General features: G+C 44.4%; 2 protein-coding genes across 2 annotated transcripts in view; both read right to left on the bottom strand.

Moving 5' to 3' along the window:
* Nucleotides 1–2,194, bottom strand: part of LOC139228004 (probable G-protein coupled receptor 139) — a 5,299-nt gene extending 3,105 nt beyond the window's left edge. Inside the window, exon 1 of the mRNA XM_070859154.1 lies at nt 2,137–2,194. Coding sequence (XP_070715255.1) covers nt 2,137–2,194 — 58 coding nt within the window. The remainder of the gene's footprint in view (nt 1–2,136) is intronic.
* A 22,868-nt stretch (nt 2,195–25,062) lies between these two features.
* On the bottom strand, nt 25,063–58,363 carry tmem183a (transmembrane protein 183A). The gene is made up of 8 exons (XM_070858908.1): nt 58,155–58,363; nt 48,467–48,556; nt 45,458–45,625; nt 43,979–44,135; nt 35,650–35,830; nt 34,287–34,367; nt 32,258–32,413; nt 25,063–29,426 (listed from the first exon to the last, which is right to left on the bottom strand). The coding sequence occupies exons 1-8, from the start codon at nt 58,213–58,215 to the stop codon at nt 29,241–29,243; spliced, it is 1,080 nt and encodes a 359-aa protein (XP_070715009.1). The 5' UTR covers nt 58,216–58,363; the 3' UTR covers nt 25,063–29,240.
* Nucleotides 58,364–72,089: the final 13,726 nt, after the last annotated feature.

Raw genomic sequence — 72,089 nt, forward strand, 5'->3', positions numbered from 1 at the left:
GTATGTTCACTTTTCCTACAGCCTTGTCAATTCTGATATTTTAAGATACTTTATTGCTTTATTTAATTTGGTCATTTCTTTTGGCAAACAGAGCAATTCTAGCTTTAATTTTGATATCTGTAAGTAATGGGCAGTTAGTTATATGTGAATCCAAATGTTAATGATTACCTGGATAATCATCAAGGTGGACAATTTAATGCTAGATTTCCAATGTAATGATATCATAAAGTTCCTCATGATTAAATTCATTCAAACTTGCCATCTTCTTATTGCTGAATATTTTTGGCAGCAGCTGTTGTGGTAATAAACTGACTGTTGTGTGTCTTTCAAACAATTTCCTTTACTCTGGCTTTGTTTTCCAGTCTCTTCTGCATCCAGTTTATTCCGGATATTGAAAGTTTAATTTTTATGAAGCCATGTAACTTTATACTATGGGTCAGTTACATCTCTATGAAATGTAACATTCTCTTTGGTCAAACACTCTTGACCATATACCAGTTGATCTCCGAAGGCGCTCACTTGAGGCACACATTTATCAAACTTGTGTCTCTATTTTTTTCCTGTAATTGTTTCTCTGTGACTCTGACTCACTAATTCTTCATGTTTTTATTTCTGTCTATGTTTGTTTCCCACACTTTTTATCGAACTCACACACCTCTTGTTGCCATATTTGCATCTGTCTCTGATGCTTTTTCTCATTTTTTTCTCTTTTCTGTTAGTCTCTCCTTTCCTCTGCATCCTCTGTTCTGAATGTCTCCTATTCTTTCTGTTTGCCTGTCACATGCTTTCTGTCTGTATGTCTATCCTGCTTTCTGTATGAATTTCCCTCTCCTTACCTTTGCACACTCCTCCCTCTATATGCCTTACACGTAGGCATGGTCAGGGAATGGTGTAAGGAGACCCATGATGCCAGTAACAGGAATTAGGCACCACACATGGAGTATGTGAGATAGGGTAATCCGTGAAGAAAACCCTTAATCACATTGAGTCAAGGAGAATAAGGATGCCACATTGTGACTGAGGGTTTCCTCAGAAATTACCTCACCTCATACGTTCAGCACATGATGTGTAATCCCTGATACTACCAGCATTTATACCCTCCTTTATATTGTTTTAGAATGAACTGCAGAGGAGTCAGAAGAGACTCCTGGAGAACTTCAATAGTTACCATCACCTAGTAGAGGTTTTTCCAGTTATTATCACCTCCAATAGTAAGCCAGTTTTCAATATTGTTGGCTAATTTAAGGTTAATTCCATGATCTATATTAAAAGCCTCACATGCGGTTCTTTATCAAATGGCTTCTCAAATTCCAACTAACTTATAATCGATGAGAGAACTGTCTTCCACTGGAAGTTTTCAGAGTTACAGTGGATTCATGAAGTACAGCCTACTTTACTTCATAGGAATACTGATCACTTCTTGAAAAATGCCCTTGTTGATTCTCTATTCTTGAAAAGAAAAATGGCCTTTAAGTTCCTTGATTCCTATCCCAGTCCTTTGTAGAATATCAGGATTACAGTCACCATCTTCCAGCCATTGTCCTGGGATACAGCTGCTGCATTTGTAGAGTTTCCACAAATATTAACGAGAATCTCACCAACTTCCGAAGATTGCGCAACCCACACAACTGCACAGGCCCCTGAGCAGATCCAGTGAAAGAACACTTACACAATGGTAATAGCTGAACCCAGATCATTTCGGCAACTTTTAAAAAAAACTTATTCCAAACACGCCTTTTCACGATTGCACACATGTGGAATTGACACCAGATTAAGTAGGTAATATTTAGTATCATTGTCTGGTAAAATGTACGGGCCGCAAACCGAACCTTTGCACATTGCCCCCCACAGGGACCTCGATCGTCTGGTCTTGGTATCTTGCAAACATTTATTCCTGGAGTTTCTGCATAATACAATGTTGACTTCTTCATCTCTGGTCCCTTCGTTGTATCACTCTCCACTTACATTCCCTGTCCTACTCCCAACCTTACTTTCTTCTGTGTCCACCCCTGGAAAAAACTCTCTCCCAATTCACTTACAACTTTCAAAATCCCACTGTCCAGCCTTTGGCCCTCCATTCATCATGACATTTCTGTGTGGTTGAGTAGCTACCGATCTGCTCAACCACACCCTCACCATCATCTTTGATGTCCTCATTCCCATTAAAGCCATTACTCTCTTTCACACGGGTCATTTGCCCTGGTACGGCCCTTATCTCTGCTCCCTTAAGTCCAAGGGAAGCAGACTTAAATGGATATGGCGGACAACTGGTTGTAGCCATTCACCACCAGATCTGGACCACATAAAGCCTCATCAGGTCCTGCTCTCATCTGCCATAACTGCTCAATATTTCCTGGAATGCAAAGATAACCTCCCCAGCTTCTATTCTCGACTGCAAAGCGTCTTCTTAAACTCCTCTCCCATCTCCTCCACCCTCACCTCCAACAACAAGTGCGAGGAGCTCATGGATGTGGTTGTCAGTAAGATTGAGACCATCCGATCAGCTACCTCTGTCACTTCCCTCCCTTGCCCTAGCCCGCTGGGCAAAACTTCCTTTAAGGTTCCCCCCTGCCTTAGTCCTGAATTTGTATCTTTCTCTAGTTTCTCTCCGATCTCCCCTCATGCATCGCCCAGCTCATCTTGTCCATAAGACTCTTTCCTGCTCCCTCGATTTTATTCCCACTAAGTTGGGACTGCCTATGATGATGATGATGACATTGATTTTGGCAAGGCTTCTGATAAGGTCCCACATGGCAGACTAGTCACAAACGTAAAAGCCCATGGGATCCAAGGCAAAGTGGCAAGTTGGATCTAAAATTGGCTCAGAGGCAAGAAGCAAAGGATAATGGTCGATTGGTGATTTTGTGACTAGAAGGCAGAGTTTCTAGTGAGGTTCTGCAGGGCTCAATACTAGGTTCCTTGCTTTTTGTGGTATATATCAATGATTTAGACTTTAATGTAGGTGGTATGATTAAGAAGTTTGCAGATGATACAAAAATTGGCTGTGTGATTGATAATGAAGAAGAAAGCTGTAGACTGCAGGAAGATATCAAAGGACTGCTCAGGTGGGCAGAACAGTGGCAAATGGAATTTAATCCAGAGAAGCGTGAGGTAATGCATTTGGGGAGGGCTAACAAGGCAAGGGAATACACAATAAATGATAGGACATTGAGAAGTGTAGAGGAACAGAGAGACCTTGGAGTGCATGTCCACAGATCCCTGAAGGTAGCAGGTGGTTAAGAAGGCATTCTGGATACTTGCCTTTATTATCCGAGGCATAGAATATAAGAGTAGGGAGGTTATGCTTGAACTGTATAAAACACCAGTTAGGCCACAGCTAGTGTACTGCGTGCAGTGCTGGTCACTACATTACAGAAAAGATATGATTGCACTAAAAGGTACAGAGGAGATTTACGAAAATGTTGCCTGGACTGGAGAATTTTAGCTATGAGGAAAGATTGGATAGGCTGGGTTTGTTTTCTTTAGAACACAGGAGACTGAAGGGAGACCTAATTGCAGTGTATACAATTATGATTGGCCTAGATATAGTGGATAAGAAGGACCTATTTCCCATAGCAGAGGGATCGATAACCAGGGAGCATAGATTTAAAGTAATTGGTAGGAGGTTTAGGGGGGTTTGAGAAAAAAATGTTTTTATTAAGCTCTTTAATCACGTGCTTTGGAGTTGATGGCGGCCATCGGGATAGCAGCTCCCGAGAGAGCTCCCCTGCTACTCCCACCCTCAACCTCCCCCCTCCCACTGTTTAAATTTCCCCAAGCCCCAACCCTAGCCCTAATAGACCCTAACAGGGGGTCTTAAAGACTTAAATCCACACCCTAACCCCAACCCTGCGAATCCCAAAAGTTCGGGCCTACCTCAGGCCTCCCGCCACACCACCCATCGGCGACTCCCGGCTGGACCTCCTGCAGCGACTGAACGACATGATGTGACCTGGGTCTCCTGGCTGGACCTCCTGTGGCGACTCAGCGCAACCTGGGCCTCCCGGCTGGACCTCCGGCGGCGACTGGGCGGCTGGACCTGGCTATTGGGTCTCCACCTCCTCCCCGCACCCTGATCTGGAGCTTTCCTTCCCCACTGATGGCTTGGCCTCCTCTCCTCCTCCAGCACGTGGTGAGTACAATGGCTGTGACCCCCCCTGCCCCTCCATTCTGAACCCCAGTGCACCACTGGCCCCCCCCAATGCCTGCCCTCAACCAAGCCTTGGACCACCTACCATCAAGGGCACTACCCAGCGCCGAGCCTCCGGTCAACACCTCGCAGTAGGCAATTAGGCCCATATAGCAGTGTCTGGTCTCCAGTCATCTTGGACTCCCTTGCCACTGGATCAAGACCTTGTTCAGCTAAGCCCGTCTGCTAGCCGGTGTGCAACGACCACTCCACGTTAAAAGAAATCATGCACAGGCATCTTCCACTCCTCTAACATGAAGTTCCGGACCTGGAACGTCAGGACCTTCATGGACAACCCCAACAGTGACAAACCGGAACACCGCACCGCCATAGTTGCCCGGGAACTTAGACGCTTTCATATTGACATCGCAGTCCTAAGCGAGACCCGGCGGCAGGGGAAGGCCAGCTCAAGGAACAAGGTGGAGATTACACCTTCTTCTGGAAAGGGAAACCACAGGCAGAACGTCGCCCCCACGGAGTCAGCTTCGCCATCAAAAACGAGCTGGTCAACCGCCTCAAAGACTCCCCCTGTGGGGCTAACGAACGCCTTATGACACTTCGACTCACTCTATCCTGGAACCAGTGCGCCACAGTCATCAATGCTTACGCCCCAACACTCGATGCAACAGATGAGGCCAAAGAGGGTTTTTACTCCAACCTCGAAAAATCCTTGACCTGCGTCCCTAACGGGCGACAAACTGATCCTCCTCGGCGACTTCAACGCCAGGATCGGCAAGGACACAGATCTCTTGGGAGGCGTGATTGGCAGAGAGGGGGTAGGGAAAGCCAACTCCAGTGGCACCCTACTCCTGACAAAATGTCTAGAGCATGAACCTGTCATCACCAACACTTTGTTCCGCCAGAAGGAAAAATACAAGGCATCGTGGCAACACCCTAGCTCCAAACACTGGCACCTGCTCGACTATGTCATCGTCCAAGCCAGGGATCGCAAGGATGTGCGCATCACCCTTGCCATGACAGGAGTTGACGACTGCTGGACGGACCACCGCCTAATCCGATCCATCATTGACATTAACCTAGCCCCAAAGCGAAGGGGGCAGCAGAAGCAGTGTCACAAAAAAGTCAATGCCAGGGCAGTTAAGGACCCAGCTAAGAATGCCCTTTACAGTCAGCGCCTCACAGCTAACCTGACGTGCTTTGATGACCCCGAGACGGAGAATGCCCACAGCACTTGGTCTGCCCTCCAGGCCTCCATAACCAGTGCCTGCAAAGAGACGCTGGGTCACTCAACCAGGAAACTTCAGGACTGGTTTGATAAGAATGATCAGGAGATTCAAGAACTAATAGATTGCAAGCGCAGGGCATTTCTGAGCCTTAAACAGCAACCCAACTCGGGAGCAGCAAAGCAGCATTACAGACAGCTCAAGGCTAAGGTCCAACAAAATACCCGGGACCTAAAGAATAGGTGGTGGATGGAGAAAGCACAGGAGATACAGCAGCTGGCTGACAGCCATGATGTGCGAGGATTCTTCACCACAGTCAAGGCCACATACGGACCAAACTCCCAAGGCCCCACTCCACTCCTGGCCAAGAACGGGGAGACACTCATCAAGGACACCGAGGCAGTCAGGGCCCACTGGAAGGAACACTTCGAAGATCTCCTCAATCAAGACACTGCCTTTGACTCGAGTGTTCTCGACTCCATTCGGCAGCATGCTCCCCGCCACCACCTCAGTGAGACCCCAACACTGCACGAGGTAGAAAAAGCCATAAGACAGCTAAAAAATAAGGCTACGGGAGCGGACGAAATCCCTGCTGGGGCACTGAAGTATGGCGGAGAGACACTACTGGCGCGAATACACGACCTCATCTCTCTCATCTGGAGGGAGGAGCACATGCCGGGAGATCTTAGAGATGCAGTGATCATGACCATCTTTAAAAAAGGGAACAAGTCCAACTGCGGCAACTACAGAGAAATCTCCCTATCAACCACTGGGAACGTCGTCACTAGAGTCCTCCTCAACCGTCTTCTCCCAGTGGCCGAGGAGCTCCTCCCGGAGTCGCAGTGCGGATTTCGTCCCCTCCGGGGCACAACGGACATGATTTTTGCAGCGCGACAGCTGCAAGAAAAATGCAGGGAAACAGCGGCAACCCTTATACATGGCCTTCTTCGACCTTACAAAGGCCTCTGACACTGTCAAATGTGAGGGTCTATGGAGCGTCCTCCTCCGTTTCAGATGCCCCCAAAAGTACGTCACTATCCTCCGCCTGCTCCCGACGACATGCAAGCCATAATCCTTACCAACGGATCCATCACAGACACAATTCACGTCTGGACCAGGGTCAAGCAGGGCTGCGTCATTGCCCCAACCCTCTCTCCAACCTTCCTCATTGCCATGCTCCACCTCACAGTTGACACGCTCCCCGCTGGAGTGGATCTAAACTACAGAACCAGTGGGAAGCTGGTCAACCTTCGCTATCTCCAGGCCAGGTCCAAGCCCACTCCAACCTCTATCGTCGAGCTACAGTACGCAGACGACGCCTGCGTCTGTGCTCATACAGAGGCTGAACTCCAGGACATAGTCAATGTATTTACCAAGGAGTATGAAAGCATGGGCCTTATACTAAACATCAGTAAGACAAAGGTCCTCCACCAGCCTGCCCTCGCCTCACAGCACTGCCCCCCAGCCATCAAGATCCACGGCATGGCTCTGGACAATATGGGCCACTTCTTTTATCTCAGGAGCCTCCTATCAACAAGAGCAGGCATAGACGACGAGATCCAACACCACCCCCAGTGCGCCAGTGCAGCCTTCGGCCGCCTGAGGAAAAGAGTGTTTGAAGACCAGGCCTCAAAACTGTCACCAAGCTCATGGTCTACAGGGCCATAGTAATACCCGTCCTCCTGTACAGCTCAGAGACGTGGACCATGTACAGTAGACACCTCAAGTCGCTGGAGAAATACCACCAGCAATGTCTCCGCAAGATCCTGCAAATTCCCTGGGAGGACAGACGCACAAACATTAGCGTTCTCATCCAGGCCAACATCCCTAGCATTGAAGTACTGACCACACTTTATCAGCTCTGCTGGGCAGGCCACATAGTTCACATGCCAGACACGAGACTCCCAAAGCAAGGAATCTACTCGGAACTCGTCCACAGCAAACGAGCCAAAGGCAGGCAGAGGAAACGTTACAAGGACACCCTCAAAGCCTCCCTGATTAAGTGCGACATCCCCACTGACACCTGACAGTCCCTGGCCATAGACCACCCGAAGTGGAGGAAGTGCATTCGGGAGGGCACTGAGCTCTTCGAGTATCGTCGCCGAGAGCATGCAGAAATCAAGCGCAGGCAGCGGAAGGGGCGTGCAGCAAACCAGGCTCCCTGCCCACCCTTTCCCTCAATGACTATCTGTCCCACCTGTGACAGAGACTGTGATTCTCATATTGGACTGTACAGCCATCTAAGAACTCATGGTAAGAGTGGAAGCAAGTCTTCCTCGATTCCGAGCGACTGCCTGTGAATGAATGAATGAATGAATGGTGGGGGTCTGGAACTTACTGCCTGAAAGAGTGGTAGCGACATAAACCCTCATAGCATTTAAAAAGTACGTGGATATGCACTTGAATTGCCGTAACCTACAAAGCTATGGACCAAGAGATAGACAGTTGAATTAGGCTGGATAGCTCTTTGTCGGCCGATACAGACTCGATGGGCCAAATAGCCTCCTTTTGTGCTGTAAATTTCTATGATTGTGTGATGACATCCTATATGACTGTGACAAAGGTAATCTAACCCTCCTTGTCCTTCTCGACCTGTCTGTAGCCTTTTATACGGTTGACCTTCTCCAACGCCGCTAAACCGTCGTCCAGCTGGGTGGGACTGCACTCGCCTGGTTTCATTCTTACCTATCTAATCATAGCCAAAGAATCGCCTGCAACAGTTTCTCTTCCCGCTCCCATATCATTTTCTCTGGTGTTCTCCCAAGGATCTATCCTTGGCCCCCTCCTATTTCTCATCTACATGCTGCCCCTCAGCAACATTATCTGAAAACATAGTTTCCTCTCCTGTTATATGAACTCTCCTACCCATATTCACAAGCATTCCCTTGACCATGCCATTTCCCGTGGCCTCGCTATTCTTGATCACAGACAAAGCCATCATCGCCCACTTACTTGTATCTGTTATGTATGTAAACCAGTGTGTAAGACGTGCCACCTAAGGGGCGCACCTGTGGGAGATCCAAAGGTCACCTGCACACCCGAGCAAGCAGGTTTAAAAGGCAGTCTACCATGCTGCTTCCTCACTCTGGAGTTACATTAAAGAGACCAAGGTCACAACAGTTTGAGCTGCAGTATACAGTTGGAACTGTGCATGATTTACCACTATGGATTGTACCAGGCAATGGCCCAACGCTGTTCGGCAAAGCTGGCTAGAAAAGATCCGATGGAACTGGGACGACATCGAAGCACTGTCTTTGGTGGATGACGCCTTGTGCACCCAAGTGCTAAACAAATTCCCGTCGTTATTTGAGCCAGGCATCGGCAACTTTACAGGTGCCAAAGTGCAGATCCATCTAGTCCCTGATGCATGACACGCTCATCGCAAGGCCCGAGTGGTTCCATATATGATGCGAGAGAAAGTCGAGATCGAGCTGGGGATCATATCGCCAGTCGAGTTCAACAAGTGGGTCAGTCCAAGTGTTGAAAAGCGATGGGACGGTCAGAATCTGCGGGGACAACAAGGTAACGATCAACCAAGTCTCGTTACAGGACCAGTACCCACTACCCAAAGCAGATGACCTGTTGGCAATGCTAGCGGGGGGGGGGGGGGGGGGGGGAAGTCGTTCATCAAGCTGGATCTAACCTCTGCTTACATGACACAGAAGCTGGCTGCACCTTCAAAAATATTGACGTGCATCAACACGCACAAAGGACTGTTCATATACTACAGATGCCCTTTTGGGATTCGCTCAGCTGCGGCCATCTTCCAGAGGAACATGGAGAGTCTGCTGAAATTGGTTCTGCGCACCGTGGTGTTTCAAGACGACATCCTGATCACTGGTCGCAACACCACCAAACACTTGCACAACCTGGAAGAGGTTCTAAAGTGGCTGGACCGAGTGGGACTCAGGCTGAAATGCTCCGAGTGTGTTTTCCTGGTGCCAGAAGTTGAATTTCTGGGGAGAAAGATTGCGGCGGATGGCATCAGACCCATGGACTCCAAGACGGAGGCCAACAAGAATGCACCCAAACCACAGAATGTGACGGATCTGCGTTCGTTCCTGGGACTCCTCAACTATTTTGGTAACTTTCTACCGGGGTTAAGCACTTTGCTGGAACCCTTGCATTTATTGCTATGCAAGGGTGATGACTGGGTTTGGGGTAAATCTCAAGAGACAGCTTTTAATAAGGGCAGAAACCTACTATGTTCCAACAAGTTACTTGTATTGTATGACCCGTGTAAACATTTAGTACTAGCTTGTGATGCATCTTCGTACGGGGTCGGTTCAGTGTTTCAGCAAGCCAATGTGTCAGGCAAACTACAACCGGTTGCATATGCGTCCAGAAGTTTATCTAAGGCTGAAAGAGCCGACAGCGTGGTTGCAAAAGAAGCATTAGCATGCGTATACGGGCATAAGAAAATACACCAATACCTATTTGGACTCCGGTTCGAGCTCAAAACTGACCACAAACCATTCATTTCGCTGCTCTCAGAAAGCAAAGGTATTAACACCAGTGCTTCGTCCCACATCCAAAGATGGGCACTAACATTATCTGCGTATGACTATGTAATCCGCCACAGACGAGGCACTGAGAATTGTGCCGATGCCCTCAGTCGTCTACCATTGCCCACCACTGGGGTGGAAATGGGCAACCCGCAGACTTGCTTCTTGTAATGGATGCTTTTGAGAGCGAGGGGTCACCTGCCACAACTCGCCAGATCAGGACCTGGACTAGCCAGAACTCTGTGCCATCACGAGTAAAAAGCTGTGTCCTTAATGGGAGCTGGTCGGCAGTTTCCGGGGAAATGGAAGATGAAATTAAGCCATTTTACCGACGCAAGGTTCAGTTTTTTTTTGCGTCGTAGGGGACGTAACCTGATGTCTGTGCCAGTTTTTCACAATTATGCAAGTTTGGCCAAGTTAAATTTCTCCAAGCACGGGGTATGTGACCACTCCCAAAAAACCTTCTGGGCACTTAAGGAAAACCAGCGCACATTAAAAAAATTGGTGCAGAGCGAAGTTTTGGAGAGAGTCAATAACACATAAATATGCATATTCAAACTTAAATTTTTAAAACACAAGAAATGGGAGTTTAATGGAATTCATTATGTTTTGATTTTTTAAAAACTAACACGCCAACACTGAACGTCTCCAAACCAGGCTCGAGGGTCGAAGCGTCAGCCGGCAGATTCGATCCCTTGCCGCGGACACTGGCTTGGCGAGAAAAGAAGCTGGAGGATGGGGGGGGGGGGGGTGAGGGGATGGGGAAGGCAAACGAAAGGCATGAGAAGCCTTACACTATGCATCAAATGAAGCCTAGGCGGTTTCCCAATCATTGCATCTGCTCACACCTGGGTGTGGTCCATATTAGGGCGTCAACCTTGGGGAAGAGAGAACAAAGAACCTTGTCCTGCCTGCCGTTTTGAGCTTCTGGCAAAGGTACAATTTAATCATGGGGGCAATACGGACAATGCCATACCTTGTGCAAGCCTTCTGCAAGATGGTGATGCGGAGGAGATAACTGATTCGACGTCACCACTTCAGGAACATTAGAGCACGTTGGATAATGGGCAGGATGCCTTATCCACATTGGGTATGTCGAGACAGGCGTTCGTACCTGCACCTCAATGATGCAGACAATCAGAAGGCTGCGTTTCCGCAAATAAATTGTCACGGAGGTCTGTGAGTTAGTAAAAGCAGACCTGCAATCTAGAAGCGTCAGGAGGACTGCTTTGTCAGTTGAAGTGAAGGTTACAGCTGGACTTTCATTCTATGCATCTGGATCGTTCCAGGCCACAACTGGGGATGTGTGCTCGATTTCTCAAGATGCAACACATGTCTCCATTCGCCAGGTCGTGGCTATTGTGTTCCTAACACAGATGAGACTGCACACAGGGAGGTTAAAATAACAGTGACCTCAGTCTTTATTAAGTCACTCCAGAGTGAGGAACAGGCCTTAGGGTCTGACTTGTATATAGTGCTCCCAAGGGATGCTGGGATCCCTTGGGACTTCAGGGGATGCGCTCCCTGGTGGCAGAACATGGGAGTGCATGCTTTACAGATACACATCACTCACCCCCGCCAAAGTCAAAGTGAAAACTATTTACAAGGTGAGGCGGTCGGGAGCCTTTCTTTTCCTGGTGGACCGCCTCGGTACAAATGTCTGTTCTGGTGTGTTGGCTGTGCCCTCGCTGGGCTGGCTTGTTGTTGGCCTGTTAGGGCTGCTGGGTGAGCCTGGCCTTGCTGGGCTGTTGGGCATGATGGGTTCGATTTCCTGGTCCGGAGTGGTGTCGTTGATCCTTTGGGTGTGTGTTGTGGGCTGGAAAATGGTGGTTTTTGCTGTGGGTTGTTCAGGGCAGTCTGTGAACCGTATCCTCGTTTGGTCCAGGTGCTTTCTGCAAATTTGTCCATTGCCTAGTTTGACTACAAACACCCTACTCTCTTCTATCACCGTGCCCGCGATCCATTTGGGACCATGTCCATAGTTTAGCACATACACAGGATCATTCAGATCAATTTCCTGTGACACAGTGACGTGACCATCGTTTACATTTTGTTGCTGCCGCCTGCTCTCTACCTGATCATGCAGGTTGGGGTGAACCAGCGAGAGTCTGGTTTTAAGTGTCCTTTTCATGAGTAGCTCAGCCGGGGGCACCCCTGTGAGCGAGTGGCGTCTTGTGCGGTAGCTGAGCAGTACTCGGGACAGGCGGGTTTGGAGTGAGCATTCTGTGACTCATTTAAGGCTCTCTTTGATTGTTTGTACTGCCCACTCTGCCTGCCCATTGGAGGCTGGTTTAACCAGGGCTGAGGTGGCATGTTTGATCCCATTGCAGGTCATGAATTCTTTAAATTCGGCACTGGTGAAACATGGCCCATTGTCACTGACCAGTATGTCAGGCAGGCCGTGGGTGGCAAACATGGCCCTCAGGCTTTCAATGGTGGCGGTGGCGGTGCTTCCCGACATTATTTAACATTCAGTCCATTTTGAAAAAGCATCCACCACCACCAGGAACATTTTACTGAGAAATGGGCCCGCATAGTCGAAATGGATCCTCGACCATGGTCTGGAGGGCCAGGACCACAAATTTAGCGGTGCCTCTCTGGGCGCGTTGCTCAACTGAGCACACACGCTGCATTACCATACACAAAACTCTAAGTCAGATTCAATACCGGGCCACCCCACATGGGATCTGGCTATCGCTTTCATCATTACGACACCCGGGTGTGTGCTGTGGAGATCCGAGATGAACGTCTCCCTGCCCTTTTTGGGTAGCACTACGCGGTTACCCCACAACAGGCAGTCTGCCTGAATGGACAGCTCGTCCTTTCGCCACTGGAATGGCTTGATTAGCTCTTACATTTCAATGGGGATGCTGGCCCAGCTCCCGTGCAGTAAACAGTTTTTTTACTAGGGACAGCAGAGGATCGTGGCTGGTCCAAGTCCTAATCTGGCGGGCCATGACAGGTGATTTATCATTTTCAAACACTTCCATGACCATCAAGAAGTCTGCGGTCTGCGCCACCATCAACAAGTTTGCAGGCTGCGCCAGTTCCACCCCCGACTGAGAGCATCCCCCCATACCCAGTTCTCACCTTTACGCAATAACACATGTAGGGGCTCTAAGACAGTGCTTAACCCCGGTAGGAAGTTACCAAAATAGTTGAGGAGTTCCAGGAACGACCGCAGCTCCGTGACGTTCTGTGGCCTGGGCGCGTTCCTGATAGCCTCTGTCTTGGCGTCTGTGGACCGAATGCCGTCCGCCGATCTTTCTCCACAAAAACTCCACTTCTGTTGCCATGAAGACGAATTTCAACCTCTTCAGCCGCAGCCCTACGCGATCCAGTCGCTGGAGGACCTCCTCCAGGTTTCGTAGGTGCTCGACCGTGTCCCGACCCGTGACCAATATGTCGTCTTGAAAGACCACCATGCGTGGTACCGACTTGAGTAGGCTCTCCATGTTTCTCTGGAAGATTGCTGCAGCCGACCGAATTCCAAACTGGCATCTGTGGTAGATGAACAGTTCCTTGTGCGTGTTGATGCAGGCGAGGGCCTTCGCAGACTCCTCCAGCTCCTGTGTCATGTAGGCCGAAGTCAGGTCGAGCTTGGTGAACGTCTTGCCTCCTGCCAGCGTCGCAAATAGGTCATCTGCCTTAGGTAGTGGGTATTAGTCCTGTAGCAAGAAACGATTAATAGATACTTTATAATCGCCACAAATCCTGACCTTGCCATCACTTTTGAGTACTGGAACAATTGGGCTGGCCCGCTCGCTGAATTCCACTGGGGAGATGATGCCCTCGCGTTGCAGCCTGTCCAGCTCGATTTCCACACTCTCCCTCATCATGTGGGGTACCGCTCGCGCCTTGTGATGAATGGGTCGTGCCTCTGGGACCAAGTGGATCCGCACCTTTGCCCTGGCAAAGTTTCCAATGCCTGGCTTAAAAAGGGAAGGAATTTTGTTAAGAACCTGGGTACGAGGCCTCATCGACATGTGATAGCGCTCAGATGTCATCCCAGTTTCAGCGGATTTTGCCCAGCCAGCTCCTTCCAAGCAGTGTGGGGCCATCGCCCGGGACAATCCAGAGTGGCAGTTCATGCACCATGCCCTCGTAGGTGACCTTGACCATGGCACTGCCCAGGACAGTGATGAGCTCTTTGGTGTACATTCTCAGTTTCGTGTGGATGGGGCTCAGGGCTGGTCTGAGTGCCTTGTTGCACCACAGTCTCTCAAACATCTTTTTACTCATGATGGATTGGCTAGCGCCAGTGTCCAGTTCCATGGCTACGGGTAAGCCATTCAATTTTACATTTAGCATTGTAGGTGGACATTTCGTCGAAAATGTGTGCACCCCGTGTACTTCAGCATCTGCCTCCTCTCTGAGGCTCAAAATTGCTTTGATCCACTATGGACCGATCTTCCTCTGCCACGTGGTGATTAGCAGGTTTTGCAGAGCTTGCAGCTTGTCTGCAAGCTCGTTGGAAGTGTCCCATTGTTCCACAGCTCTTGCAAACATACCCTTTGATGGGGCATGAATACTCTGAATGGAAGCCTCCACAACGTGAGAATTGCCTTGCAATCATCCTTTCTTGCGGACTTTGAGTCATCTGGGTCACTTGAGGCCTGCTGGCAGTTGTATACTCGTGGTTTCTGCCTTGTACATTTCTGCTCGCAAACACAGTTCCAGTTAACTTATGAACATTGCTAGCACTTGTGTGCTGAGAGATTTGTTTGGTTTTATCACTGGTGGACATGAACGCCTGTGCTAGCGCAATGGCCTTACTGAGGGTCGGTGTCTCTACAGTCAAAAGTTTTCGTAGGATGGTCTCGTAGCCAATGCCCAGTACAAAAAAGTCTCTGAGCATCTGCTCCAGGTAGCCATCAAACTCACATTGTCCTGCAAGTCGCCTTAGCTCGGCAACGTAGCTCGCCTCTTCCTGACCTTCAAATCGCTAGCACGTAGTGAACCGATACTTCGCCATCAGCACGCTCTCCCTCGGGTTAAGATGCTCCCGAACCAGTATACACAGCTCCTCATATGACTTATCTGTGGGTTTCACCGGAGCCAGAAGATTCTTCATGAGGCTGTAGGTCGGTGCCCCGCAGACCGTGAGGAGGACCGCTCTCCTTTTTGCAGCGCTTCCTTCTCCGTCCAGCTCTTTGGCTACAAAGTACTGGCCTAGCCGTTCGACATAGGCTTCCCAGTCCTCACCTTCCGAGAACTTCTCCAGGATGCCCAGTTTGCTGCATCTTTGCGTTGGATTCGTATACTCGTCGCCAGTTATTGTGTTCCTAACACAGATGAGACTGCACACAGGGAGGTTAAAGTAACAGTGACCCCAGTCTTTATTAAGACAGTCCAGAGTGAGGAAGAGGCCTTAGGGGCCGGCTTATATACAGTGCTCCCAAGGGATGCTGGGATCCCTTGGGACTTCAGGGGATGCGCTCCCTGGTGGCAGAACATGGGAGTGCATGCTTTACAGATACACAACAGTGGCTGCACAGTGCACGCGTCGGAATTACTTCATAACGTTCCCCATGAGCGCCCAGGCAATGCATGGAAGGGATGCGGGCTTCCCCAGGATTGCTGGCTTCCCAAAGGTACAGAGCTGCATTGATTGTACCCACATCACCTTGTGAACACCTTTGGAGGTTTCCGTGATGTACAGGAACTGAAAAGGCTTCCACGCCGTTAATGTGCATCGCATCATGTGAGTTGATGCAAGATACCCTGGGAGTACCCATGATGCATCCACCCTACACGAGAGCGTTATATCTGCCATGTTTCAGCAGCAGCCAGAAGGGCAGAGCTCGCTACTGAGAGACAAAGGGTACTGCCTCGCCACCTGGCTCGTGACGCCCCTACGCATAACCCAGACGGAAGCTGACCGGGAATACATGTCGCACATTGTGACGCGCAGCATAATAAAGAGGACCATTGGCATCTTGACGCAGCGTTTCCAATGTGTTGTGTTAATGGAACAAATGATGGAAATGATTGTTTACTTCAAAAAGTTGCGCTAATAATGGAACAAATAATGTAAATTATATATTTTAAATTATAACTATTTTTTTCAAAAGTTTAACAAACATTTGTTTGTACGTAACTTAAATAAAAATATTCTTGTATCAAACTTTAAAATTTTCAGTTAAGATCGCTTACAAACTTTTAAACTTGTAAATTTACCTAACTTACAAAAAACTTTTAATTTGAGAACAGTAACAACAGCAGCAAAGAAAGGCTGCACCCATCTCTCCTCCACCTTATTCTAAGAGCGCCCTCTGTACTTGATCTTGTTGACTCCACTTCTGCCTGCAGGCAGTGGCGCAGCTTTTCTCGGGTTGGTACCAAGCTTATTCTTTCAAACATCTCGGGTAATGCACACTTCTTGATGAGGGGGGAGGGGCAGCAGGTAGTAATGTGGAGGGCCTAGCTTGGGCCTCTTCAGAAGCTGGTCTGAGGAATGGAGTGGGAGTGGTAATTGATTCCGTCAATGGCCGCGGGGTCTGGGCGTGTTCCCTTATTGCAGCAGCTAACTCCAACATTCGCTCCCTCATGTTCACTGACAGCGCATCAGCTACCTACTACATTCCCTCCCTCATATGCACTGACATTGTATCCATTGCCTGAGGCATTGCCTCCCTCATGTTCCCGGACAGTATTCCCATTTCTCATGAGCGTGTTGTTACTTCTCCCGACAGTCCTAATATCTCATCACCCACCCCATTGATGGTGTCCAGGAGTGATTGGATAAGGTCAATGCTCTCCGCACTCATTGCCACCATCTGAACCACATCATTAGATCCTGCACCTCAGGAGAGCGCTGTCGAACTCTCCTTCCCCTCCTCACAATGGTTGTGCCTCACTGCACTCCACTGGAACCCCCAGCTTTGGACAGTGGGGCCCTGGATGTGCCTCGCTGCATCCCCACTGGGACCCTCAGCCTCGGACTATGGGAACTATGGAATGTCCCAACAACACTCATACCACTCAGGGAAGGGCCTGGTACCTCAATGGGCGGCACCTGCACCTCCTCCAGAGTGAGTACAACAGTATGTGCTTCATCCATCACCTCCACCTCCCCCTCACCCCCATGCTCTTGGTCTGGAAGGTGGGATTGAAAGATGTTCTCCTCTTCAGGCTCGTCCGCGTCTGAATCTTCTTCTGCATCGGCTTCAACCGGTGGCCTCAAGTTCTGCAAAATATAACAGAACAGACAAATGGTTAGCAGCAGAGAAGAGGGCAGGGTGGCATGAGTAGGCTCACACAGCGCAAACAGCAGGCTGATTTGAAAGACCACGATGAATGATGGCACATTGATTCAACCGAAGCGTAGCTGCCAGAGACATCCCCATGAACCGAAGCATGGTTAGCCCACGCAGTACTTAACATTTAGCAAAGCCAGACTGTGGAACTTGCAGGACTTACCCTTTCCCTCAAGTGTGGGCCCAGCTTGTGCAGTGGTGGTTGCTTTTCTCCACGCAGGACCCATCAAAACAGCGACCCTATCTTCCAAGGGGATCAGTGGCCACGGATTTGCTGGGCCTCCTCCTGTTCGAGTTCTTTCTCGTTTGTTGTGTGTCACTTTCCTCTACAAAGATGAAAATATAACTTTTTAGAGAGAGTGTCTTTCTGCTGGGTGGGACATATACAGATGGTCACATTTACAATTGCAATTCCATTGAATAAATGAAAATATTACTTACACTAACTACTTGACCAAGGTCCTGCCACTGCTTTTGCACTGGCCTCCAGATCTCGGGTGGTCACCATTGCACAGTAATCTTCTGCAAATTAGTTCCAGCGTTTCTTCATTTCTTTTGGTGGAACTTTTGTGTGACCTCTGCTGGTGACCAACTCGTGCCATCTGCCCTCAATCACAGTAACCTGTGCCTCCACTTCATCCTGTAAGAAATTCTTGGTCCTTGCGCCGCGTTGCATATTGTATTGTAGCTCCAATTTCTCCAATGAGAATTAAAGTTCTCACACACAACTGGCTCTTTAAAAATGGCCGAATGCAGACCGGGAGCTGTACTAAGCATGCGTGCCCATTGGAATCATGAATGACTTTTTTCTGAGTATGCGCAAAAAGGGTGGGGGGGGGGGGGGGGCATCGTTTTTTTTGACGCAGACATTAGGCTCCACCCCCCGAGGCTACGGGTAAGGCTGCGCGGCATCAATTTCAAAAAATAGAATGTGGAAACTTGCTACTTTTTTTGTAGTAGTTGGGGGCCAAGAAAAACGGGTGTAACTCTGGCAATGCCGCAAAAAACGGCATTGGTGAAAATTGAGCCCATAAACTATGATTGCGAGTACAACCTTTTAACAAATAAAACAGACAGTACTGAATTAAACTGCTGGCTGACAGCACTCACGGCCTGAAAAGTACAGCAAGGCTTTCATTTTAAAAGAAAAAATGAAGTGGCAGCCATTTTATACACATTCAGTGGCAAGTATTGCGAGGCCTGATGGTACTGTACTCCCTTTATATAAGACAATTAATTGTGAAAGAATATCGTTGGTGATATAAATGATACAGATGTAGAAAGGACAGATACCAAAACTTTTTAATCCATTTTTGCCATTGACATGGTCATTTATTGCTGGTATGTTTTACATTTGCTCATTTTAGTGCTATTTTTCTTTAATTGTTCCATTCTGCTTTCTCAATCCCTCTTGCTGTTCTTGTTTCCTTCCTTATTTTCACCGTCAATTTGTTTAATTTGTACATTTGCAACTATTTCAGAGGATGTCAGTTTTGATCACTTCCTCTTGGTTCAAACTTATAAAAAGCAGAATAATGCAAATTTTTCTTCGGAATTAATGGCCCTCTTAACAAAATTGCAGGAAGCGTGGCTTTGAAACTTGATTTCTGAGAATGCAATTTAATGGATTGTTTTCACAGGGTGGCAGCCGGGGGGGAGGGACGAGTGAAACAGGATTTCTGTATTACCCTGTTGGATTAAGAATTAAAATGTGGTCTTCATTTCCTATTATTTGTTCCTCTTATATATGTCAGAAATGAACAGGAGCTTTTTCAAAGCATATGAAGTTCATGGCACACACTCAGTGTTATATATGCAGACTATAGATATACTCTGTGTAGTCACTGTATAGTTGCATAAGATGGAGACTTGCTTACCTGATGTACTATCAATAAGGTTTACACTGTGTATATACTATGCTGGCACCACTAGAGGGTGCACGTTGGTGGAGACCAGGGTTTCCTGCCCTGGTGGCAGGGGCTGTATAAAAGGGGAGCCAACATGCGGCTGCCTTACTCTGGAGTTATGAATAAAGGTCACTACAGTTTGAGTACAACACATTGCCCTGTAGAGTCATTCATAAGTACATTACAGACATAATACTCAGCACCATTCATGTAATAATGATGTCACTTTCACGCACACTCAGAACAAGTCGGCACTTGCTCCGGTTCTTTTCGCTTCCACAATGAAGGTAGTATCCCCTGAAAGAGAATGTTTTAAGAAACACCATTATTGGATATTTAACCCAATTCAAGATTGTATTTCACCATCACATCACATATGAGCCATTGCTGTCTGGTTTCCTTGGAATAACACTATATTAGTGGGAATCGTCCACTGTAGCTCTCAAGTTTAAAAGAAACGACATTAAAATTGTACATTTTTTAAGCAGTACATAAGTTTGAATTGGTAAACCATGCAAGCCTAATAGATTTGTAAGAATTTTTCGACTGTGCACTTTAGTTTACAAACATTTCAGCACAATGCATCTTGCTGCATTATATACACTAAAGATGGAAAATATGTAGCAATTACAAAAAATATGGAAGGGAATTGACAAGATATGGAACCACTCTTCCCTCTTGTGGCAATCCAGATCAGGGAACAATTTAAATTAGAAGCAAAGCATCAAAAGTGAATGCCAGAAAAAATGATGAGGATGTGGAATGCACTGCCCAGTAAGACATAAATGCCTTCTTTTTCTGCAGTCTCCCGGAGTCGAGGATGACTTGCTTCCACACTAACATAGGGCTCAATTTTCCCCAGTGATTTGCGGCGTTTTTTTTGGCCAAGGCTGCATTTTTTGGCCAGTTTCCCCAATTTGCACCAGCGTAACTCAGTTACGATTTTTTTAAAAAAAGGTATGTTTATTTTCAGCCAAAGCGGGGGTAACCAGCCACCCACGCCAATTCTGGCCATTTAGGGAACTTTGGCCAGTTGATAGTTACTCCAGTTCTGCTTAGGCCAGCGTATGTGGCCTCTCCAGAAAATCCTTGCGGAGAGTTAAAGAAATCGGCGCAGGTAAGTAAATCGGAGGAGGCCATTCGGCCTGGGCTAGGGGCGGGGAGCGGATTGGTAAGCGGACCTTCATTATGAAGAAAGAATCAGAACTAAACTAGTTTTCATGGGAGAAACGAATGAGGCGAGATATCCATGTTCATAAAATGCAGAGAAGACAAATTACACGGATGACAGCGGGTCGGTGTGGGGGGCCTTTCGGCCCGGGATAGGAATGGGCCGGTGGTAGGGGGTGTGGGGTAGGTGGGGCCTTTTGGTCCGGGATTGCAGTGGGCCGGTGGTGGTGAGGGCGGGGTCTTTCGGCCCGGGATTGCAGCGATACCGGCAATGCAGAGGTGAAAAAAGTCTCAGTGATCTATTTAAAAAGGGGAAATGCTGTACCTCAGCCCTTCAGAGCGTCCCTCGTTATCCTGGAAACCTCAGTTTTTCGATGCAGAACTTAAGCTCCACGCACAGAGATTAAGGGCAATTTGCGCCACTTCAAAATGAAAGTGTCATGCCAACAAAACTTGGAACTTTTTTTTGGGCGCAGTTCGGCCACTAAAAAAAAATCAGACATACCTCTTCAACTGCGCCAAAAAAGTCCATGTGGAATTTTGGGCCCATGAGTTCTAAGGTAGCCAAGAGGACCAATGCGGGATCTACTCGGATGCTTCTCCTCCACTTTGAGCGGTCGTGGGCCAGAGATTTCCAAGCGTCGAAGGGGATGCTGCACTTTTTCAAGGAGGATTTGAGGATGTCCTTGAAGCGTTTTCTCTGCCCTGGCTCATTGAAGGCAGTGTTGGACTTAGTCATCGATGTCTGTCCTTGTTGACAGTAGGCTCCCAAGTTTTGGAAAATGGTCCACATTGTCCAAGGTCTCATCATGGATCTTGATAATCAGGGGGCAGGTTGGTCGAAAACCTTTGTCCTATGGATGTTTAATGTCAGGCCCAGACCCTCGCACGCTTCGGTGACGGTGTCGGCGATGGTTTGGAGTTCGATCTCCTAGTGTGCACAAATGCAAGCATTTGTATACTGTAATTCAATGACAAGAGGTTGGAACGACCTTGGATCTGGACTGGAGACGACGGCGGTTGAACAATTTCCTGTTCGGCCTGTAGTTTAGCTCCACTCCAGCGGGGAGCTAGTTGAGGGTGACATGAAGCTTTGCAGCGAGGAAGATTGAGAAGAGTGTTGGTGCCTTGCTTGACACTGGTCTGCACGTGTATTGGTCTCTGGTGGATCCATTGGTAAGGATCACGGCTTGCATGTCATCGCGAAGCAGGCAGAGGATGGTAACAAATTTTTGAGGGCCACCGAATTTGAGGACACCATAATCCTTCACGGTTGACAGAGTCGAAGGCCTTTGTCAGGGCAAAGGCGGCCATGTACAGAGGTTGATGCTGCTCCCTACATTTTTCTTGAAGATCATGTCCATTGTGCCCCTTAGTGGGCGGAATCTGCATTGCAACTCTGGGAGGAGTTCTTCAGCCACTGGGCGAAGACGATTGAAGATTCTTGCGATGAATTTCCCTGTAATTACACCTCTGTAATTACTCTCTGGTCATTCTACCAGAAAACATCAAGACTGGTTCGATGAGAATGACAAGATCCAGGAGCTAATAAATCACAAATGCAAGGCATTCTTGAATTGGAAACAACATCACAACTCGAGAGCAAGTAAGCAGATATACAAACAACTGAAGGCCGAGGTCCAACAAAAAATTCGTAACCTAAAGAACAGTTGGTGGGTGGAAAAAGTGCAGAAGATCCAGCAACTAGCCGCCAACCACGACGTGCGTGTTTTTTTTTTAAAAAGTGCAGTCAAGACCACCTATGGCCCAAGCACCCAAGGTCCTACCCCGCTGAGGGCTAAGAACGGAGAGGTGCTCATCAAAGACAGAGGGACAATCAGTGCCCACTGGAAGGAGCACTTTGAAGATCTCGTTAACCAAGACTCTCTATCTTTGACGTGAGTGTCCTTGACTCCATCCCACAGCATGCTACCCGCCACCACTTCGGCACAACTCCAGCCTGGCATGAGGTTGAAAAAGCCATCCGACAACTGAAGAACAAGGCCTCAGGAGCAGATGGAATGCCTGCCAAAGTACTAAAGCATGGCGGAGAAGTATTCTTGGCGTAAATCCATGACTTAATTTCCCTTATCTGGAAGGTGGATGGCACGCCAGGGGATTTCAGAGACGCCGTAATCGTGACCATCTTCAAGAAAGGGGACAAGTCCGAGACATACATGTAACACCAATTGAACTGCTTAAAGTGGTTGATCAGCATACATTTGGGAGTAAGGCTATTAAGGGATTCAGATAAAGGGTAGGGAGGCAACTAGGATTAGTAAAATAGAACTGATCGGCTAATAAAATGACAAAACAGGCTTGATGGGCCAAATGGCCTACTCTAGTTTTCGGTTTATACCAATCCAGCATGGAAATAAGTTGTTCTAATCCTATTTACCCACTTGTATCCATTCAACTCCTTTCTCTTCAGCCACCTATTCAATGTGATCTTCGATGTTGATATTGTTTGTGCCCCAGCCACTAATGCTGGAAGTGAATTCCACAGCCTCACAACTCTCTGTATGGAGATTTATCCTGCCCTCAAGTTTAAAATCTCTTGCGTTATGGGCCCTCATTCTAGACCCCTCCACTACGAGTTTTCTTCCATCGACTGTGTCAAATTCCTTTCATAATTTTAAATACTTCTATTATAATCATCCTAATTTTTAAGTCAGTCATTCTTCACATTTGTATTCCCTTGTAGCAGGAAATTTGAGATTCAAGCTTCAAAGCAATGTTTAAATAAAATATATTAAATTGAAGTGGAAAATAGTGGGATATCACTGATTACTTTAAGGTTCAATATTACAGGTCAGAATTGATTACAAACTTCTTTAGCCAATTAAGAATAAGCACAGAATCTGAAGCTCACAAAAGGAATGAATTACCAAAATGGAAATTCATATTACGTAGTCTTGTTTGAAGAATAAAATGCACTATAGGGAGTAGAAAGTTTGGTTCACAATAAGACATTGATTAGTGCCAGTTGATGTGAAGATAGGATTCTGTAACCAAAATATCATAAGCACATGTTTTTCAATGCATTAATTTCCAACTTGTAACTATGAGCGCTAAGAACATTTTAGAAAGCCTACCACTATCCCACTTGGCTGCAAGATAGCTCAAATCATATTATGGGTCTTCAAAACAAGAGCCACACTTAAACTAACATCATAGTGAATAAATGTGCTGTCCCTTTTTCTCACCAAATTTCTCTTCCCCTGAAGGGGTCAACACTTTTGGTGCACAGTTCCACGGTGCCAGTCACCCTCAAGTTACCTAACCAACTGCCCAGTCATACATACACCTTGTTAGTGTCTGCCAGTGCATTTAAGCACATCCAATCCCAACCTTGCCCTCACCCAATGTCAACACTTGCACTGTCAGCAGGAACCCTGACCAATTGTCTCCCCCTTCATCATCATAGGCAATCCCTTGGAATCAAGGAAGACTTGCTTCCACTCTTAACATGAGTTCTTAGGTGGCTGTACAGTCCAATACGAGAACCAGTCTCTGTCACAGGTGGGACAGTGGTTGAAGGAAAGTCTGGTTTGCCGCATGCTTCTTCCGCTGCTTACGTTTGATTTCTGCATGCTCTCAGCAATGAGACTCGAGGAGCTTAGCACCGTCCCAGATGCACTTCCTCCACTTAGGGTGTTCTTTGGCCAGGGACTCCCAGGTGTCAGTGGGGATGTTGCACTTATAAAGGGAGGCTTTGAGGGTGTCCTTGTAATGTTTCTGCTGCCCACCTTTGGCTCGTTTGCCGCGGACGAGTTCAGAGTAAAGCACTTGCTTTGGGAGTCTCGTGTCTGGCATGCGAACTATGTGGCCTGCCCAGCAGAGCTGATCAAGTGTGGTCAGTGCTTCAATGTTGGGGGTGTTGGCCTGGATGAGGACACCAACGTTGGTGCGTCTGTCCTCCCAGGGGATTTGTAATATCTTGCAGAGACAGGAGTTCTTGACGCCAATTGTAATACCTTCACCGTAACCACCCGAGATCAACAAACAGCACTGGTTATGGGATCGAACCATGAATCTTCATGGTTTTAAAGGCTTAGTCACTCATTGAATAAACATGCTGAGCCATCAGGCAATAATGAATAAATTGAAGGAAAAAAAACTTCCACATATTTTTCAGCAAATCAACAGTACACCCTTTGGGTATCAGGACAAGGCATACTTGAGAATCTGCATTTGTACTGTTGCCCATGTTATGTAGTCAATTTGATTTGTTGTACAAGATGCCCAACAATCTTTTATTTATGGGCTACCTTCTAATTTTTAAATAGAGACATTATAAAATTGACTAGATTTGCAACTAGATTTGTTGAATTTATATTCAGTAATCCTGTATAGTCTGAGCTGGGAAAGTAAGATATTTGAAACAGTAACAGACTGCCACCAAGTGATCAATATCAGTAACAAATTATAAAATGTTTATTCTTTGTAACTGAAGTCATCCACAAATTTACAGGAGATATGGAGGTCACATCTGCTGTGGCATTGTTCATATAACAGTAATAGAAATGAAGTGAATCAAAGTGTTTAAATGTTTCTTCTGTAATTTGAAAAATTAATTTTTCTCTCCCATTTTCATTTGAAAACATCCATTCTCTTTCTCCCCCACCCCCCCCCAAAATGAAATGAAAAATTCCTCATTTAAACAAAATTTAAAAGTGAAGAACTCCATTCGATTTTTTTTAAAATAGGTTGTTGGTCCTGAAATTTGTCAATCAGGTTTCTTCACTGGGAGATCAGGGTCGTTTCCCGCTAAAGCCATTGCATGGTGCTCAACTCAGAGAACCAGTGATCTATCTTGTAGCAAAGACGAAAGAATTTACAAGCTCAGACGGTCTTACACAAACTTTATTGGGCTTATGAAACTTTACAGTGTAAAAATGCAATCTTTTCCATCTGAAAAATGATTTTAGTTCACACATAAGCAATTCCAACTTTTGTAAAATTTAAATTAAATTTTACTTTTGTTTAATTGGACAACAGAATCTCAGGTTATGAAAGAACGAAAGAAATGCAGGAAATCATGCTCACCAGTTGTCGACCTACATCAAGTTAAACATTTGCTAACATAGTCCAGTTGAAGTAGCCATAATATATTCCAGTACATTTTCGTGATTTTAACAGTACGATTGCAATATATTACTCGAGTAGAATGGAACAGCTTAGCATATAATTCACAGAGTTCTGCCTTGCTATAAGTAGGGCATAAGCAGCACATGGTCAATAGCGGTGAAATTTCAGTTTACACCAGTACGTTACGTGAACAAATCCATGCTGGTTTCTTCCACTCAGTAATATTTATTCAATCTCAGTAGACAAAAGTCTACTCATCAAAATAGGATATCAATTTCCATAAGTGCGCAAGTCTCAATTTTAAATGGGCAAGGGCCTTAAAAACAACTTCCCTACAACTCTATTTACCGTTATATTCCATGATGATACTCCATTACTTTCCTCCAATGGCTCCCCATCACTTTAGCTAAAATGAATGAGAGTTCTCCGGTTATATAATAGGCAAGCCTCAACTCAAATCAAATGTCACAATAGCACAAAAAGTGGAATGCTGAGTCACAGAAAATTAAAAAATGTAAAATTTAAACCTAAAAAGCCAATCATTTTCTTTGCAACATTTAAGATCCATTACTTGTTAGATTTGGCTACTCAGCACATACACGTATAAACCATTAATGATACTTCTGTCCAGAAGTCATTGCATGTAGCAAGAGGGACATCTAGCTCATCACAGCAGCACTACAGTACCATACACTTAACCAGCAGTACAGAAATTGCTGAAAAAAAATCTGGTTATTACTACAGTTTCACATTTTTTCTTTCTTCAGTTTTGTTTTGGAATTACTAGGGAGAAGAGATTGAAGAAATGGTTTTAATTTGTATCTGCATCAGTGCACAATAACTCAGTACAGGATCGCCATGTCAGATTATCCTTCAACAGCTGCCTGAACCATGGAAAAGTACTGTCTAAATATGTAAAACTATCCTATCAATATATCTTCTTGTAACTTGAATACACCACTCATATGCAAGCCAGTGTACAATCTTACCCGTAAAAAAAAATGGTTTCATTGCTAATTATTAAATGTTTGACGGCCTTCCTATTTGGACTGCAAAAGCTGGCTGTTGGCAAAATAAAGTTTATATTAAAACAGCATCTCATCAAAGCAATTTGAATGTTTCTTGGATGAAATCATAGGCAGTCCCTCGAAATCAAGGAAGACTTGCTTCCACTCTGAAAGTGAGTTCTCAGGTGACTGTACAGTCCAATACGGGAATTACAGTCTCTGCCACAGGTGGGACAGACAGTGGTTGAAGGAAAGGTTGGGTGGAGAGTCTGGTTTGCCACACGCTCCTTCCGCTGCCTGTACTTGGTTTCTGCATGCTCGCGGCGACAAGACTCAAGGTGCTCAGCGCCCTCCCGGATGCTCTTCCTCCACTTGGGGCGGTCTTTGGCCAGGGACTCCCAGGTGTCGGTGGGGATGCACTTTATCAGAGAGGCTTTGAGGGTGTCCTTGAAACGCTTCCTCTGCCCATCTGGGAATCACCTGCCACGAAGGAGTTCCGAGTAGAGCGCTTGCTTTGGGAGTCTTGTGTCGGGCATGCGGACAATGTGGCCTGCCCAACGGAACTGGTCAAATGTGGTCAGTGCTTCGATGCTGGGGGTGTTGGAGGAAATAAACTCCATGTGAAATGTATTATCCAGGAGAACTGGTTTGAATATCCTGGACATTGTGAGAACTGGGTTCCCATGTGTAGCACTATGTTAAACACTCCAGGAAGACCATCACCTTCACTTTGAACAAAAGAAAACCTCAACCTGAATTGCTCCAAATTATATGGAATGTGTACCCTGCTCCCTTCTGCATCAGTGAGCAACCAATCACATTTCACCAAAAACTAGCTTCTGCTTTTAGTAAACATACAAGAAAATGTAATATGAGATTTATACTGTTAGCAGGAAATTCACGTTCACTGGGAGTTCAAGAGTATTAAGTTATGCAGTTTGGGTCTGCAAATATTTCATCTTTCCTCGCTCAAAATTGCACAAATTTAAATTTACAGTTTATGCTTAAATCAATACTGTTTTGAAAATAAAATTGTTCTTACTGATTTTATCTATTCAAGAGCTTTTCATTTAAATATCTGGATAGGTAAATTAGTTATCATACCAGTAGGTGGAATCTGAAACAAGTCATCACAATTAGAGGTTTAGTGCAGTAATTTCAAGAATAAGTCCTATGAGGTAAAATACCAGTAGTGACCAAATGGTTTCTCCGGGGCCTAAAAAATCTGCATATTTCTTAAGCACGGCAACAAATACAAGTCTGAGTTGTGCACATTCCACACCATTTTGGGACTACTGCACCTGAAAACGGTCCACAAATCAAAATTGTCTCAATATGCTGTATGTGTACATATTTAATGAGAAATATAGCTTTTGAAGAACACAAGCAAAAGTACATGAACTACAACACCAATGACAAAGAAACTCGAACTACTTCAACTCCTATCATTTTCACACATTAGTTTAAGTGTCTGCTCTGGAAAAAAAACATTACTCTGCAAGCTTCAGACTGCACTGAAATATTTATGGTATTAGACCTAAACAAGCTGCAATTGTTCAGTACATAATTCAGTATTGCTGCAGAAAGCATTGTCATGTCATATTAAAATTTCTCACTCAGAAACACTACACTCAGCTGCATCCATGATATTGTGTTCAATGACAGTACCGATTCTCTTCAAATTGCACAATTCCACTTGCACAGTATTCTATCCTGCTTACAAAGGTAATGTTGCTTTGGCATTTCATTTCTTATTTTACTTCATTAAGTAGCCAGATAACATTCCAGGCTGAACTGCACGAAGCAACTGCTTTGCAACAGAAACAGGATTAGTCATTTTTGATTTAGATTCTGAAAGTCCATCATAAATATCAGCATTTCTCAGACTCTGTGCACACCAGCCACTCACTGCAATTCCTGCCCAGGGACAGCAAAAATCAAATGTTTAAATTTAACTTCTTTCTGAGAGTGTACAGACTTCACTCCATTGTACTTCATGCAATGTTAAGAAAATAATGGGCCAGACATACCGAGTGGGTAATGTTCAAAATCCTTTTTCTCATTTCTATGGTTGACGTTGACTAAATCATAGTCCCTACTCTAGGAATAGTCTGGCAATCAAGACCCCACCCCCAAATTACACAAAATAGAAAAATTTTTCACTCCACTTCTGATTCTTTAGAATAAAAATGGCAAGTGGGGAAAAGAGAAACTTAATTTCAAAACTATATTCCATACAAATGTTTTCTAGGGAATAAGTTAACTGCTGGCATCGATTTTTCTCGAGATTCATGATCGTCTGAGACACTTTGTGACTTTTATCCTAGCTAAATGTAATGTCTTCAGCAGTAATGAAGCACTATTTCTAGGTAATGCAGCAAACAAACAAACCTGTTTTATGTCTTTAGTGGAAACAAATTTTTTATATTGGTTGCCATTAAGACTAAATAAACACTGCACACTACACAAGTGCACCCTAAGTGAAGGGGTACTGTATATAAGCAACTGTCCTACCCATTGTACATAGCGGCAAGTGTTTGGAAACAATTTCATCCATTCCATGACAAGAGAAAAACGGTCTACACCACAAACATTCTGCAAAATTAATAGAAGTATCAAATAACGAGAAAGATGTAAAATTGAGCACTGCCTTTATATAAATTACTTTCAGACACAAGATTAGTTTTCCCTGCTTCTCAGATCTCGGGGCTCCAAATAGTGTTCGCATTTCAGCCCTCAATTTTTACACTTCAGTTGCTAATTCTACCTTTGACAGAACAGAAACATATAAATCTCAAAATTCTAAATTCCATAAATCATTGCTCTAAAAACTGAACTCATTTTCCATATCTACCATGCAACGCACTTTCCAGTGTCCAACTTTTGTCCAGCGGTTTCACATTAAAGTTGTTTTAAAGGGAAATAATATTAAATGCTGGCAGAATAGGGATACTGTGGATGCCACCAGTCCAGTAAACGTACACTATGCACAGGGTCCAAGATAACCTGGAGTCCTTGGTCCTTTTTCGGCTTCTTCCCATGTGGAAGTGGGGAGTCTTGAAACAGCATCCTGACACGGTGGTGCCTCATATCAGTGCTCACATTTATTGTAAACTGTAAAAGAAAAAAAAAAGGACTTGCATTTTATATAACGCTTTTCACAATCTCAGGATGTCCCAAAGTGCTTTACAGCCAATTAATTAACGTTGGAAGTGTAGTCACTGTGATAATGCAAGAAATACACCTGCATAACTTGCAAGATACTAAGTAAGTAGGTACAGTGTTCCTATAGATTCAGATGAATATGGTTCAGGTGCAAAATAATTTCAGAAGCAACCCAATTACTCCTCCAGAACAAGAATCACGTGCTGAGATTTGGGCTTCCAGAGATATTTTTTTTTCAAGACCGAAACAAAAGTCAGCTCTTATAGAAGTCTGTGCTGCCTGTTACCTGAAGTAAGCACAAATAATCTGGGATAGCATGCCTTGGGCAAATAACGAACCTATTTATCTCTGATTTCATGGAGTATTTCCACTTTGCCCATATCAGTTCAAAAGAAGATCACCACCTTTGCACAGAAGATTACACCACCAAATAGGTTTTATTTGCAAAGTAATAATTTTACTGAAATAAACCAATAGCCAATAGTTTGTCAGTTTAAACAAAACAGCAGCTTTGAACCACTTCATGAAAGGGTTAAGCAGATAAACCAGTCAATAGAGCTCCATTGACCGGCTTTCTTTATAGCCATCTGATCCCAATCAGTTAGATTCTATCTCAAAATCATGGTGACATTTCTAACCAGAGCTCCAGCACCTGTTGCAACTAGATCAAAGCTCGAGTGCCTAACGTGCCCGATTCTTCGATCCATGAAACTGAAATACAGTCACACCTTGGAGAAACTAGAGTGGGAGACAGGTATTTTAATCAAACAATGATCAACAAGTCCTATAAACACATTCACAAAAGTGTGCGGATGATTCATTCAATGTCTAACAAGTTCTGTCGATTCCAGGGCTAACCCGATTACATATGTTGGTTGATTAAGAGCTTCGTGACACACATTCATTGTTACTAGCATTTGGGTGCGCTTGGTGATAAGTTTCCAAAACATCTCGGTCAGCAATTAAAAAGGTTTTTATGACACTTGGGCAGACAGATTTGAAAGAATAGAAGCATTCTCCCTGCATGCAGTTGCAGAATCCATTTTGACAGAGCGCAGAAATACAGAGCAGAGAGTGAACCCATAACCTATGAAAAAAAACTGTCACAGCAGGCAAAACCTTCAAAGACTAGAATAAGCCAACATTCAAGTGAACTATAGCAATTTGAAAATTGTCCCAGTTATCCGATAACCCCGAGAAAACATCGAACAACATCTTAAATCGCACCTGAGCTATAAAGACTTGGACAAGATAATTAAAAAGGACAAGCTCTTAGTTGAAAAATGGCCATTTTCCCTCTGACTATTTCCCTTCCCCAAGCCATCTCTGAATTTGTGGTCAGTGAAATAATCTTCCTTCCATTTCTTGATTAATTTTCTACACTGGGTAATTTAATAGCAGACAGAGGGAGGAAAACAAAACCAAGGACTCAATTTTCCCCAAAATTTTTTTTTGGCGTACTTGAAGAGTTAAGCCCATTTTTTGGGGGCCCCATGTACAGCAAAAAAAAATGTTTAGTTCCCCCGTTGGATTTCTTCATTTTGGTGTAGCCTAACCTGTCCTTTAATTTTGGGCGTGGAGCCTTGATCTGTGCCAAAAAGATCCAGTTGCCACGGTAACCAGGGACACAATGCGAGCTGAGGCTGTAAAGTTGAACATACAGCCAGCTCCCAACACATTAAAACACATTGCATCAACTTAAAAATACAAAAAAATATATTGCAACAACTTACCTCCAATTATTAAAGCCGGTCCACTCCCCGACCCCTGGCCAAAGGGCTTGCCGGTCTGCTTCCCTAGCCCGCCCGAGCTCCTTGCCTTTGGCAGTCCAGCTCCAGCACCTCTCCCCTGCTACCCAACCCCAGCCTCGAGTGCCTTGCCAGTCTCAGTCCCCCACCCGCCCCTCGCCCCCAAGTGCCTTGCTGGTCCACTCCCCCGCCCCTGGCTGAAGGGCTTGCCGGTCTGTTTCCCTAGCCTGCCTGAACCCTTCACCGGTGCCAGTCCAGCTCCCCCCCACCCCCCCAAAGCCCAGAGTACCTTGCCGGTCCCGCTTCTTCTCCCCCGCCCCCCCACCTCCTGCCCAGAATGCCTTGCCAGTTTTGGACCCCCGCCCCAAGCCCTGGCCGAAGGACTTGCCGGTCCATTCCCCCGCCCGACCCTGGCCCCGAGTGCCTTGCCGGTCCGCTCCCCTGCCCCCTAGCCCAAGCAGAATGGCCTCCTCCTTCCTGGTCCCCACACTCAAAAGGCTTCCCCCCCACCCCCCACCCCCCTTGCCTTTCCTGCTGCTGCTGTCCAGGCATCTGCTGCACTTAACTGCGCCGATTTCATTACAGACACCGATTTTCTTAACTCTCCAGAAGGTTTTCTGCAGAAGCCACATGCGCTGGCCTAAGCAGAACTGGAGTAACTCTCAGCTGGCCAAACTTGACTAAATGGCCAGAATTGGCACGGGTGACAGGTTACGCTCCTTTGGCTGAAAAAAAATTACTTAAAAAATCGTAACTGAGTTATGCTGGTGCAAATTGATTGGGGAAACTATTTTTTTTTTTTAAATTTAGCCCAAAAAAAGCAGCCGGCTCCAAAAAACAGTGCAAATTACTGGAGAAAATTTAGTTACCCAAGTCTCAATATGAAACATTTTTATAATTTGCACTGTTTTTTTGGAGCCGGCTGCTTTTTTTGGCCTAAATTTTTTTTTAAAAACTAGTTTCCCCAATCAATTTGCACCAACACTATGTAGCTTTGGAAGCCATCTATGGAACATTCAGATTTGCTCTTACCAATGCTAGAGTCATGCCCATAACCACAGGCGTGAAGATGAAATTGAGAGTGGTGATCTGCAACAAGTAGCAGTCTTGGTCAGGGTTCTTGTGCACCTGTTCATACTGTTTGGGAAACTGAAGTCCATTTCGACAGCCATTCTTCAACTTGGGAGACTGAAGGATAAAAATTGTGACATATACATACACTGAGCAATTTAAAATTAAATTGTTTCCATTGCAAACCCCAACTCACCTATTGTAATATGGCAAACAAAGATCTGACAGAAAATCTTGGAAAATAAAGGGAACCTTTTCTGAGACTGGAATTTAACTAGGAATTAGACTATTGCTTACTGGTGAATATTTAATTCTGCTGCCAAATTTCTCTTCGCTGCTCCTGAAGGGGTGAACACCTTGCTGCATTAGAAATTCACAGGTGCAACTCACCCTCCAGTAACTTATCCAAGTGTCCATTATTCATGCAAGCCTTAACAATGAACATTTACAGGCTATTTAGTTACGGGGGAACATTATATTAAGAGTCCAATTTTGTCCTTAACCAACATCTTCACATGTGCCTTCTAGTAAGGGTTGCTGGATAGTGATCAGGAATGGGAATCCTGACCAATTTTGACCACCTAGTCCGGGTGCCGAGGCCAACCGCAGCACCCTTCTGTAACCCCAGCTAAGATCGGCTAACACACAACTGGGCAAATCAAACCTGGGACCTTCTTAGTCTGCAGGGCTCAGCTACTCACTGCCTAAACTTGTTGAGCCATAGGGCAGCTGGATAAAGTACTTAACATAATAAGAGCAGGAGTAGGCCCTTTGGCCCCTTGAGCCTGCTCCTCCATTCAATAAGATCATGGCTGATCTGATCATGGACTCAGCTCCCCATAACACTTAACTCCCTTATTGCTCAAAAATCCATTTATCTCCACCTTAAATATATTCAATGACCCAGCTTCCAAGCTCTCTGGGGCAGAGAATCCCATAGATTTACAACCCTCAGAAGAAATTTCTCCTCATCTCAGTTTTAAATGGGCAGCCCCTTATTCTAAGACTATGTCCCCTAGTTTTAGTTTCCCTTATGAGTGGAAATATCGTCTCTGCATCCACCTTGTCTAGCCCCCTCTATCTTATATGTTTCAATAAGATTACACCTCATTCTTCTGAACTCCAATGTTTGTAGGCCCAACCTATCTTCATATCCGCTCATCTCCAGAATGAACCTTCTCTGAACATCCTCCAATGCAAGTATATCCTTCCTTAAATACGGAGACCAAAACAGTATGCAGTACTCCAAGTGTGGCCTCACCAATACCCTGTACAGTTGTAGCAGGACTTCTCGGCGTTTATACTCTATCCCCCTTGCAAGAAAGGCCAACATTCCATTTGCCTATTGGCAAATAGATGTCTATTTGGAATTAACAAAATAAAGTTCAGGATATATACATGAGGACAGTCTACCAAAGCAAGAACGAGAACAGAAGCTAGAAAGTTAAGCAAGAGAACTGGATGGGGTAACGTTCCTGCTTTGGCAAGCTTCTGTTTGGCTTGCAACTCTAACTTTCATGATTCAACTTTGGCTCTTCCCACCCCCACTGACCAGCTCACCTGTCCCGAAAACGTGTATTTTACTGCTCTTCAGATTTTCTCAGGTTATAGTTAGTTTAACTACAAATATGTTGCAATCAGCAAGGGCCTAACAAAAGCAAACTGATTCTCCATAGGGAGCAAATTGGATGTTGCTTGGCACTTCCGAACAGCAACTTAGCTGCAATTAGGAACTTAGTTTGTGAGCAGCTGTAAACATACTTACATCCTGCCACTCACTGGGACCATACTACACAAAGATTCAGATTTTTAATTAATTTTGGGGTGGAAGGAAGTGGGAAGACAGCTTCAAAATAGTTCCATAATCTAATATTTTACACAGATACTAAAATAAGCACTTCTATTATTGTTAAAATAAAAAACTCAAAAAATGAAATGACAGTGTTTAAAACAAAGCACTAATTACAAACTTAAAACGTCAACTGCACACCTGCTTTTTGAATTTGTAATTGAACTCCCATCGTTGGTCTGATCTATTTCCACTTCCTTTCTTGCACCAGTAGAGTAAGCACTAAAAACAGAACAAAGGATTGTGCTTAATGGTGACATGTTCAGCATCACATTTTAGTTACACAAAGCTTGGGCTGTCCCAATGTCACAGAAAAGAGGAATGGTAAATAGTGAGTAATTACAACTTCAATAACGGTTTGGTAGTGTGCAAACAAGACAACGTTTTTAGTTAACAAAATGTATTAAACACAGCGCAACTAAAACCATTAACAGATACATTAGGCTTAAAGATAGATTTTGTGAACTAGCAAGCAAATTTTTGTAACCAGTCAATACAAGCACACGTCAGTTAAGCACTGAATCATTGAATTTTAGCCCCTTTACTAAGGATTAGCCCTGCACCAAAAATCCAAAAGATTGCATTAAAACAAACCCACTTCAGCACATTTTAATTAAGTTTCAACAAACCTTCAGCTAGAAACAGAAATATCCATGCGTTGTTCTGTGAATGCAAGATATAGGAAGTATGTATAATTTAAAAAGGCATGTTTCAAAACAGCTAATTCATTAGAATCATTAAAGTTCAGTGCCAGCTGCATTTGCAGAAGCATGGTCCAGTGAAAGTTTTAAATGTATCTCTCATACTGTGCTTCATGCATACTACATTCTTAAACTTAGTATGGGGGCAGGTATACAGCTCAATCTATAATCCACTCCGTAAGAATTGTTTTATAGTTGCAACCATTATATTTTTAAAAATGACCACACCCCATTTTAATGCATTCGTAACTTTTCTCGTGTGTTAGTTTTTAATAATTAAGTTTCCACAAACAAAGTAGTCCCATTTTAGGCCACACCAAGCTCCAGAAATGTTGGCCACAGATTGGCAGGATGAGTTTTTGCACCTGCAATGAGCCATGAACTCAAACTTCAGGTACTTTATTGTAGGAAGCTGAGAAAAAGATAGCTATTTGACCCACTCATGCTCATCTGCAAAACTGTCATCTTTGGAGACCCAGTGCAGCTCTGCAGACACACTTCCAACTGAAACAGGTCACAGACAAGGTGCACAAATAAAACAGTAATCCATGGATAAATACAAGTAGCAATGCTGAAACTTCCATTAAGTGCAGCCCCGCAAAGGTTGAGCACCCAGACAAGAACTGCAATTGCAGACATCATGAAAACTGGGAAATCTGCATTTCACAATATTTTTGTGTAATGCTAACCTTATGCTAATGCTAACAAACTAGGGGTTGTTCATCACAATTAACAATTTCCAATTTATTTAATCAGAATTCAGTTTCAAACAATGGCAAATATCAGATTAAATTTCCACTTACACTACAGTTCTTTAATGTGTTTGGAGTAGACTCAGGAATTGCAGGTTTCTCAGATAGACGAGAGCGAAATGGCTCATACATGTGGTACAAAGAACGAATCACACAGGCACGTAGCGAACTCAACTTTCCGATGACATCACGTTGCAAACGTACAGGTAAGTACACATCTGAACAGTAGTACCTATATATTAAGCAGATTTATAGGTCGGTTAAATGAAAAGCATAGCAAACATGACATCAAGATTGACTTGCACGCTAAAAATATATTCTAGATTCTTGATGTACATGTGCAGTGAAACCTGAATAAACGAACAATCCCAAAAGATGGACAGCTGCAAAAAAATGGACACTTACTGAGAGGCCCAAATAACTCACATGGTAAAATATACAACAGGCACTATGGGGTCAAGTTTCGGCCTGAGTTGCTCCTATTTTTTTGGAGCAACTAGTTTAGAATGGAGTATCTTAGAAATTGCAATTCTCGGCATTTAGTTTGCTTCAGTTCTAGTCAGTTAGAACAGTTTCTTTTTAGAACAGATTTTTTTTCCAAAAGGGGGTGTGTCCGGTCACTTACGCCTGCTTTGCAAGTTTAGGCAGTGAAAACTTACTCCAAACTAACTTAGAATGGAGTAAGTGTAGATTTTTGTACGCTCAGAAAAACCTTGCCTACACTTATAAAATCAGGCGTAAGGAAGAGAGATGGGGAGGGTGGGAGGGAGAGGGCGAGCAGGGGGACGGACGAGCAGAGGGCTGGGGGGGGGGGGGGGGGGGGGGGAGAAAGAGAGCCAGAGCAGGAGCTCGAGGAGGGAGGTGCAGTCCAATCTTCGCCGCCCCAGTGAACCCATTCGGCCAGGGCTAGGAGCAGCGTGCTTCGGGCCCCTCCCACATAGTTTCAGGCGCCTGGAGCTACTGTAGCGCGCAAGTGCAGAGGTCCCTGCACGGTTTTCAGCGCCGGGACCTGGCTCCGCCCCCCACAGCTTGCGCTGTGCGAGGGCCTGGATCAACCCGAGGGAGTGGAGAATACAAAGGTAAGTTTTCGGCGCGATTTTGAGCGCGGAAATCAGGCGTGGCACACGGGGCTGCGCCGTTCTAGGCGCGGCCCGAAACTTGACCCCTATGAAACTGGACACTTGCAAATTCCGGACAGCATTCAATGCACCAAACCCTTTTACAACTTACAACACGGGAAATGCAGGTCCGCGCAAAGAGGCAGTGGGTTTTGCGAAAGAAACGGCTTTTGTGGAATGGGGGTCTTTTACCCAGCATGCACAGCAGCAGAGAAATCATGCTATCTCTGGGATTTAATGCTTGCATGGCTCTTTCCCAGGGAGAGTGGTTTCGCTGCCGCTATGGATGCTGGATAAAGCATTGCCCATTCCACTGATTTTTTTTTTAAAAACAGTACCTATAATGACCATTTTGAAAATAAAAATACCTGCTGATCCCCATTCTCAGGTGTCAGTAATTTATAAGTTTCACTGTATAGTAAATCCAGTTAATGTACGGGTTAATAGTTTAGGATGACTAAAATAGCACTTAACCATATTTTCATAACTAAGCAAATTCCTGCTCACGCCCTAATTATATGTAAATGAAAACTGAATATCTACTTTTAACTATCGCACTCAACTCTCAAATGCCAATGATTTAGTGTTCACTCTCGCTCCCAATGCTTACAATTGTCAGAAATAAGACTTTGATGTATAACAGAGATTTAAGCAAATATCTATTTTTTTTTTTAAATAAAAGGTATAACCAGTAATGAAAACACATGTCCATTGCCCACTGCACATGTCGGTAGTACCTCAATTTTACTAAAAGAGTTGCAGGCAAGACTTCAAATTCAATTGTTGGTTATCCAACAAGCAAATGAGTCAGTCAAACGGAATTCAATTGGTGGCAGAAACGAGCGACTACCAGACACAGTCTAAAGGTCAATGCCTAGTTGAAGTTTAAAGGGATAATAATGTAAAAGCAGAATTAATAAAATTAATAATGAATGCTGAATAGGTTTAATTGCCTCACTATTGCTGACAATTAATTGAAAAATATGTTTGTCTCTTTCTGACAGATAAAGGTTTATGCCTAGGTTAGCTTGCTTACCTAATTTTATAAGAAGCACTGACTTCAAGTGGGCTAAATGCAAGAAAAATCCCCATGGTACCATCAGTGGGAGCTGTGGAACTTTGAAATATTAATGAGCACCATAGACAGTTTAAACCTATACAGTAAAAGTCCTTGTCTGAGCTGGGTGAACACATTCAGTTTTGGAGTCTCAGACAATTTCGCTAGTATATAGGGCCCAAGTTTCCACATGATTTGCGCCTGATTTTTAGGAGCAACTGGTGGAGAACGGACTATCTTAGAAATCGCAATTCTCCACATTTTTTTTCTGCAGTTCTAGTCAGGTAGAACAGTTCTACTTTGGAACAGAATTTTTTCTTCAAAAGGGGGCGTGTCCGGCCACTGACACCTGATTTGAAAGTTTCCACAGTGAAAACGTACTCCAAACGAAGTTAGAATGGAGCAAGTGAAGATTTTTGTAGAACTGAAAAAACCTGTTCTACACATTAAAAAATCAGGCGCAGGTTACAAATTAGGCGTCCAGAACGAGGGGGGGGGGGGGGAAGGGGAACTCATTAAATTCTACAATAAATCCTTATTTATACTTCTACAAATTAATCCAACCTGAATAAACATTTATAAGCAAAGAAAAGATTAAATAAACCATCTTCCTACCTGTGTGAAAGTGCTTCAGGCACCGAGAATGCTGCAGTCAGCCTGAGGCGCCCGTTCTTCCCGCAGAGGGGGTAGGAGGCGCCCAATCTTCCTGTGGGGGGGGGGGGGGGGTAGGAGGCGCCCGTTCTTCCCACGGGGGTGGGGGGGGGAAGAGAGAGAGAGGCGCCCGTTCTTCCCGGGGGGGGGGGTAAGGAGGCGCCCATTCTTCCCGCGGGGGGGGGGGGGGTAAGGAGGCGCCCGTTCTTCCCGCGGGGGGGGGGGGGGCAGTGAGAAGGCTGCAAGTGCTGATGGCAATGTGCTTTTATTAAAAAAAAATGTTCAAAAATTAAACAGCTACAAAGAACTACAAAAATGGCCGAGTGCCAATGTTTTTTCACGCTGAGCATGTGCGAACGCTCCAACGCGCAGTGTTGCCGGCAGGAAAAAAACTAATTTAAATAATACCCGCCCCCTCCCACTTACAAAATCGGCGTAAGTGTAGGCTCCGCCCCCAGCAGACAAGGAGCTGCAGAACGCTCCAGAATCGCGATTTTTTTTTTAGGTGCCGTTTTAGGCACAAAAAACGGGCGCCCAGCTCGGAGGGGCGCCGTTTTTTATCGTGTGGAAACTTGGGCCCATAGAGAGCAAATAATCAGTACAAAATGTAAGTACATTTGGAGTGCTAGGTTTTTATGAAGTTCAAAGCCACAAGCACACAACACAATCACTGTTCTGGGAAGATCAGAGCAATCTGGCACAAAATAGATCAGCTTGCATGCACATCAAAATATATACATTACCAAAGATTCATAATTTGATTACTTTACGCTGATAGTTAAATATATACAAGAAAGGAATTATTCCAATAGTGCTGTCCCAATTTGCACCTGAGAATTTTCTACCTTGGAGTACTATGTTCAGTTCTGGTCAACTATATTATTCCCTCAGAGGGCACAGGGAGGAGCAATAAAAAGGATTCCATATATCAGAAATGCAAATTTCACAAGGAATGAGAAATTACATTTACTGTCCTTGGGAAAGAACTTCATGATGGCCCAATTGAATCATAGAAGTTCTTTTTCGCATCGGTTATGTACCCTATGCTCAATAATCATGGAACTGGCCCTGATGTCTCTCCTCTTCCGTACCCCCAGTGTTTGTGGTTGTGCCTCTAAGATGGCGCAAGAGTTCAATTTTATTCAGCTCAACAGAGCTTGCATTTATTGTAAAAAAAAAATTCGAAAAATGATAGTTGAAAAGACAAAATTCCAGAGGAAAAGAACAGATACTGAGCTTTGTTGTGGGGCAGTTGAAAGGGGATCGAAGGCTTGGTCAAAGATACAACTTTTCTGAATGCTTTTAAAGGCAGTGAGAGAAGTGGAGGGGCACAGGAGTTTAGTGAACAAGTTCCAAAGGTTACATAGAAACATAGAAAATAGGTGCAGGAGTAGGACATTCGGCCCTTCGAGCGTGCACCACCATTCAATAAGATCATGGCTGATCATTCCCTCAGTACCCTTTTCCTGCTTTCTCTCCATACCCCTTGATCCCTTTAGCCATAAGGGCCATATCGAACTCCCTCTTGAATATATCCAATGAACTGGCCTCAACAACTCTCTGCAGTTGGAAATTCCACAGTTAACAACTTTGAGTGAAGATGTTTCTCCTCATCTCAGTCCTAAATGTCTAAGGATAAGAGGTAAGCCAATGTCCCCTGCTTCTGGACTTCCCCAACATCGGGAACATTCTTCCTTCATCTAACCTGTCCCGTCCCGTCAGAATCTTATAGGTTTCTACGAGATCCCCTCTCATCATTCAAACGCCAGTGAATACAGGTCCAATTGATCCAGTCTCTCCTCATATGTCAGTCCCACCATCCCGTGAATCAGTCTGGTGAACTTTCGCTGCACTCCCTCAATAGCAAGAACGTCCTTCCTCAGATTAGGAAACCAAAACTGAACACAATATTCCAGGTGAGGCCTCACCAAGGCCCTATACAACTGCAGTAAGACCTCCCTGCTCCTATACTCAAATCCCCTAGCTATGAAGGCCAACATAGCATTGGCCTTCTGCACCGCCTGCTGTACCTGCATGCCAACTTTCAATGATTGATGTACCATGACACCCAGGTCTCGTTGCACCTCCCCTTTTCCTAAACTGCCGCCATTCAGATAATATTCTGCCTTCATGTTTTTGCCCCCAAATTGGATAACCTCACATTTATCCATATTATACTGCATCTGCCATGCATTTGCCCACTCACCTAACCTGTCCAAATCACCCTGCAGCCTCTTAGCGTCCTCCTCACAGCTCTCACTGCCACCCAGTTTAGTGTCATAGGCAAACTTGGAGATATTACACTCAATTCCTACATCTAAATCATTAATGTATATTGTAAATAGCTGGGGTCCCAGCACTGAGCTCTGCGGCACCCCACTAGTCACTGCCTGCCATTCTGAAAAGGACCCGTTTATCCCGACTCTCTGCTTCCTGTCTGCCAACGAGTTCTCTATCCACGTCAGTACATTACCCCCAATACCATGTGCTTTAACTTTGCACACCAATCTTTTGTGGGACCTTGTCAAGCCTTTTGAAAGTCCAAATACACCACATCCACTTGTTCTCCCTTGTCCACTCTACTAGTTACATCCTCAAAAAATTTGAGCAAATTTGTCAAGCATGATTTCCCTTTCATAAATCCATGCTGACTTAGACTGATCTGACAGTGCTTTCTGAATGCGCTGCTATTTCATCTTTAATAATTGATTCCAACATTTTCCCCACTACTGATGTCAGGCTAACCAGTCTATAATTACCCGTTTTCTCTCTCCCTCCTTTTTAAAAAAGTGGTGTTACATTAGCTACCCTCCAGTCCATAGGAACTGATCCAGTGTCGATAGACTGTTGGAAAATGATCACCAATGCATCCACTATTTCTAGGGCCACTTCCTTAAGTACTCTGGGATGCAGCCTATCAGGCCCCGGGGATTTAATCGGCCTTCAACCCCATCAATATCCCCAACACAATTTCCCGCCTAATAAGGATATCCTTCAGTTCCTCCTTCTCACTAGACCCTCGGTCCCCTAGTACTTCCGGAAGGTTATTTGTGTCTTCCTTCGTGAAGACAGAACCAAAGTATTTGTTCACTTGGTCTGCCATTTCTTTGTTCCCCATTATAAATTCACCTGAATCCGACTGCAAGGGACCTACGTTTGTCTTCACTAATCTTTTTCTCTTCACATATCTATAGAAGCTTTTGCAGTCAGTTTTTATGTTCCCGGCAAGCTTCTTCTCAAACTCTATTTTCCCCCTCTTAATTAAACCCTTTGTCCTCCTCTGCTGAATTCTAAATTTCTCCCAGTCCTCAGGTTTGTTGCTTTTTCTGGCCAATTTATATGCCTCTTCCTTGGATTTAACACTATCCTTAATTTCCCTTGTTAGCCACGGTTGAGCCACCTTCCCCATTTTATTTTTATTCCAGACAGGGATGTACAATTGCTGAAGTTCATCCATGTGATCTTTAAATGTTTGCCATTGCCTATTCACCGTCAACCCTTTAAGTATCATTTGCCAGTCTATTCTAGCCAATTCACGCCTTAAACCATCAAAGTTACCTTTCCTTAAGTTCAGGACCCTAGTTTCTGAATTAACTGTGTCACTCTCCATCTTAATAAAGAATTTTACCATGTTATGGTCACTCTTTTCCAAGGGGCCTCGCACAATAAGATTGCTAATTAGTCCTTTCTCATTACACATCACCCAGTCTAGGATGGCCAGCTCCCTAGTTGGTTCCTCGACATATTGGTCTAGAAAACCATCCCTTATACACTCCAGGAAATCCTCCTCCACTGCATTGCTACCAGTTCGGTTAGCCCAATCAATATGTAGATTCAAGTCACCCATGATAATTGCTGTACCTTTATTGCATGCATCACTAATTTCTTGTTTGATGCTGTCCCCAACCTTACTACTACTGTTTGGTGGTCTGTACACAACTCCCACTAGCGTTTTCTGCCCCATCGTGAAGACAGAACCAAAGTATTTGTTCAACTGGTCTGCCATTTCTTTGTTCCCCATTATAAATTCGCCTGAATCTGACTGCAAGGGTCCCAAGTTCGTCTTCACTAATCTTTTTCTCTTCACATATCAATAGAAACTTTTGCAGTCAGTTTTTATGTTCACAGCAAGCTTCCTCTAAGACAGTTGACACTTCTGCGACTGAATGTGGCGAGGAGAGAAAGGCATTGGCAATACACTGAAGTCCAAAGAACTGGATGATATGCAAAGCTGAAGAAGGCTGCAGAGGTAGGGTGGGTGAGATCATAGAAAAATGTTTAATTTGCAGTGTTGGAGGAAGAGACCCAATGTAGGTTCACAAGGGCAGGAGCGACAGTCATGTGATCGTGAGTGCTCAACAGGATGCAGATGGTGGGATTTTGAAGGAGTTGGAATTTGCAGGTGGGCAGTAAGTGAGACATTGAAGAAATTGAGTCTAGATGTGACAAAGAGGGTTTGGCAACAGTGGATGAGGAAGGGCTGGATGCAGGCAAATTTGTGATGGTGGTAGTAAACAGTTTTGGTGATGAATAGGATACACGATTTATTTGAAACTCAGCTTTGGATTGAAGGAACCAGAGCTGCGGTTTCACAGTTTGGTTCAACTCGAATGTGCAACCATGAAAGGGATGGAACTGGTGTCAAGGGAGCAGAGTTTTTGGTGGGGGATGAAGACAATAGCTTCAATCTTGCCAATATGCAATTCAAAGACATTTTGGCTCATCAACAACTTTAATATCTGACAGTCAGCCTGGAAGCAAAAGAGGTGATCGTGGGGATGAGAGGATTGTCCAATGGAGGAGAGATCGAGTAGATTGGGCCTAAATTCTCTGGAGTTTAGAAGAATCAGAGGTGATCTCATTGAAACATGCAAGATTCTGAGGGGAATTGACAGGGTAGATGATGAGAGGTTGTTTCCCCTGGCTGGAGAGTCTAGAACTAGGGCCATAGTCTCAGGATAAAGGGTGGGCCACTGCGATGAGAGGGAATTTCTTCACGCAGAGGGTTGCGAATCTTTGAAATTCTCTTTCCCAAAAGGTTGTGGATGCTGAGTCGTTGAGTATATTCAAGGCGGAAATAGATTTTTTTAACTCTAGGGGAATCAAGGGGTATGGAATTCGGGCAAAAAATTGGAATTGAGGTCGAAGATCAGCTATGATCTTATTGAATGGCAGAGTGTACTCGAAGGGCTGTATAGACTACTCCTGCTCCTATTTATGTTTTTATGTCTAGGGAAGTGGTGGAGAGCCAGAACTTGGCGTTACTGTATGTTCACTGTGGCTGCACTTATGATTCAAGTACTTGATGTGCAAAAATGAGCTGAAGTAGACAATTTTCAATTGCACTTAAAAGTTTCACTTCATTTGCTTCTCGAGTTTTTTGCTGAATGGTCATATTTGGTATTCAGAAATGGTGTGCAAATTCCATTTATAAAACAGCAAATCCTCATGTCCTTTCCTGCCCTGTAAACCTTGAGAAAATGTTAGTAACTTCAGAATCAGTTTCTGCAACTAGCAATAATTTACAGAATAAAAAGTAATGAAAGAACCTCACCTCCTGTATAATCTGGTCCAAAAAGCAGCAGTACAGGTGACAGTCCAGGCATTTTTACAAATTAGAGCAAACTTGACAATATCCTCAGGTCGTATGTAGGATGACAGAAACAACCAAATATCTATTGGGTACTGTTCTCCACAGTCCTCTGCATTCTCTATTGGGAAAGAGGGAAAAACACCAGCTCATTCCAGAAAGTAGAAACTTGTACATGTTACTCGATGTCATAACAATGGGTTAAGGGCGATAATATATTTAGCCCTGGACAAGGTCAGAGTGCCCTGACGATTGTAACTGCTAGCCACTCAGAGCTTAGATGTTTTGGCTGCTGTACCGTGATACTTTTTCCAAAGTAGGACACAGAAATTTGAGCATGGCACTTGAATTTTGGGACAAGTCTGATGGACAGGAAACATACTGCATACAATGTTTTTATAGTGTTAGAGATATAGATACAAGCATTTGAGAATTTTCCATGATGCCACACTGGGATCCTATAATTACATTAAATGCACAAGTGCTGCATATGCGATTGCTTCATCTATATCCTCCCAATGCCAGGAATCCTTAATTATACTGTCAGCTATCAGCCTTTGTATAACAGTTGGAATTTGGAGGTGTTGGACATGTTGGAGAATTAAGAGTTAATAATCAACTGTGTAAACCACATCTGGTCGATGGGACAATAGGCTGCCTAGAGACAAGAGGAGAGATGGAAGTACAGGCAGCTGCCTGTGAGTGAGGCGGAATTACTTATGTTCCACTCCAGATGTCTTATCTGCAAATACAATGAAATACGTTACTCAAACATCAACCATGAGTGATTAATATATAACTTTAATGATTAGTGTAATGTAACAATATAAGCAGAGGGATCAATTAACCATAGTATAGAATGAATGTCTGCTACAATACGGGGAAACAAGCTGTCCTTGTTTCGGCGGTCCGGAGACGACTAAATCATGGTCTGGAGGTAGTTAATTATGAAGGAGTTAGACGGGGTTACAAGTTTGAAGGTCCGCTTATCTGTGAAATGTACTTCTGGAGATACAGGAGAGTTTCTAGGGCTAGTTAGGCAAAGAGAAAGGAAGAGAAACTTGATGCTACTCTTGTACTGCATAGACTTATCACTTATGCTGTGTGAATAATGTATTTCTGTGTACTCAACTGTCTCGTGCTTACTCGTAGCGTGTTGAAAGAACCAGAGGAAAGGAGGTTGACTCAACAGGAGGCGGTCAAGTACAGAAGCAAATACAATTCATGCAATGTACAGAATACTGCAGCAGACAGCTTTGGGCAGCCAAGCTAACAATTCACATTGAACAATACATTTTATGCATGCAGCATATAATCTCAAAACTACAAGCAAGAAAAAGCAAAATAGTTAACTTTGATTGGAAAAACACTTGATTAAGAGATCCTGGGCAAATTTGCAGCCACATTACCAACTGCTCGGTTGTAGTATTAAGTGTGGATTACCTTGCTGTCTCTTGCTTTTCTTTTTCCGAGAAACCTTCAACTCATTAGAGTGACCATCAACATCTACTTCATCACTGCTGTCACAGTCCAAATGATCCACAGGAACAGAGGAAAGTGCCTCTTCTGTTACAGGGACTCGAGACGCTTCCAAACCACACAGCAACTTTACTAAAATAAACCATCAAATTAACAGTGTTTGTTCATCATTAAACTGTACAGACCTGTAATTCCAAAGGGTTTACAACAACTAATTGCATTCTATTGCATGAAATGTTTTATAATGTACAAGTGAGACAGTTAAAGCTTGTAACATCACTAAGGTTTCAGTGATGTCTAAAGACAGAATACCAAATGTTCAGGCTAAAGCCACATAAACTGTGAAAAGCACTCCGCAGTCCAATTCAAGATATTCCGCTCTCTTACCTTGGGTTCAGTCTGGAAAACGCATTTTGAAAATACAACACCAGAGGTATTTAAATTCCAGAGGATACGGGACTATCGCTGGTGGTGGCAGAGATGGGAGCATTGTAGATGAAGAATTAAGGCTATTACACGTCATTAAAGGACAGTGGTTTGTGTACAATTCTCCCAAGGAATTTTGATACCAGATTAAATAAGCCTAATTATATGTAGGAATCAATTATATAAATTCTCCAGAACTGGCTGATTTTATGCATTTAAAATGCAATGTTCTACAATAATTATTTACCAGCGCTAAAAGCAAAAAGTACAGAGAAGAAACCCTGTCAATTTGTGCATTATATTTTCAGTTAACAGAAATTTTACATATTCACTTTATAGCAAGAAAGCAGCTGGATTTTATGTACCACTGCAACAAATAAAACATTTGTTTTAAATTTGTTTTCTAATCTTTGTTTATTCCAGGGACTATAAAAGTTAATTTAGTCATGGGAAATGGATTTTAGTGCCAGGTTTAGCTCCACTGAGCCAACCCTGCGTATAAAGGAAATTCTGAATGAGTCCTTTGTAAAGAAAGAAAGACTTGGATTTATATAGCGCCTTTCACGACAACCGGGCGTCTCAAAGCACATTACAGCAATGTACTTTTAGAGTATAGTCACTGTTGTAATGTGTTGTAAGCTAACCTTTCCGTACAAGTTCCGTCTGGTAAAACATTCAGCCACTGCGATATAGGAACTTACGAGAAGGTTTACAATAGATCAAGATAACATTTTTGCTATCAAAAGTACACAGTCAGCATCAAGGTTCATAAGCTCCTAGAATCTTTTGGTGATTATGTACTATGAGCTCTGTTCTACAAATGAATCCAAAGCAACAACCACAAGCTGGACTCTGACAGGAGCTTTCAACTGTCAAACTGGTAAGGCACAACAGTCATAATCCACACACCCCCGCCCCACCCCACCCCACAACTGAAATGTTCCAACTGAATAGCACCAGTTTCAAATCCAAGCTTATATTAAAGTGTTATTGATGAGGCCAAGATTAGGAAAGAAGGAGTATTGGTTAAGTTTTCATAAACTAGCAAGACCTATATCTGGCAAGAAGCTTGTGGGATTATCCAGATAAGGATAATTTACCCATTAGGATCACTAACCTAAAGTTCATGCAACATTTTATTAAAAACTTCTCTGCTCATGGATCACACATACAAATGCCACCTCTTTTCCCTCAAGACAATCTGTTCACTTTCATCGCGCAACTGCAATCTATGTTTCAAGGTACATCATCGATAGGTTTGCTTTAGTTCTTTCACTGTGCATACGTGGATTACTAGGTTACAGGTTGCATATGGACAATAGAAGAATTGAAGCTATGCATTACAGACCACTTAGGTATAGGGTTAGAGAGGCCAAGACCATCCCCTATGCCGTCAAACCTACCAAGAGCCCTCCTTACATCGAGAGGCCCTCTCCACACTGTTCAACATGCAACAAAAAATTCTATGGTTGATAATTTACATAAACTATAATGATGGACACTAGTACACCAACGCACTGTTCCACAAATAGCAGCATACATGCTCACACCCATGCAGCCCCACACCAGGAGTTCCTGGTCTTAGCCCTATCACTTGAAATGGAGGGAGTAGTGAAGAGAGGGCACAAGCCATTCTGTACACAACTGCAATCTTGTACACAACCACACACAACTGCAATCTTGTACACAACCACACACAACTGCAATCAGCTCAAGTACAACAATAGATTTGAAATAATGTTAAGCAAATCGTGGAACCACACTGATCAGTCAGCAATGGCTCAGTTGTAGCACTCTCACCCGAGTCAGATCATGGGTTCAAGCTCGATACTGGGGCTTGAGCACATCATCTAGGCTGACACTTCAGAGCAGGACTGAGTGCTGCACTGTTGGCGGTGCCGTCTTTTGGATGAGATATTAAACCGAGGCCCTGGCTGCCCTCTCAGATGTATGTGAAAGAGGGAAGTCTCCTAGTGCCTTGGCCAATATTTATCCCTCAACCAACAGATGAGGGATGAGATCATTTATCTCAGATGAGATCATTTATCTCATTGCAGTTTGTGGGAATTTGCTGTGGGCAAATTGGCTGCCACGTTTCCTTATTTTCCACGGTGACACTTCAAAACTGCTTCATTGGCTTTGGAGGTCATGAAAAATGCTATATAAATGCAAGTTCTTTCTAGATTGTTACATTCGTGGTGTGTATTCTTAAATAGAATTGAACACTAAATGATAAACAGGCATTTCAGTAATTTGGGGGGAAAAAAAAAAGAAAGGCCTTTCCCTCTCTATTGGTATAGGACTAGTTCATTTGTTCACTTTTTGCACCTGTAACATGAAGTGCATAAAAGGGATAAATGTCAACAATCAAGCAGCTAATCTGCTTGTAGTTTTTACAATGTAAACCTTGTGAATACAGTTATTCAAACAAGATAGGAGTTTAATAATTAGTGGTATAATGTCTGGTTGGAAACCTAAAACTATAGATCAAAAAGAGAAGTTAAAAGCTGAACAAAATCTTAAATAGTATTTTGAAAATTAACCAACCTTCTTTCTGAATTGCATTTGCTACAGCTTTCTTTAATCTACCAGTCTTCACGATAGCTGGGTCTGAGTCGGCATAATCTGCCACAGTAACTGGAAAAAACAAAGGTTAAACATTTAAACTGTAGTTAACTGGCGAAATTCTAAAAATGAAATCAAACACTATTTGCTGCGAATACAGTTGTGAGTTTGTAAGTGTGATTGAAGGCTCTCAACTGAGTTTGCTACACAGCATAATGTGTAGAATCTTAACAAAAACAATCCTTTTTAATGTACAAAGTGCATGTCGAGAAAGAAAATACCACCGCAGTCTCTCAAATCTCAACATATCTGGTTCTTTCATAATCTACACTATGCTATTTTTTCTTCTTCCTGACACAAACACTGGGAACTGGACTGAGACTTCCCCAAACTCAATTCACAGGACCTATCCATTCAGTAAAAAGCACCATCATGCCGATGAGCCTAGACTGAATTTTCCAAGCAAAAGAGGGCAATGCTAATTCTTTCAACCATCCAATCCTTCGGATAGCCATGTTCAAAATAGGATTTACAGCCCCACCTCTGCCCTGTTCAGGAGAATAAATAGTATGCCTTAGTCTACTCTAGGTTAAGGAATGCTAAGAACCAGACTGAAGAGATAATTGGTATTCCTTTCATAAAGATAGACAAAAACACGTGGTGTATCAACGGCATCATTAAGAAGAACTGGTTTGGTGGAATTAAACAACAGGAAAAGGGACGGAAGTGTGTGTGATGAAGTTATTAAATCAATCCATCATTGACAATTTAGCACTCAATAATTATGCAGCTCCTCCAAACCATTTTCCTTGACACAAGCATTCATGTTTTAATAGCTACCAATAAACAGATTCACGTTAAAGTTAAACATTTGAACAATGCTCATGGACTTCTTTGTCTCAAGCATTGAGACCATCCGATCAGCTGCCTCTGCGAGTTCCCTTCCTTCACCTAGCCCACAGGGCCAAACTTCATCTGAGGCTCCCGCCTGCCCTAGTCCTGACCCACTTCCTGCTCCCTTGACCCTATTCCCATTAAACTACTGACCACCCAACTTCCTTTTTTGGCTCCCATGTTAGCCGACATTGTTAACTGTTCTCTCTCCTCGGGTATTGTTCCCCTCGCCTTCAAATCTGCTGTCATCACCCCTCTCCTCAAAAAAAACAACCCTTGACCTCACTTTGCTTGCTAGCTATCGCCCCATCTCCAATTTCCCTTTCCTGTCCAAAGTACTTGAACGTATTGTCGCCTCCCAAATCCGTGACCATCTTTCCATGAATTCAATGTTTTGAATCCCTTCAATCTAGTTTTTGCCCCTGCCACAGTACCGAAACAGCGCTCATCAAAGTTACAAATGACATCCTTTGAGAGTGTGACAAAAGTAAACCATCACTCCTCGTCCTCCTGGACCTGTCTTCAGCCTTTGACACAGTTGACCACTCCATCCTCCTCCAACGCCTCTCCAATATCCAGCTAGGTGGGACTTCACTCCCCTGGTTCCATTCTTATCTATCTAATCGTAGCCAGAAAATCTCCTGCAATGGCTTCTCTTCCCACTCCCGCATTGTTACCTCTGGTGTTCCCCCAAGGATCTGTTCTTGGCCCCCTCATTTCTCATCAATATGCTCCCCTTTGCAATGTCATCCGAAAACAGTCAGTTTCCACATGTACGCTGGCGATACCGAGCTCTACCTCTCCACCACATCTCTCGACCCCTGCTTGGTATCTAAATTGTCAGATTGCTTGTCCGACATCCAGTACTGGATCAGCAGAAATTTCTCCAATTAAATAGACAAAAGCCATTATCTTTGGTCCCCACCACAAACTGCATTCCCGGACCACCGACTCCCCACTGACACCTGGGAGTCCCTAACCAAAGACCGCCCTAAGTGAAGGAAGTGCATCCGGCAGGGCGCTGAGCACCTCGAATCCAATCACCGACAACATGCAGAAATTAAGCGTGCGGCAAACCAGTCCCACCCACCCCTTCTCTCAATGACTATCTGTCCCACCTGTGACAGAGTCTGTGGTTCTCGTATTGTCTGTTCAGCCACTGAAGAACTCATTTAAAAAGTGGAAGCAAGTCTTCCTCGATTCCGAGGGACTGCCTATGATGATCCCTCTCCATAGCATGAATCGGAGGGTGAACAAGACTGTTCGCAACCTAGGTGTCATATTTGACCCTGAAATGAGTTCCCAGCCATATATCCGCAGCATAACTCAAACCAGCTCTTGCCACCTCCGTAACATTGCCCGCCTCCACCCCTGCCTCCGCTCTTCTGCTGCTGAAACCCTCATTCATGCCATAGTTACCTCTAGACTTGACTACTCCAACTCACTCGTGGCTGGCCTCCCACCATTCTACACTATGTAAACTTGAGGTCATCCAAAATTCAGCAGCCCGTGTACTAACTCGCACCAAGACACGATCACCCATCACCCCTGTGCTTTCTGACCCACATTGACTCTCAGTTAAACAACGTCTCGATTTCAAAATTCTCAGCCTTGTTTACAAATCACTCCATGGCCTTGCCCCTCCCGATCTCTGTAATCTTTTTCAGCCTCACAACATGTCTGCGCTCCTCAAATTCTGGCCTCTTGAACATCCTTCATTATAACTGCTCAACCATCGATGGACGTGCCTTCAGCTGTGTGGGCCCCAAGCTCATGAATTTCCTGCCTAAACCTCTCCACCTCTCTTTCCTCCTAAAAACCTACCTCTTTAAAACAAGCTTCTGGTCATCCGCCTGAATTTCATCTTTTGTGGCTCGGTGTCACATTTATCTGATTTGTCTTGTAACACTTGTGAAGCGCCTTGGGACGTTTTACTACGTTACAGGCGTCAGACAGACAGACAGACAGATTATAATCCTATCCCTCCATTCAAACATTGTGCCTAGATCACCTACCCACTGAATACCATTCCTTCCACAAAAGAATTATAATATGACTAGTTTAACTAAATACTTTAGTACTAATCAAACGGTCAAATTATGTTAAAATATCAGAAACATGTGGATATTCAGCGATGAGGTTGATGCGCATTATAAAGATAATGAAAAGTTTGACAACATTTTTCTGCCACATCGTATGGGTGGAGGGCACTGTTACAGGAAAGCTTCATGTTACACGAGCTTTTCACTGTTCAGCCAACACTAAACTAAAATGCAGTCGTGCCCTGTACAACAAACCAAATGACAAGAAACTAATTGGAATCCTGCAAGACTACACCAATATCAAATCACTTAAATTGACATCTTTGAAGTTGAAACTCCAGTACAACAAAAAGCCTCGTGCTCCAATACTTAAATGACTCATACACTGAATGTAGAGGAATTGTGTTCCAACAGGGAATACCATACTGCAGAAACTTGAACTTTTCTCTTATATTTTAGGAAATCAGAACTCCTTGACTGTGTCTCAACAAGTACAGGGTATTTCAATTTACATAATATACATTATTAGTGGACAACTTAGATTGCGGAGTCAATCTGGGATGATTTAATGTTTGTATGTCAGAAGATAATGAAAAGTTTATGACAAAATGTTTCTGTCACATCAAAAGGGTGGAGGATACTGTTACAGGAAAGCTTCACGTTACACTAGCTTTGCGCAGTTCAGCCAACACCAAGCTAAAAAGCAGTAGTGCTTTGTACAACAAACTAAAATGACAAGAATCTAATTTATATTTGTGTGTAATTTGCCGCTGGTCTCCAGAATTACTGACACACACAATAATCACAGGACAGGGTGTAGTAGAATAACACATTTTCCTTTCATCTCTGGGATCCAGGTATGAATTCAGTGCATCCGTGCATGATGCAATCTTCCGACAGGAAATCAAATTAACCAAGCTCAACCTCATTCCGAGCAGATTCGGGCACACAGCACAAAAGTTGCCTTCATTTGACACTAACATAGAAACATAGAAAATAGGTGCAGGAGTAGGCCATTCGGCCCTTCGAGCCTACACCGCCATTCAATATCATGGCTGATCATTCCCTCAGTTCCCCTTTCCTGCTTTCTCTCCATACACCTTGATCCCCTTAGCCGTAACGGCCATATCTAACTCCCTCTTGAATATATCCAATGAACTGGCATCAACAACTCTCTGCGGCAGGGAATTCCACAGGTTAACAACTCTGAGTGAAGAAGTTTCTCCTCATCTCAGTCCTAAATGGCCTACCCCTTATCCTAAGACTATATCCCCTGGTTCTGGACTGCCCCAACATCAGGAACATTCTTCCCGCATCGAACCTGTCCAGTCCCATCAGAATCTTATAAGTTTCTATGAGATACCCTCTCGTCCTTCTAAACTCCAGTGAATAAAGGCCCAGTTGATCCAGTCTCATAGAAACATAGAAACAGAGAAAATAGGTGCAGGAGTAGGCCATTCATGGCTGAACATGAAACTTCAGTACCCCATTCCTGCTTTCTCGCCATACCCCTTGATCCCCCCAGTAGTAAGGACTTCATCTAACTCCCTTTTGAATATATTTAGTGAATTGGCCTCAACAACTTTCTGTGGTAGAGAATTCCACAGGTTCACCACTCTCTGGGTGAAGAAGTTTCTCCTCATTTCGGTCCTAAATGGCTTACCCCTTATCCTTAGACTGTGACTCCTGGTTCTGGATTTCCCCAACATTGGGAACATTTTTCCTGCATCTAACCTGTCTAAACCTGCCAGAATTTTAAACGTTTCTATGAGGTTCCCTCTCATTCTTCTGAACTCCAGTGAATACAAGCCCAGTTGATCCAGTCTTTCTTGATAGGTCAGTCCCACCATCCCGGGAATCAGTCTGGTGAACCTTCGCTGCACTCCCTCAATAGCAAGAATGTCCTTCCTCAAGTTAGGAGACCAAAACTGTACACAATACTCCAGGTGTGGCCTCACCAAGGCCCTGTACAACTGTAGCAACACCTCCCTGCCCCTGTACTCAAATCCCCTCGCTATGAAGGCCAACATGCCATTTGCTTTCTTAACCGCCTGCTGCACCTGCATGCCAACCTTCAATGACTGATGTACCATGACACCCAGGTCTCGTTGCACCTCCCCTTTTCCTAATCTGTCACCATTCAGATAATAGTCTGTCTCTCTGGTTTTACCACCAAAGTGGATAACCTCACATTTATCCACATTATACTTCATCTGCCATGCATTTGCTCACTCACCTAACCGATCCAAGTCACTCTGCAGCCTCATAGCATCCTCCTCGCAGCTCACACTGCCACCCAACTTAGTGTCATCTGCAAATTTGGAGATACTACATTTAATCCCCTCGTCTAAATCATTAATGTACAGTGTAAACAGCTGGGGCCCCAGCACAGAACCTTGCGGTACCCCACTAGTCACTGCCTGCCATTCTGAAAAGTACCCATTTACTCCTACTCTTTGCTTCCTGTCTGACAACCAGTTCTCAATCCATGTCAGCACACTACCCCCAATCCCATGTGTTTTAACTTTGCACATTAATCTCTTGTGTGGGACCTTGTCAAAAGCCTTCTGAAAGTCCAAATATACCACATCAACTGGTTCTCCCTTGTCCACTCTACTGGAAACATCCTCAAAAAATTCCAGAAGATTTGTCAAACATGATTTCCCTTTCACAAATCCATGCTGACTTGGACCTATCATGTCACCTCTTTCCAAATGCACTGCTATGACATCCTTAATAATGGATTCCATCATTTTACCCACTACTAAGGTCAGGCTGACCGGTCTATAATTCCGTGTTTTCTCTCTCCCTCCTTTTTTAAAAAGTGGGGTTACATTGGCTACCCTCCACTCGATAGGAGAGTCCTCATATGACAGTCCAGTCATTCCTGGAATCAGTTTGGTGAACCTTCGCTGCACTCCCTCAATAGCAAAAATGTCCTTCCTCAGATTAGGAGACCAAAACTTGCACAATATTTCAGGTGAGGCCTCACCAAGGCCCTGTACGACTGCAGCAAGACCTTCCTGCTCCAATACTCAAATCCCGTCGCGATGAAGGCCAACATACCATTTGAACTTCTTCACCGCCTGCTGTACCTGCATGCCCACTTTCAGTGACTGATGAACCATGACACCCAGGTCTCGTTGCACCTCCCCTTTTCCTAATCTGCCACCATCCAGATAATATTCTGCCTTCGTGTTTTTGCCCCCAAAATGGATAACCTCACATTTATCCACATTATACTGCATCTGCCCACTCATCTAATCTGTCCAAGTCACCCTGCAGCCTCTTAGCGCCCTCCTCACAGCTCACACCGCCACCCAGTTTAGTGTCATCCACAAACTTGGAGATATTACACTCAATTCCTTCATCTAAATCATTAATGTATATTGTAAAGAGCTGGGGTCCCAGCACTGAGCCCTGCGGCACTCCACTAGTCACTGTCTGCCATTCTGAAAAGGACCCGTTTATCCCGACTCTCTGCTTCCTGTCTGCCAACCAGTTCTCTATCCATGTCAGTACATTACACCCAATACCATGCGCTTTGATTTTGCACATCAATCGCTTGTGCGGGACCTTGTCAAAAGCCTTTTGAAAGTCCAAATACACCACATCCACTGGTTCTCCCTTGTCCACTCTGCTAGCTACATCCTCAAAAAATTCCAGAAGATTCATCAAGCATGATTTCCCTTTCATAAATCCATGCTGACTTGGTCCGATCCTGTCACTGCTTTCCAAATGCGCTGCTATTTCATCCTTAATGATTGATTCCAACATTTTCCCCACTACTGATGCCAGGCTAACCAGTCTATAATTACCCGTTTTCTCTCTCCCTCCTTTTTAAAAAAGTGGCGTTACATTAGCTTCCATCCAGTCCATAGGAACTGATCCAGAGTCGATAGACTGTTGGAAAATGATCACCAATGCATCCACTATTTCTAGCGCCACTTCCTTAAGTACTCTGGGATGCAGACTATCAGGCAACGGGGATTTATTGGCCTTCAATCCCATCAATTTCCATAACACAATTTCCCACCTAATAAGGATATCCTTCAGTACCTCCTTCTCACTAGACCTACTGTCCCCTAGTACAATCGGAAGGTTATTGGTGTCTTCCTTTGTGAAGACAGAACCGAAGTATTTGTTCAATTGGTCTGCTATTTCTTTATTCCCCATTATAAATTCACTGCAAGGGACCTACGTTTGTCTTTACTAATCTTTTTCTCTTCACATATTTATAGAAGCTTTTGCAGTCAGTTTTTATGTTCCCTGCAGGCTTCCTCTCACACTCTATTTTCCCCCTCTTCATTAAACCCTTAGTCTTCCTCTGTTGAATTCTAAATTTCTCCTAGCCCTCAGGTTTGTTGCTTTTTCTAGCCAAATTATATGCCTCTTCCTTGGCTTTAACACTATCCTTAATTTCCCTTGTTAGCCATGGTTGAGCCACCTTCCCCATTTTATTTTTACTCCAGACAGGAATGTACAATTGCTGAAGTTCATCCATGTGATCTTTAAATGTTTGCCATTGCTTATCCACCGTCAACCCTTTACGTATCCTTAACTCACAGAGAGGGCACAACAATGGCTCAAGAGAAATAGAAATATCTAACTAATGCAAGAGAGGTGCATTCTTTTGTAGTTTCAAAATCAAACACTTTTGAAATAGAGTACAGAAGTGTTTTTCCCCCCACAGGTGAATTGCAGGAAACACCACAGCAGCAGTGCAGTACATGCCATCAATGTAATTTAAGACCATAAGACAAATAGCTGCACAAAGTTTGGTTTTGGACCTCAAAGTTCAGAAAACGATGAGAAAACTGGACGACAAAAGTCTGAGTGGTAAAATAAAGATCAACCGTTTGATCTTACTTATGTCTTACAATATGGAAGCATTGAGTTATTAATTTTTATCAACAAACATTCATGATCGCAACACTGCACCGCCTTCGAACTGCACAAAAAGGGTGGTGGGTGCAGCACCTATAAACAAAGTGCCAAACAACTTGCATTTATATAGCATCTTTAACATAGTAAAATGTCCCAAGGCACTTCACAAGAATATTGTCAGACAAAATTTGACACCGAGCTGCATAAGATGTTAGGGCAGATGATCAGAAGCTTGATCAAAGAGGCTGGTTTTAAGTAGTGTCTTAAAAGGAGGCGAGGTAGAGAGGCAGAGATTTAGGGGAGGGAATTCCAGAGCTTAGGTACCAGGCAGCTGAAGGCACGGCCACTAATGGTAGAGCAATGAAAATTGGGGATGGGCAAGATGTGACACTGGGAAGAGCGCTAAGTTCTAAAGAGTGTTGTAGGTCTGGAGAAGATTACAGAGATAGAGAGGGATTTGAAAACAAGGGTGAGAATTTTAAAATTGAGGCGTTGCAGGACCAGGAACCAATGTAGATCAGCGAGCACAGGGGTAATGGATGAACAGGACTTGTGCGAGTTAGGATACGGGCAGCAGAGCTTTGGATGAGGTCAAGTTGATTAACGCAAGGAAAGTGAAGCTGCAACAAAAACAGAAAATGCTAGAAATTCGCAGATCAGGAAGCATCTGTCGAGAGAGAGAGAAACAGTTAGCTTTTCAGGTTGATGACCTTTCACAAGAACTGGAAAAAGTTAGAGATGTAACAGATTGTAAACAAGTACAGAAGCAGGGAAGGAGAGGGGGGGGGGGAGAAAGAAGAGGGAAGAACAAAAGGAATGGTGATGGGGGGGGGGGGGGGGGGGAGGCATTTCCAAATAGCAGTTGCTGTTACTGATTCTGCTTTTGTTATTTTCAGCTCCTCCAGACCCACCTTTTGTTCCTGGTCCCATTGCCACTCTCTTACTTTGCAGCATCATTACTTTGTCATTTAAGCTTTCCTGCCTTCCACCCTCTCTCAGACTTTCTGATGAAAGATCATCAACCTGAAATGTTAACTGCTTCTCTCTCTCCACAAATGCTGCCTGACCTGTTGTGCATGTCCAGCATTTTCTGTTTTTATTTCAGATTTCTAACATCTGCAGCATTTTGCATTTGTGACGGTGAAGCAGCAGCTCTCCCCTCAAATAGATCTTCTTGTGCAGAGTATTCATACATTATTGCAACCAGGTGAGAGCAGACACTTTGTTTCAGAGCATCTCGTGGCACAGAGTGCATTCAATCTGGTCTCCAGTCATCTTGGTTAATCCCTGCCACTGAACCAAGACCTAGCGCTGTCAAACCCTTGTGATGGCTGGTGTCTAACGGCCACCCCACATTAAAAAAATCCACACACAGGTATCTTCCACCCTTCAACACGTAGTTCGGGAGCTGGAATATTAGGTACTTCAATGAAACACCTGTGAACTCATCCTCTTTTGGTGTGGAAGCAAGTAATCCTCGACACGAGGGACCGCCTAGAATGATGATGATGAATGCAACCCTCCCAATTGGCAGATTAGCCCCAGGGCTTTGGGACGGAATATGACTTGTTTGCAGAGCCCACACAGAAAGCGACATGTAAGCCCCCCCACCCCGCTCCCAACAAGCCGGTGGACGAGGGCGGACGCTAGCCTGGGGTATGATGACAACTAGACTAACCGAGCGCCACCGAACTTGATAACGGCTCAGCTCTCCAGGACTGACAGCTCCGCGGGCCAATCATCAGACGCACTGCACAGCTCGGGCCAATCAGAGCGAGGCGTTGGGCGGGCCAGCCCGGGTAGCAGGTTGGGCCGCGCCGATTCAATTCTCTCGCTCGCTCTTTTACCTGCTTCAGAAGAAATGTTGCCCCGGTGTTTCAGCCGTTTTCTGTTCCCTTTCTTTGGCATTGCGACGACAACACGGGACCGAAACACGCTATCGAGAGCTCTTCCATGTTGCGAAACCAACAGGGAAGACGAAGAGAAAAGAGAAACGGATTCGGTGAATAAAATACACTCCCCCGGGATCTTCAGCCATATTGGAAGTGAACCTCCCGTCAGCCCTCGCGCCCGGCGCACGCCGCATGCGCGGGGCCCGGTGACGTCATCGCAACAATTGCTCTTTCAAGCCACAGGGTGATCAGAGCTATCAGTACTGGAGACATGTCAGGAGCACAAAACCCAGTTACATATACGGCACCCTCAGCGTATTTTACCAGTAACATACATCAATGAGCCCGTCCCATTCCAAATTACTCAGGTTTCTCAAAGTATACATAAGGGAGGTTAGGCTATTCAGCCCATCTACCTAATCCTGTCATAAATAGCTCCTTGCCATGACAGCATTGTGATATATTCACAGAGCACGGCACACACAGCTCCTAACATGGCAGGCTGCTCTGTCGGAAGCCTCCGGAAAAGCCTGGTTTTGTTTATTATTAACTCTGCAGTTGCAGTACACAATACGTCCACATCCACGGTGTGGAGTTACAAGCTTGCAGACATTACACTTCTCCCTCCTTAATGAAGAAGTTATTCTAACATCATACATAACTTTCATTTTTATACATAACACAGGATATAGATTTTTTTTTCCATATTTACAAATTTAACTTTACCACTTGTTTTCTGTTTCAAAGAGGATACCTTCGCTCTCAAACAGAACCTTCCAAACATGGTGTCGATTTCACACTCATTCGAGGCTCATCCTGAGGAACAGTTTCCTCCATGGAATTTCCTTGATTTTCATTTCAACTCACTCTAACTTCAGGCTCTTTGTTTTCCTGATTCGGACTCAGACTTTCATTCTGATTCTCACCTGGATTTGTTTCCAGTACATTGGATTTAGGATTTGTTACTGGTGTATCAAAACTATCTGATGAGTCAGAAATAATTGAATCATTCCCACCTTCAACTCCTTCCATGTCTGTCGGTAAAATATGATCAAAATGAACAAACCTAACCTGTCCATTATCAAACATCTTCACCAAATATATGCGAGGACCACATATCTTCACCACTCTTCCTACTAACCATTTTAACCATTTATGGTGATGGTTCTTCACTCTCACCTTCTGGTTTAATTTCACACTAATCTCTTTTACTCTACCTCGATCATGATTCTCTTTCTGTCTTAATTGTGTCTCTTCTACAGACTGTGCCAAATTTGGTTTTAACAATGAGAATTTGGTTCATGGCTGTCGTTTGAGAAACAACTCTGCTGGTGTTCTACCAGTAGTTGTATGAGGAGTATTTCGATATGTAATCAAAAAATTAGCCAATTAGTGATCCAATGACAACTGTCGTTTCCTTGGATTTGGATCTAACATTTGTTTTATGAGGGGACGTTTTACAATTTGTACAGTGCACTGTGCTGCACCATTCAAAGCAGGGTGGTATGGTGGAAACTTGGTATGTTTCACCCCATTTTTGCTCGTGAACTATGCAAATTCTTCTGAATTAAATTGTGGTCCATGATCCGAAACAATTTCTTCAGGGAGGCCAAATGAAGAAAATAATCTTCGTAAAATGTCCAATGTTTTACTTGTTGTTATTTTCCACATTGGGAACACCTCAACCCATTTCGAATGGCTATCAATCACAACGAACAATTGTTGTCCTTCTAACTCAGCAAAACATTATGTAGCCTTTGCTACACCCTTGGAGGCCATTTCCATGGCTGTAATGGTACTGATGGTGGTTGCTTGCTTACCGATTAACATGTCGTACACTGACTCACGATGTACTTTATATCTTTATCAAGACCTGGCCACCATAAGTAACTGCGTGCAAAACTCTTGGTCAAGTGCAGTCCCAGGTGCTGGTCATGGAGGTCTCCTGATAATTTGGACCTGAATTTATTTGGTATAACTACTCTTGCACCTGACATGATACAATCTTTATCGACTGATAACTCATTCCTACGAATGAAGAATGGATGTGTATCTTTATCTGTTACCTGGTTTGGCCATCCATTTGCAATATACTCATACACCTTTGACATCACTGGGTGATGTTTGGCTGCTCTACCAATCTCTCCAGCTGTGAATGGCAGTTCATCAATGTATGAAAAATAAAACACTTCTTCCCTATCCAGTGTAACTTGTGATGGGGAAGGCAATCTAGACATTGCATCAGCATTACTGTGATCAGCTGATCGTCTGTATTCAATATCATATGTATATGCTGACAAAATCAAAGCCCGTCTCTGCATTCGGGCTGCAGCTAATGTTGGAACTAGGGACTTTGGATGGAGGATTGCTGTTAGGGGCTTATGGTCTGTAACAATGGTAAACTTACGACCATACAAGTATTTGTGAAACTTCTTGACCCCAAAAATTAATGCCAAAGCTTACCTTTCAATTTGCACATAATTATACACACTGGCACTGAGAGTGCATGAAGCAAAAGCAATTGGTCTCTCCTCCCCACTACGTGATACATGAGAGATCACTGCCCCAACTCCATACAGAGAGACATCACATGCTAGCTTAATTTCCTTAGATATGTCATAGTGAACTAACATGGTGCTCTCTACCAATTCGCTTTTACACTCCTTGAATGCTGTATCGCATTCTTTTGACCACTTCCAATGGACTTGTTTTTTCAATAGTTCATTCGGTGGATGTAATACGGTAGCCAAATTTGGTAGGAACTTCCCATAATAGTTCAAAAGACCCAAGAATGAACAAAGTTCAGTGACATTCCAGGGAGTGAGTGCATTTCTAATTGCATCCAATTTTTCCATGGTTGAATGTAAACCATCTTTGTCTACTCTGTACCCTAAGTATTCCACTGAGTTTTTAAATAACTCACACTTACAAGCAGACACTTGTACTCTGTGCTTCTCTAGCCATTTGAGGACTTCATTCAATATGTTATTATGAATTTGCCTATTTGGTGCTGAAATTAATATGTCATCCAAATAACATACTACCCCTTCAAAACCTTGCAAAATCTGGTTTATTACCCCTTGGAATATGGCAGGGGCAGAAGACACGCCAAACAGTAGCCTATTAAATTGATACAGGCCTAGATGAGTATTTATAGTCAAACATGACTTGGACTCCTCATCTAGTTCAAGCTGTAATTAGGCATTCATAAGATCCAGTTTTGAGAAGATCTGACCACCTGTCAGTGTTGTGAACAAATCTATATTCGGCAATGTATTGGGGACATTACCCTCTAGAACCTGGTTTACGGTTACTTTATAATCACCACACAATCTTACCTTACCATCGGACTTAGGTACAACAACAATGGGTGTAGCCCAATTACATCGATCTATCTTACAAATAATGTTCTCAGTCTCTAGTCTTTTGAGTTCTTGCTCAACTTTCTCCTTGAGTGCATATGTTACGGAACGTGGCTTGTAGTAAACCGATCTAGCGTCCTTCTGTGCCCTGACACTTACCTTGAAGCCTTGGATCGGACTGCCCATTTCACAGAACACTTTCGGATACTTCTTGATAACCTCATCCGTTGATGAAAATCTCGCTTCCACACGGAAAATCTCACTCCAATTCACCTTCAGTGATCTCAACCAATTTCTTCCCAGTAAGGTAGGCTTGTCTCTTTTCACTACTATTAGAGGCAAGTTCTGAAATTGATCCTTGGATTTCACCGGTACGGTGATACAACCTACCACAGGAATTTTCTCTCCCAAGTAGCCTCGCAGCTCTAGCTTGGATTTCTCCAGTTGGAAATCATGCAATTTATCATGGTATAGTGACTCCGGTACAACACTCACGGATGCACCCATGTCAATTTTCATTGGTATCTTGAGTCCCGCAACATCTATGTGGATTTTGATGCTTTCCGAATCGCTGTCCGTTAACCTCGTGCTCCTGATGACGTGTAACTCTAACTTCTCCTCGTCCTCTTGTTGTTCTCCCATGCTATGTAGTCTCTTGGGATTTCTACTCAAAGCTTTGAATGCTGGACTCATAGCTTTAAAAGCTGGTTTACCTTTCAGTCGGCATGCCTTCGCAAGATGCCCAGTTTTTCTGCAGAAGAAACACTCTGCCTTCACATATGGACAACTTTGAACAATGTGTTGTCCCAGGCACCTGTAGCACGATTTCGACGCTCTGTTAGAATTTCCAGTTTCTGAGACTTTGGGCTCTCACCGCCTTTTATTTTGAATCTGCAGGCAATTTACCTCAGTTGACTGACGACCGCAATTATTATGAAATTCTCAGGAATATTGTTCAGCCATGCCCATCGACCTCGCTGTCTGACAAGCAATCTCAAAAGTCAAGTCATCAGTCGTCAATAACTTTCTTCTGAGCGCATCATTTTTCACCCCACAAACAAAACGGTCCTGCAATGCTCGGTTTTGAAAGTTTCCAAAATTACAGTGAATACTTAGCTTTTTTAATGTAATCACTGATACTTGTATTAGTCTTTTAATTCTGAATCCCGAAACGATAGCTTTCAGCAATTTCTAATGGTTTGGGGTTTTCGTGCTGCTCCAGCTTTGTTAAAATCTCTTTAAATATTGTGTCCTTTGGCTCGTCAGGTACAAGCAGATTTACAAGGGTTTCGTACAATGCCGGACCCACCTCCGATAAGAAGATAGCTCCCTTCCGTTCCAATATTGCCTGATTCTGGACTGCATTGTCTGGAACTTCGATTATGTTATTTGCAGAGAAATACATTTCTAGCCAATCCACATATGCTTTAAAACATTCCCGGTCATGTCTATATTCACCCAAATGTCCCATTACACCTGCGGGTGCTGCCATTTTTAATTTCTAGCTGTTCACAATGTGTTATATTTTACCTCGGATTTTGTAGCTTTTTCCAAAAACAGAGAAGCTTTCAAAGTCTCTCTATCGGCTGGCTGAATCTTTCACCAACAAAATTTTGGCTTTAAATCATCCGAAAAATCCCATCCTCGTCGCCAAATGTGATATATTCACAGAGCACAGCACACACAGCTCCTAACATGGCAGGCAGCTCTGTCGGAAGCCTCTGGAACAGCCTGGTTCTGTTTATTATTAACTCTGCAGTACACAATACGTCCACATCCACAGTGTGGAGCTACAAACATTAAAAGCTGACAGACATTACAAGCATCTAACTGCTTCTTGAATGATTTAAATGCCTGCTTCCACTGGAACACACTGTGTGAAGAAGTGCTTTCTCCAATCAGTTCTGAACTTGCTTTCCACCAGTTTATGCCCATGCCCCTTGTCTTGCAGTCAAGGTTTAACCTGAAAGATGGCTAAAATTAATCTTTTCTAATCTGCTTAGTATGTTATACCCATGAGAAAGTCTCCTATCACACCCTTCAGTTGTTAGCCTCAATAAGTCAAGTTTTATTTCTTTTGATTTAGAGTGTTGGCTGTGGCTCAGTGGGTAGCACTCGCGCCTCTGAGTCAGAAGGTTGTGGGTTTAATTCCCACTCCAGGAACTTGTAGCACAAAAAATCTGAGCTAACACTCCAGTGCAGTGCTGAGAGAGCGCTGCCTTGTCGGAGGTGCTGTCTTTCGGATCAGATGTTAAACCGAGGCCCCATTTGCTCTCTCAAATGGATATAAAAGATCCCATGGCACTATGTTGAAGAAGAGCAGGGGAGTTATCCCCAGTGTCCTGGCCAATATTTATCCCTCAATCAGCATAACAAAAAAACAGATTATCTGGTCATTATCACATTGTTGTTTGTGGGAGCTTGCTTGAACGCAAGTTGGCTGACGCGTTTCCTACATTATAACTGACTACATTCCAAAAGTACTTCATTGGCTGTAAAGCACTTTGAGATGTCCGGTGGTCGTGAAAGGCGATATATAAATCCACATTTAGATATTTTTTAGATACAACTTTTTCTGTTCTGTTCACTTTTAAATGTTAAATGATTTCAATTACTTACTTCTCTTCTTTGGCAGTTCCTCGGAGTCGAGGATGACTTGCTTCCACACGAACATGAGTTCTCAGTTTTTGTCACAGGTGGGGTAGACGGGTAGGTTGGGTAGCTGGGTTGTCGTGTGCTCCTTCCGCTGTTTGCGCTTGGCTTCCGCGTGCTCCCGGCGAAGATACTCGAAGTGTTTGCCGCTTTCCTGGATGCTTCTCCTCCATTTTGAGCGGTTTTTAGTCAGGGACTCTCAAGTGTCGTTGGAGATATTGCACTTTTTTAAGGAGGCTTTGAGAATATCCTTGAAGGATTTCCTCTGCCCGCCTGGGGCTCACTTGCCATGTCAGAAATCTGAGTAGAGCGCTTGTTTTGGGAGTCTAGTATCGGGCATGCGGACGTTGTGGCCCATCCATCGTAGCTGATCGAGCGTGGTCAATGCTTTGATGCTGGAGATGTTGGCCTGAGCGAGAACACTGGCATTGGTGCGCCTATCCTGCCAATGGATTTGCGGAGGAAGCCTTGGTAGTACTTCTCCAGTGCTTTGAGGTGCCTGCTGTACGTAGTCCATGGGCTAGAACCTCCACTTATTTTGCATGTTTAACGCCCACTTAACGTCTATTTTACCGCTGAAATTACGTATAATGCCCAGATATCGCCCATTTAGTCACAAAATGGAAACTGACGGGCATTTTGCGGAAATTTATCGCCGAGCATTACTTTCCCCATGTGCTTAACACCGGAAAAAGATAATACTGCACGCCCATTTCTTTTGGGCGGAATCATCAGAGTAGGTGAAATCAACGCCATAATATCGCCCAGCATTAATTTCTGCACTGATTTAATGCTGAGATTCAATAATACCACTCGCCCATCTTTTATTTTGTTGCAAAGAGCATATTTACCTAAACTAGCGGCCATGAGATCGCTCAGCGTCACTTTCACCACCTCGCACACATGTCGCCCACAATATCGCTCGCCCAAAAAAAAGCCCAGAAAAAGTGGAACTAACAGAACTAATCACAGCGTTGTGGATGCCATGATCTACATCACATGTCGCATCCTTTAAAAGGCTGCTGTGCTTCAACCTCGGGGGAGTTCGGATGTACTCTGGAGATCATTGGAGTTGATGTGAACATCTCTACAAACATCTTGACCATACAGTGACTGATTGGAATTGAATAGGTGTCTTCGTCAGGACATTCCTTGTTTGTGACCAATTGGTGGAAATCAGAGAGCTATTGCAATGGGGCCTGTCCTTTCTCACCCTCTCTTGGTGACCAATTACATGTAGCAGACTCGAGAATACTGAAGGTACGCTCCACAGCATTATGTGCCCAATGTAAGATGTGACAGACAGATGAGGAGGACCAGACGTTACACCCCCCGCAAGTACAGGGAGAAGCAGTCTTACCTCGACTTGCCCGACACCACCTGCCTTCGGAGACTGCGCTTCCACAAAGAGGTTATCACTGAGGTATGCCACCGGATAAGGGCTGATCTGCAGCCTGCCAGCACCATCAGTACTACACTGTCTGTCAAGGTCAAAGTCACCACGGCACTGTCGTTCTACGCCTCGGGTTCTTTTCAGGCCACGGCTGGTGACATTTGTGGACTTTCTCAGCATGCCGCACATTGCTGCATTAGACAGGTTACTGAAGCCCTGTACGCACACAGGAGGGACTTGATCAGCTTCCCTCTGACCAGGGAGGCTCAGACTGAGAAGGCTCTAGGATTCTCCAGAATTGCTAACTTCCCCAAGGTGCAGGGAGCAATAGACTGTTTGCACCTCGTGATGCGGGCACCTTTTCAGGATGCAGAGGTTTTCAGGAACCGCAAGGGATTCCATCCCTGAATGTCCCTCGTTGTCAACCACCAGCAAATTATACTGGCAGTCAATGCTCAATTTCCGCCAAGCATCCATGATGCTCACATCCTGCGTGAGAGCACTGTAACTGACTTGTTTAACAATCAGCCACAAGGTCAATGCTGGATGCTTGGTGACAAAGGATATGGCCTCGCCACTTGACTGATGATGCCCACTGTGTGACATCCACACCGAAGCCGAGAGGCGATACAACGAGAGCCACAGAGCCATTAGCAATATCATGGAGAAAACCATTGAAGTGCTTAAGCAGTGCTTTCGATGCCTAGACCACTCAGGAGACGAACTCCAATACCACCCTGAGCAGGTAGCTCAATTCGTGGTGGTGTGCTCCATGCTGCACAACTTGGCTATCAGGAGGAGACAAGAATTGCCTGATGAGTCTGACAGTCCACCTCACCAGAGAGAGGAAGAGGAGGACGAGGATGCGGACGCTGACATCAGCCCAGACAATCAGGCTGACGCTGAAGCCATGCCCCCATCCCCTGTAGACTGCATAAAAGGGCCCATGGTGGCATAATAGCTGCAAGAGCCTTACATCAGGAGCTCATCAATGATCGCTTTGCCTGAAAGAACGTTGGTGTTATTTACAAGGCTGACACACTGCTAGGTGTGCAGGTGACACATCAGTGGTGGGCATTACCTGGGTGACAGTTAAAGTTTAAGTTGGTTGAAGTTAAGTATGATTATACCCTTTGATGTTAAGGAATCATCAGCGTGTAATGGTGCAGCCAATGCGTAACAAGGTTTTGTTAACTAAAAAACATTTAAACTGAACATTAATCTCAAATCATCAGTATTTCTGTAAAAACTAACCCTCCCCTCGCCGCCGCCCCCCCCCCCCGCCGCTTCTCCTCCCCACCTCTACCCCTTCCCCTTTCCCTCCTGACTCCAAGCCGCCTGGCCAAGGAGCTCCTCAGGCGATGCTTCATTGAGGGGGGAGGGGGGTGCGGTGACGGCTGAAACGCTGCTTGGATGGATACGGGAGAGGACGGTCCCAAGATGGGAACGTGCTCCGAGCCAGAAGCAAGATGTTGCTGCTGGCTCTCATGTGTGGTTGGCAATGTGGATACAGCAACTTGGGGTGCAGTGCCATGCTCCAGGACCACTGGGAACCCTCTGCCACCAGTGTTTCTGGCTACCAACTCCAGGGCCTCCACCATCCCTTCCATGTTATATCTTATTTGTTGGACAAAAACTCGGTGCCAACTATGTTCATGGTGCTTAGTAGGCCTTTTGCTGCTGATGAATCTCCCTCGTGCCTCCCACAACAGCCAAACAAGCACACACCACAACCACACATGCCTTCAGTCCCTCTGAGCTCTCTCTCTCTCTGTCTCCTCTTCTGCACATGTCATGATGACCCTTGACCTCCTGAATTGCGGGAATCGAGCATTGCCATGCCATTGCTAAGGACGGCGACACTTTACGGCAGAAGGTCAGCGAGATTTAATGCTACAGCCCATTTCATATCTCTCGCGGCAACACCCATTTTCAAAAATGGAGACTAGGTGCTTTGAGAATGGGCGAGAAGCCGGCGATTGAAAACCCTTTCTTGCGCCCACACCGGAAATAATGCCCATTTTTGGGCAATAAGCATAAAAGTGGAAAATCTATCCCCATGTCTCGGAAGCATATAGGATGGCTGGTATCACTACTGCTCTGTAAATCATGAGCTTGGTGCCAGGTTTGAGGTCGAGGTCTTCAAACACTTTCTTCCTCAGGCGACCGAAGGCTCTACTACACACTGAAGGCGGTGTTGGACTTCATCATCAATGTCTGTCCTTGTTGACAGTAAGATCCCGAGGTATGGAAAATGATCCACGTTGTCCAAGGTCTCGTCATGGATCTTGATAATCGGAGGCAGTACTGTGCAGCGGGGGTAGGGTGGTACTTTGTCTTACAGATGTTTAGTGTAAGACCCATATTCTCGTATGCTTCAGTGAAGGTGTTGACGATGGTTTGGAGTTCGACCTTCGAGCGTGCGCAAAATAGTGCTCACAATAGTAACTGCCCTTCAGAGATACTTCATTGGCTGTGAGGTGTTTTGGGTGTCCTGAGGTTGTGAAAGGCATTTTAGAATTGCAAGTTCTTTATATATTTGATGAGATGGATTTTAGAAGCATGTGATTTTCAGTTGTGAACATGGTTTGGACATAGGCTCAAATATGGGCCCAGAAATCCCAGTCGGCTGCTTCCCGCGGGCGATCGGGTGAAAAACTTAAAAAACTTTTAAAAAATGCACATTTACCTTATCCTGCTGTACCCACGTGAGTTCCCGATCCTGAGGCCTCCTCTGACTGCGTTGCAGCGCGTGCACGTCGGGATGTGCGCAGAACTGGAGTTGGAGTCACATGGCTTTGGGCAGCCAATCAGGTATAGTGAATTATTATGAATGAGAAACAGCCCCCAAAACACACCAAACCAATAATACAAAATAAAAAAAATACACAACTTATTTTTATTAATTTAAATTAAAGTTATTTATGTATTTAAAAAATATATATTTTTCCAATTTAAAAAAAAATTTGAATTATGGTTTAAAATAAACTTACTGCAGTGGGGAGAGTTTTTAACAATAAAATGTGTTTGTATAATTTCATGTTAAAATGCTTTTGTGTATTTTAAAACTCTTACGCCTGTAAAAGTCGGCTATACGCCTGTTGTTATCAGGTGCAAGAGTTTTGAGGACATTTGCTGGGCAAGACATGGGTAAATACCACAATCTTGCCCTTGCAAATGTCCTCGCTCCCGATATATGGAAGATCTGTCAAGCTGGAGCTTGACAGATCGGAAAAGCCGGTTTTCAGCGCATGCGCATTATGCGCTGAAAACCGGCTTTCACGATGCCTTCGCGGTCCATAGACACTCAGTATGGACGCGGGAGGCTGGAATTTCTGCCCCATTATATTTGCACACAGTGAGTTCCTAATCTTTTTCATGCAGTTAAAAAATGTGTGTGTGTGTTGTTAGGGAGATGTGAAGAACTTTTAACTGCTCTTGGACACCTCCAGTGGTTGTCTCAAGAATGTCATGAACAGAACGAGGAACAGATGAGTGCTCACATTCTGAAAGAACAAAACTGCATGTGGAGAAGTAAAGGAGAGAGAGAGAGAGAGATCATCAATAAAGAATGGACAAAACATTTTTAAAAGAACTTGGAGCCACATTATGGATCCACAATGATTTTTTTCAGTTCCTTCATTGTAAATTTCACAGCAAAAAACTTTTGAAACATTTTAATACCAAGTAGGGTATGAAAAAAGTTTAGTCTAGCCTGAGGATACTGATACATCCCTCAGTTTTGTTTTTTTAATCTGTAGAACAATATCGTGAACAATATTCACCAATATAGTAACACAGCTTTTGTTTCGTGCAATGTGCACAGTTCCCCTCCTCGAAAACGAATTGATATTTCAGTGAGTTTGAACCGCATCATTGTTCTTCCAATGCAGTCTGAGAAAAAAAACAGCAGTAATACGATGAGAAAAACTATTTCCCAGTGATCAACGGTCAAAGCTGAACTTCCCAGAGTTGTCACATTGAGCACCTTCCAGTTTGTTTTAACATTATTAACTTTGCCAGTAACATTTCGCTAAAATTTATTTTAGTGACTGACAAACTCAAAGAATACATGTTCAAAGTAAGTGGTGACTTTTGATCCCTAGTGTTGTAAGCCTACTGTTCAGCAGTTTAATACTTTAACTACTGACCCAATGCTTTCAGAACAGAAATCTTTTCCACATAAAAGACAACTTTAAGACAAGATTCCCTGATCATGTACAATCTACCCAATCATGAACTCTATCCCACGTATTTGAAAGTTATTGTATATAATCTCTCACATGGCAAGTGGGCGCCGACAGGCATCGGATATGCACTTGACGTGCATCTTACACCTATATATTCTCCTGATACAGAGTTAGTGGAGATAGTCTAAATATTTGAACAGAATATAAGAACATAAGAAATAGGAACAGGAGTAGGCCATATGGCCCCGCGAGCCTGCTCCGCCATTCAATAAGATTATGGCTGATCTGATCATGGACTCAGCTCCACTTGCCTGCCTACTCCCCATAACCTCTTATCCCCTTATCGTTAAAGAAACTATCTATTTCTGTCTTAAATTTATTTGATGTCCCAGCTTCCACCGCTCTCTGAGGCAGCAAATTCTACAGATTTACAACCCTCTGAGAGAATATGGAATACTTCTCCTGTGGGCAAAGTTCAAAACAAGTTTTGATAGTTACAGACCTCAGAATGGACATGCAGCTTTGTTGCATGAGATGGTCATGGAATTAAACCTTTCTTTGAGGACTTTCAAGTTTATTCTGTAAACATTATCTTGGTTATCAACAAACTGACACAGTACTCAAGGCAATATAAATTACAAAGTTGCGAAGTTAGATGAAGTTATAGAAGCAGAAAGCTTCAGAGTATCACTCAAGGGCGATTATCTCTACAAAGCACTCTGAAGATAAAGGGGGCTAAATTCACTAGCCCCTGAAAACGGGCACAGGGATCACGATGTGTGATTAACCTGCGCATTTTCAATGTCATACAGGCAGAACGGCAACTTTATGCTGCCTGCTCATTTTCATGATTTCAGCGTGCAGCCAGCACTAACAGCACTGCACACATCAGCAGGGGGCTTAAAATAGTGAGAGGCTTGCACCAGTAAAAGCTAGCCTGCACTGCACCTCTTAAAGGGGAGATGCACTGGGGTTGGAGCAAGTGGTGGAAGTCATCCTACAAATGAATGTGACCAGGGAAACACACAAGAATGACACAACATGGGAGGCAGCGGGATCCAAGGATTTCCAACACTGCACTGGAGATTTGGTGGAGGAGGTGGAAATGAGGAGAGATGTGCTGCATCCAGAGGCCACCAGGAGGCTCTCCAAACACATGCTCAGAAGGCACTAGGAGCAGATAGCCATAGCGGTCAATGCCAGGAGCCCAGCCCCGAGGATGTAATGCCGCAAGATGATCAGTGACGTCTCACAAGTGGTCAAGGTCAGTGAAGGCATCTCCAAATGCCACATCCGACCAATTGCACCACGAGCCTCAGCCACTGTTCAATGCACCATACCCCCATCACTCACCTTATCAACAATCTCTATCAATCAGGACTCATTCATAACTTCACCTCACCCTCACAAACTTAGCACTGCTGCAAGTTTCACACCCACATCTCACAGCTTTCACACACTGCCAGCCATGGCAGTCATATCACCCAAACAGATTGCACAAAACTTACTGACGCGCTTCTCTCTCTCTTGCAGGACAAAGTGGCACAACTGGTGGCAGCACGAGCTAACCAGCAGGGGACAGGCACGCCTGCATGTCTTTACCTCCAGGGAGGAGACGGTGCTGGCCATTATTCGAACGACCATTGTTAAGGCCATGGCCAGCAGCGGTGCTGAAACCATAGAAAATGACGGTATCCTCATATCTAATCCTCCTTCTCATATCCCACTTCCCCCTTATCCCACAATCTCTTCTGATTTACAAGCTGCAGATGGTGTAAGCATGCACCTCTTCTTTTTCCCCCTGCCTTGACCACAACCTTACGCTTGTTCCTTTCTCCTTTCAGATACCCAAAAACTGCAACCTGGCCAGACAGTGATGGAAGAGCAACAAGACACTGATGATGAAGACACACCATCACTCGATTTCACACTCACAGCCACTAGATCAGATATTGATACTGCGCATAATTTAGCAAATAGCATAGAGGTGGGATCTGCACGTGGTGAGACACCGGGCATGAGTGGCCTGCAGCCAGGACAGGGTGCAAGGATAGCGCAGCTGCTAGCTCACCGGAGGGTGAGGTTGAACATGAGTTCTGCTGCAGAGGACTCAGATGAGCACTTTGATGGAGCAGGCTGCAGAAGAAGTTTGATGGGAATGCACAATGAAATGTTTGGTCCATTGGGAAGCCTGTCAGAAAGCCTGTGTGCAATGTCAAGGAGCAGTGAGGAGTCCAGCACTAACTTTGCACAGGGCTTTGCGCAGAGCTTGGAGCCCATCCTTTCAAGCATG

Source organism: Pristiophorus japonicus, chromosome 17 (genome assembly GCF_044704955.1).
Source record: "Pristiophorus japonicus isolate sPriJap1 chromosome 17, sPriJap1.hap1, whole genome shotgun sequence".
NCBI classification, from domain to species: domain Eukaryota; kingdom Metazoa; phylum Chordata; class Chondrichthyes; family Pristiophoridae; genus Pristiophorus; species Pristiophorus japonicus.

Bases quoted from the DNA above. Each gene is read 5' to 3' on its own strand.
- tmem183a (XM_070858908.1), bottom strand. From the start codon at position 58,215: ATGCCAAAGAAAGGGAACAGAAAACGGCTGAAACACCGGGGCAACATT. The intron at 35,831-43,978 runs GTGAGGTTCTTT...CTTAATATATAG, and splicing joins TGGACCAGATTATACAGGAG to GTACTACTGTTCAGATGTGT. The intron at 34,368-35,649 runs GTAAGTGGAAAT...TTCTGTTTTTAG, and splicing joins ACACATTAAAGAACTGTAGT to TGCTTACTCTACTGGTGCAA.